Consider the following 72089-nt stretch of genomic DNA (forward strand, 5'->3'; position numbering starts at 1 on the left):
CATCACCTATCAAGGATTCAAGATATTTAATAATAGATGGAAAATCAAAACCAACATAAATTCCAAGTCTACGTTGAGGACCTATTTTAGTGCGTTGGGATGGTGCAATTGGAACATATACAGCACAACCAAAAACTTGTATGTGAGAGATATTTGATTATTGACCAAAAACGAATTGCAATGGTAAGTACTTATGATAAGCAGTTGGTTATATACGAACTAATGATGCAGCATGTAATATGGCATATCCCCAGATAGAAACAGGTAATTTTGTTCGCATAAGTAAAGGACGACCAATTAACTGAAGTCTTTTAATAAAATATTCGGCCATACCATTTTGAGTATGAGTGTAAGCAATAGGATGTTCAACATTAATTCCAACGAGTGTGAGGAACAGGATGTTCAACATTAATTCCAACTGACATGCAATAGTCATCAAAAGCTTAAGAAGAAAATTCAGCGGCATTATCAAGACAGATTGTCTTAATTGGGTAATCGGGAAAGTGTGCCCGTAATTTGATGATTTGAGTAAGAAGTCTAGCAAATGCAACATTACGAGTAGAAAGCATACAAACATGTGACCATCGTGTTGAGGCAACAATTAAGACCATAAAATAGGGAAATGGTCCACAAGGTGGATGAATTGGCCCACATATATCCCCATGGATTCATTGTAAAAATGGGGGAGATTCAACAATAACTTTTGAAGGGGATGGTCTAATAATCAACTTACCTTGTGAGCAGGCGGTGCATAGATGATCATTTGGTAAGATGATTTTTTAATCCTTTAGTGGGTATCTATGTGAATTTTCAATAATTCGACGCATCATTGACTACTCGGGTGACCAAGTCGATCATGCCAAAGCATAAAAGGTTTTAGGTCACATGATTTTTTATGTATCACAGCATTTGACTCAATTGTCCTAATGGTTGTATAGTATAACCCAGAAGAAAAAATATAAAGTTTTTCTAATATCAGCTTCTTGCATGAGGTAATGGAAGTAATATAGAGATTTTCCACATTTCTTTCATTTGCGGTCTTAATATGATACCCATTACGACGCAAGTCTTTAAAACTCAACAGATTTCTCCGAGATCTTATAGAATATGAGGCATCATTGATTTGTAATCTTGTTCCACGTGGTAAAATAATGTTGGCTCGTCCAGAGCCTTCAATCAAGTCAGTGGGACCTGATATTGTACTAACACTAGTGTTAGTCAAAATCAGGTGAGAAAAATATTTTTAATCTCGAAAGATTGTGTGTGTTGTTCCACTATTTGGAAGACATATGTCTTCACCATTTATTATGGAACCAGTCAGATCCATTTATATTCATGCAAATTTTTTTATTAGAAAAGAAACATTTATAACAAAAGAAACTTTAATACAAAATAGAAAATAAAAACTTTAATACAAGGAAAATAAAAACTTGTTAAAGATAACATAGTAGAAAAAAATATGAAATGAAAATAGAATTAATTGGTGTGAATATTTCCATCACTAATCAGGTGGTCTATTTTTTCATTACTGTCCTTAAAAAAATCTGATACATCCAGATTTGTGATGTCAACTGACTCGTCATGATCAATGAAATTCATTTATTTCTGTTTCCCCTTTTCTTTTATTGAGACTTAGTAAAGTTCAATCAGATGCTTAGGTGTACGACAAATGTTTTGCCAATGCCCTGTAATTCAACACCGATAACGAGTATTATCATATGCCTTAGGAGGTTAAGCCACATCCTTCTCTTTTACTTGTTTCATTTCATTATAATCTCTCCTTTGAGGATATGGTGTGGATTTCTGATTGCGAAAATTTGAGAATTGATATCATTCACGGTAATATGAGTGATTTCAACCACGACCATATTCATTATTGTGTTAGTTATTTTTACCACGACCATATTCATTATTATAGCCATTTCTACCACCATGACCACGTCCACGTCCACATCCACGTCCACGGGATGAGGCAACATACGTTTCAGGGATCAATGTCGATCCAATTGGACGAGACTAGTGGTTTCTTAACAAAAGCTCGTTATTTTGCTCTGCCACAAGTACACATGATATAAGGTCTGAATATTTTTCAAATCTACGTTCTCGATATTATTGTTGTAAGAGTATATTCGAGGCGTGAAATGTGGTAAATATTTTTTCTAACAAAAGTTCATCAGTGATCGTATTATCACACAATTTCAGTGTATAGCTGATTTTAAATAGGGCAGAGTTGTATTCAGCTACAGTTTTAAAATCTTGCAACCGCAGTTGTGGCCAATCAGCCCAAGCCTTTAAGAGGATAACTGTTTTTTGATGATCATATCTTTTTTTCAAATTTTTTCACAAACTCAATGGATCTCTTTCAGTGAGGTATTTAGTTTTTAGCTCCTCACTAATATGGCGCCGAAGAAAAATCATGGCATTTACTTTATCTTGGAATGATGCATCATTCTTTTCTTTAATTGTGTTTCCGAGGCCCATGACATCTAAATGGATCTGAGTGTCCAGAATTCAAGATAAATAATTTTTGCCAGAAATGTCAAAGGCCACAAATTCCAACTTTGTCAAGTTTGACATTTTCAGAATAACTAGACGTGACAACAAGATAGAAATACAATTTAGCATAATATATAAATAAATAAAATGGTATTAAATGAAATATTAACATAATATGAACTATTTAAACAACAAAGGCGGTAAAACCAGCCATAGTGAATAAATTATTAAACAATAAAGGTGGTAAAACCGGACATACATCATTAAGTAATAAAGACAGTAAAACCGACCATAATTATTAAATAATGGAGGCGGTAGAACTGACCATCATTAAATAATAGAGACGGTAGAACCGACCATATTTAGTAGATAATAAAGGCGGTAGAACTGACCATAGTTAGTAGATAATAGAGGCGGTAGAACCAACCATAATTTGTAGATAATAGAGGCGGTAGAACTGACCATAATTTGTAAATAATAAAGGCGGTAAAACCGACCATAATTAGTAAATAATAAAGACGGTAGAACCGACCATCATTAAATAATAAAGACGGTAGAACCGACCATATTTAGTAAATAATAAAGACAATAGAACCGACCATAGTGTGAGCACATATATCACTTAAATTAACAAATTAATTTCATGACTAATAATCAATAATTAAAATTTTCTTACCCTTTGGAGTCAGAAATATTATTTTCTTACCCTTTGGAGTCAGAAATACAATTTTCTTCGATAAAGCAAACAAACCCAACAATCTATCAAAACTAATATCACAAAAGAGATATATAGCTGAGATAGAAAGAGGAAGAGAAAGCTTCTTCTTCAAATCTCATATGGTTAGAACTCATGCTGATAACATCTTATAAATCTAATATTAAAGTATGAATACATGTATAAACAAATATAAAATATGGAAGATGAGAGAGAGTGAGATGTAAATATGAGAGAGATATGCTTATTTCATTTCTTCACTTCACAATTGCACACAGATGATCTATTTATAGCTACAAAAAATGTGGGCAACAAGCCGCTTGATAAATAAGCTGCACACTAATGCTTCATATCACTTTACAAGTACAAGTGAACCCCACATAATCATATATATATATATATATATAACACTCCCTCTTGGGGTTAACAAAACTATACTAAGAATATGCCTCATTAAAACCTTGCTAAGGAAAACCCAGTGGAACAAAACCCTAGCAAAGGAAAAAAAATACAGTATTCTTGTGTATACGACAATAGTTTTGCATAAGTTAAAACTGCTTCATTAAAACCTTGCTAGAAAAATTCAGTGGGACAAAACCTGAACGAAAGAAAAAGAGTACAGTATACCAATAATTATATATATATATAACATTATTGATCAAGAAACCAAATTTCAATTCCCAAATATTGGTATTGTTTAACTAGTCTGAAATTTAGACAAGAGCACCTCATCCACCATTTTATCATAAAAGTTGTTGTAAGATAACCCACCTGAACTAGTAGTCTCTTCAGCAATCTTCTTCCACTCCATGACTCTTCTCTTCATCTCTTTCCCCTTCTCTCCAACCATTAACTCCCTCACAAGTCTCTCCACTTCATCCCTGTGAACATCAGTTATCTCCATACCTATCCCCCAATGGTTGCAACAGAACCAACAGTTGGTCGGCTGCTCCGCGTAAGCCGGCCAACATATGGTTGGCACACCACCAGAAATGGTTTCAAGAATTGAATTCCACCCACAATGTGTCAAGTACCCTCCGATCGACGGGTGGGTAAGGATCTGCTCCTGAGGGCACCAGCTTGACAGGAAACCCTTTTCTTTGGTCACCTCCTCGAACTCAGGTGGAAGTACGGCCAAGTCACCGAGGACTAGATCAGGCCTAATGGCCCATAAGAAGTTCTGCTCGCTATTGGCAAGTCCCCAAGCGAATTCAATCAGCTGAAGCGATGTCATTCGAGCCACACTGCCAAAATTCACGTAGATCACCGAATTGGGTGGTTTTGAATCAAGCCATTCGAGACACCCAGAGTCTTCTTTCAGTAGATTTAGTCCAATGGATTTGAGTTCATCTTTTTCTGGGAGTTGTTTCTTCTCTAGGAGGTGAAGAGGACCGATTGGGTATATAGGAGGAAACATCGGTGCAAGTGCGTCCAAACAATCACGTTCCAATACGTCGATTGTATTCAAAATTATAGCAGAACACTTGTGAGATCTCTCAGCTTCATTGATGGCAAAGTTTAGCATGACATCATTAGGGTTCGTGGTTCGAATAAATGTCGGAAGCTCCTTCAGACGTATACCCTTCATGCCTGGTATCCAATCTATCACAGTGTCTAAGTACCCATTTGTCAAATAACTCTCATCTGCAACTCATCAAAGTAAGCAGTTTGATCATAACCAAATGCATTACCAATAGAAATGCAAAAACTGCAAATGCCCACCAAAAAGAAATTTTCGAATTTGAGGAAAAAAAAACCCATAGGAAGGGAAAAAAAATAAAAAAAAGTAGCTCAATGTCCGAGACTCTTGCCATTGCAAAGTTTGAAGAGATCACCAGCACGATGTCTTACCTGTATGAAGTTGGAGTTTCCTATTTCAAAACCAAACCATGAACTCGGGACTAAAATGGAACAACCTTACCGTGCTAAGGTCCAGCGTCTAATACCCCATACGAAGTATATTAAAATTAAGAATTGTATCGCATAGGGAGTAGATTAAAATTAATAATTGGGGCAAAAAATTGATTAAGTGCACTTAACACCCTTATAAAATTCTTACCGTGCATTCTATGGACTTCAAACCTTAAGATGATATATATATATATTTTTTTTATGTATAATATCACTCAATAGTCAATAGTTTTGAGTGTTAATTGCATTGAATATAGTACTCTGTTTCTCCCCAATTAATTTCATTTAAACTATCACACCTAATCTTCAAATTGTTAAAAGGCCAAATATATATATATATATATATATATATATATATATAAATCTGCAACGGGACGAATATAATATAATAAGTCAGCCTTGGCATTTTTTAATATTAGAAGTATTAAAACTAAATAATATTTTTATGTCACAAGTCACAGAAAATTAGTTTAAAGAGTTGGCAAAATTTTTTTTTTTTTTTCCCCTCCTAATGTCGAAGATAGAGAAACTGTGTAACTAACTGTATCTGTATGATCTGTGCCCAAAAAAAAAAAAAAAAATATATATATATATATATATATATATATATATATATCTGATTTTGGGCAAAAACAGAGAAATATTAACAAAAATACCTTTGATTGGTGTAAAACCCTTTTCGACCAATTGGCGATAGTAGGCGTAGCTCAAGAACCCACAAGCACTGGTGGTCCAGAACAGAACATTCGGAATACCCAATTCCTCGGCGACCTTGAGGGTGAAGCTCATGACTCCGTCGGAAACTACGCAGGTCACCGGAGGGACGTCGTCCGAGGAGTTGAGTTTTCCGAGAAGCTCCCTGAATGGAGCGCCACAGTTCTTGGGAATGGAGTCGCAGAGCTGCCACGCGTCTTGGTTGACGTCTCCGTCGATGGGCGAGAGGCCGTCGGGAATGGCGGCGAATCGGAACGACGGGAGGCCGTCGAGGGCGGTGGGTCCACGCGAACGGAGGAGGCGTCGCTGGTTGTACTCGGTGTTGACGAAGGTGATGTGGAAGCCTCTGTAGTAGAGGAGCTTGGCGATCTTGTACATGGGGAATACGTGACCCTGTGCTGGGTGGGGCACGCACACCGCGTGAGGTTTAGGCTTCTGATCTCCTCCTCCTGCCATGGCGTTCTCATACACACTCTCTCTAACTTTCTCTCTCTATGCTGCCAAATGGTTGTTGCCCCGTCTCTCTCTCTCGAGCAATTATAGCGGCTTCAGCCGGTTTTCGTACAGCACTAGTAGTCGGCTAACCGCTCATTTGCAGGAAAAACACATCCCTAGGTGAGATCAGGGACGGCACGTCTATTTGATTTACAGGATTACAACTTTGGCAGGTTGGAGTTTCAACTCCAACTCAATTTAAATACGTAATTCAATTACCATGTAGTCAAAAGGACTTTAACTAAAACAAAAAAAGTAGTCAAAAGGAATTGGCAAAAGTAAAAAATACCCCCAAGTTTAAATAAACCAGCAAAATATTACTTTGAACTGAAAAAGTAAGTAATTTAGTCATAATAACACTGAAATTGAACATATTGCCTCTTGTAGATGTCGGATTCGTCTTTTCCGTGATTTGTATAAGTGCAATTATATATATATATCTTGTATAATTATCATTTAAAACAAAAAAAAAAAACATAAAAGTGCAAAATGTCGTATATACTCCCTAATAATTGTAAGGACATGTTTGATGAGATTTGCTTAAATGTTCCTCATTCCTCATTTGAGTAAGTAGTTAGAAAGCGAAGAGGGGCGATTAAGGTATCAGTGTTCAAGGTTTCTGGTTTGCGTCACTGATCTTCGATTTCTAGGGTTTATTCTGTGGTTTGTGTTGAACATTGACTATGATCGAAATCATTCCTTGAAGAACTCTAAAGTTGAAGTAGAGAGCAAAATCGTAAGTTATTTCTGTAACAAACCTCTTTTTTTTTTTAGGTGAGTTTTAATATATGTGCCTGTATGTATATTATTGATGTTATATATTATTGATTGTTCATATTTAGATGTGATTGTTAATATATTTTTTGATTTATAGAGTTTCATATAGTTTTGGACTATGTCAGTACAATAATTGTGATTTTTGCATGTAAAAGTACCTATTTTGTGCCGAGGTTGTTGGTAGGGTTCAACATAATAATTTCGATTCTAATTTTTAGGGTTTGTGTTATGACCACAAGAATTGAGAACTTGTGATGCCAGTGTGTTTTTTATATACATTCGTCAATTTTTGTACCAATAAATACTGCCTTTGCATGTTGTGTTGGCTTTTTAGAGTTTGGTGTGATCAAAAAAATTGCTTTTTTCTTTATTAAAATATGTTAACCTCGCTGTGGGTGTCTTTTTGTGCTTATTGCATAGTATGTGTTTTCCTTTTCTTAGTGTTGACCCCCCTTGTGGTTGTCGTGGCTTGGGCCGGTTTTCGTACGGCACTAGTAGTCGGCTAACGTTTTAGATCCTCTCATTTGGTGTGGGAAAAACACATCACTAGGTGAGACCAAGGATTGACAAATCTATTGATTTACGGGATTACAACTTTCGCAGGTTAGAGTTTCAACTCGAACTCAATTTAAATACGTAATTCAATTACCATAGTGAAAAAAATAAATAAATAAATAAATAAAATAAAATAAAATATTAGGTAAAATTCTTTATACTCGCAAACAAAAGTTTATTGGGCAACCTCATTGCAAATCACCTTTTACAACTTGAACTTTTTAAAATATTTCATAATTTAATATTGGACACATGGAATTTTATTTTTAAAAAAATATTTGTCATTAGGCAACTCTAAAGTTTTTGAAACTTTGGACCTCCTCAGGAATCTCCAATTTTCCTACTAAAATAAGAAAAATTATCGGGTTTACATTTAAATCGATCAAAAACTTTTCATTTATATCATTAACTATTTCTCGAATAGAAAATGTATTAAACTATAGTTGCTCACGAATGATGCTGAGCTAAAAGGATACATTATCAACATATAATATTGAATAAAAGGCAATAGCACTATGGATCAGACCGTGACATTAGCAATTAATGCTTGGTTAATAAACAATGTTTGTTTTTGTTTTTATTTATTTATTTATTCTAAAAAATTATATTCGCGCTTCACTTTTCTTCAATTGTATTACATTTATTATTTTTTTTTTAAAGAAAATGACAAGAAAATCTTTAAATTCATTAATGCACAATTCCTTAATTTATAATGTCATAACTATCATTTTTACAACTTTAATTTTTTTTTTTTTTTTTTTTACAATTTTTTTTTTTTCCTTTCTTTTTGGTTTTTCAAGTCATCTAAAAAAAATAATTTATTCCAAACTAGTAATTTTATTTTTGGCAGTCAAAAGGGATAATTTATTCCATAGTGACTTCTTCTTTTTTTTTTTATTGTACAATCGAAAGAAATATTTATTCAACAAAATTGACTTTTTTCAATTTTGTGAAAAGAGATAACTTTATTTTTTGGTAACTAGCAAAAGAGCACGTGCAGATGCACGTGTTGTAAATCCAAGTTATTAAAAAGATTATAATAAATTTTTTTAAAAAATTATTTGATCAGTGATTAAGTTGATAAACTATAATTTATTTGATTTAATGCTTTTCAATGTAAAGCAAGGAATATGAAAATATATCTTCATATGTTATTTATATCATAAATGAGCTTTTATTTTTTATTTGCGTTTTTGTTATTTGTATTAAATATTTTTTTTACTTTTATCACACTTCTATCTATAATCATTGTATGTAGAAATCTCTCAGTAAAGCAATTCTCATATATTTTCACGTTCAAATATTTTAAATGACCATCATGCATCAAAAGCTATCTTATTTCGCTTATTGGGCTTTAAACTCAAAACCATGTATATTAAGATAAGCACAAAAGAAATAACCTTCCAGCATTTTGCATTATAAGCTTCTTCTTTCTTTAACATTATAACATTTTTGTTAAGGCTTTCCTTTCATGGATTCAAGCTTTTCGAGATGAATAAACTTTCAAAAAATAAATACAAAGGAGAAAGAAAAAAGAAAAAATAGCAATCCAAAACTCATAGAAACAAGTTGACATACAAATACTATCTAAATTAAGTAAAAATGTTTTAAAAATTGAATTAACAAATGCAAATCGAATGAAAACCAAAATAATTGAAGGCTCTGGATAATATGAACAACTAAACTCAAGTCCTCATTAGGAAAAAAAAAAAAAAAAAAGTACATGTAATCCAAAGGAAGAATACAACAAAATACTCATATTCAAATAAGTACTTCAACATAAGTACAGGAAAACTCAATAATTGTTAATTTGTTGAATGAAACCTAATAATTCTTTGATCATCACTGAAATATAATTTTATATATATATATATATATATATATATATATATATATATATATATATATATATATCATTTTGTAATCCACATGGATCAAGCACAAGATGAATAACCTTCTCGCATTTTGCATTGTAAGAAAGAACACACTCCTTCTTTCTATAACATTTTTGTTAAGACTTTCCTTTCATGGACTCAAGTTTCTCAAGATGAACGAACTTTCAAAAAATAAATACAATAGAGAAAGAAGAAAGAAAAAAATAGCAATCCAAAACTCACAAAAACAAGTTGACATACAAATACCATCTAAATTTTTTCAAGAAACGGGACCAAGGAAGATTAAGCAAAAATGTTTTAAAAATTAAATTAATTAACAAATGCAAATCAAATGAAAACCAAAACAATTGAAGGCTTTGGATAACATGAACAACCAAACTCAAGTCCTCGTTAACGAAAAAAAAAAAAAAAGGTACATGTAATACAAAGGACGAATACAACAAAATACTCATATTCAAATAAGTACTTCAACATGAATACAAGAAAACTCAATAATTGTTAATTTGTTGAATGAAACCTAACAATCATTTTATCATCACTACGCCTAATATTGAAACAATTTAATATGAATTCATCACTATGAGTTAAACTGAGTAGATGATTTAAAACAAGCAAATAACTTAACCAAGCTAATTGATGCTCCTCATTTGTCGCACATGAATTCTCATCCTCACTACCAAAGCTAATTGATGAAATATGCTCCTTGATACTTCTTCTTCTTGTGATCCCTACTTGTAATGCTCTTGTTGACATCTAATCTTGCCTCCCTCAATATTGGAGCTTGATCTTGTAATTTTTACCTCTAATTATATAATAGACTTTTATGTTATTGTTCAAAATTTTAAGAGACATCAAATACTATTAAAGTTTGAAAATTTCAAGAATTACAAAAGTTTTGCATTAAACATAAAAATAATAAATTTTTAATGAAATTTAAGTTTAAAAATTCCAAGTGGTTGTACACTTTTTGTAGTCCACTTTTAATGACATTTTTTTAGGTGGGAAATCCTAAAAGTTATCGACCATTAAAAACATGAAATGAAATTCAAGTAATTAATGTCCACTAATACTTTTAACGAAATTGGATTTAATTTAAAGTGAAAAAAAAAAAAGAGTTAATAAATACTTGGTTGGAGATTTTAAGTAAATAATACAGTTTTAATAAAATTTAAGGTTGAAAATTCTAAGGGTACCATTTCACTTTTAATTAGGGCTGCAAGTTGGGTTGGCCCAACCCAGCCCAATCCTAACCCAACCTCAACCCGAATCGGGTTGGGTTGGGCCAACCCGATTTGTACGCAATATGGGTTGTGGTCATAACTCGGACCAAATATTTTCAGGCGGGTTGGGTCGGGTTGACAGGTTGAGTTTTTTTTTTTTTTTTCAAAAATTTATATATATTATATATTATATATATTTGATTATATTATTATTAAAAATATATATATATTTTTAGGGCAAATCATTTCAGCCTCCCCAATCGCCTCCATCTCTATTCTCGTTCTCAACTCTGAAATTGCCCCCTCTCTTTCTTTGTGCAACTGCAAACTACAAAATCAACAAGAATCAGAAGTTCAAAACCCATATATTTCAGTTTATCTATCAGTCTGTAAGAATCAAAAGTTCAAAACCTATTACCTATATCAAAACCCGCATATCAATCCAAGTTGATCAAAAATCAAAACCCATTTCTTTCAATTTCCATCGCCCATTGTTCCAATTCGGGTTCGCCGTTCGCAAGCTTTAGCCGCTGTCTCTCAACTCTCAAGCATGCCCCCCTCTCAACTCTCAAGCTTCGCCATTCGTTTTAGGATTGCAGAGAAGTGTATGGACGGCGGCAGAGAGAGAGAGAGAAAGAAGAGAGAGGAGAGAGAGAGGAGAAAAAAAAAATTATTTTTTTTATTTTGGATTTTGGGTTGGGTTCGGGTTGAGCCCGAGCCTAACCCGAATATATTTGGGTTTTAATAAAACCCAACCCGAACATGAACCCGATTTGTGAATATAAACCCCAAATTCAAAATTTCTGGGTTGGGCTGGGTTATCTCATCCAAGTTGCAGCCCTACTTTTAATCGGATTAAAAACATGTTTTTTTTTTGTTTTTCTCAACTTTTTTTATAAAATATTAGGTCATATATAATATATACATTATGCTTTAATCAAGTTTTTTTTATTTTAACCTTTCTGGAGCCATTTTAAACCATTATATATAGTTGATATATACGCCAATAAAATTTCTAAATTTAAAATAACAAAAAATATTTGGAAATAGAGAAAATGTCTGAAGTTGGGTAGATGTGTGTTTTAAAAACAAAAAATGGTGCATTTTTTCCTTTCCCTTTTACGTTTGGGTTTGCTTTTAAATATGATTAATCTCTGAATTTCAATAGTCACATATGATTAATGAGTGTATATATATTTTTATTAATTCTTACCATATTTAATAATTTTGAATTAGAGTATTTATTTAATGGTTAAAATAAAGAGTTAATAAAAGTACTTTTTATAACTAAATACACACATACCGAAATCAATATTCAGAAAAAAGGGGAAAAAAAGAAAAAATCATCCCACTTCTTAAAAAGCAACCCATTTTCCTTCCCCAAAAATTCCTTGCCCTAATCCACAATATTAAAAAATAAAAAAAAATACTAAAAGTGTAAAGAATTTCTTAACATTTTTTAATTTCAAATTTTAATGTTTAAAGCACTTTCTCTATTTCTTAATATTTTTAATTTGTTTTTCATAAAAATTCTCTTTAAATTATGTAATTATTCATACCATAATGATACATACCATATGGAGATATTCAAGTTCTCATTAAATCATATAATAATTCATACCATACTGAGACTTTTTTTTTGTTGAAATGTATTTTTTGGTTACATATATTTATACCTAAAATAATTTATTTTTTATTCTAAAAATGTAAAGAATTTTTTGAATTTCTAAACGTTCATATTTGTTAAATAAAATAATTTTGTTAAATGTATCTTTTTGGTTATATATCTATACCTAAAATAATATATTTTTTATTCTAAAAGTGTAAAGAATTTTTTGAATTTCTAAACTTTTTTCATATCTCCTAATCCACAATATTAAAAAAAAAAATTAAATAAATAATAAAAATGTAAAGAATTTCTTAACATTTTTTAATTTCAAATTTTAATGTGTTAAGCACTTTCTCTATTTCTTAATATTTTAAATTTGTTTTTCATAAAAATGTCTCATTAAATTATGTAATTATTCATACCATAATGATACTTTTTTTTTTTTTTGTTGCAATTCTTGAACTTCTAACACAATAGTACGGAGATATTCAGGTTCTCATTAAATCATGTAATAATTCATACCATAATGAGACTTTTTTTTTTGGTTGAAATTTATTTTTTTGGTTACATATATTTATACCTAAAATAATTATTTTTTATTCTAAAAGTGTAAAGAATTTTTTGAATTTCTAAACATTTTTCATATTTGTTAAATAAAATAATTTTGTTAAATGTATCTTTTTGGTTATATATTTGTACCTAAAATAATATATTTTTTATTCTAAAAGTGTAAAGAATTTTTTGAATTTCTAAACTTTTTTCATATCTTTTTGTTAGAATATTTTTTTTCCTTTTAAGTTTTCTTTTCCTTTTTTATATTTGAGAATATGAAGAATAAAAAGTATAATTAATTTGATTTAAAAATACTTTTAATATCCTTTTAATATAAAAATTATGTTTAAATATATACATATATAAAAAGAGTTAAAGAATCTAAACAATCAAATAGTATAATTAATCAGATTAAAAACATGTTCTTTTGGCCTTCCTCAATTTTTTTCATAAAATATTATGTCATATATAATATATACATTTATAATCTATACTATTAATGAGGCATGAATTATTATACTTTAATGAACTTAATGAGACAAAAAAAAAAAAAAAAAAAAAATTGTTAAGAAATTCGATCTCTGCACTTTTAGAATAGAAAAATACTGTGTATATATATATATATATATACCTAAAAACTTATACAATATCAATTGTAATTATTATGGGATTTCCTCATGAGTTTACACATCATAAATCAAATGTCAAATTTAGTTTCTATAATTTTTTAATCTTTTACTAAAATTCTAGATATGAAATAACCTTGTTTAAGATTTTAAATCTTTCAAGTTGGGGAGGACAATTCAGATCCCATGGATGTATTAGATTCATAATCCTTCCATCAATAGTTTCTATGGCTTTCACGCAAGCCATAATTCATGCAAAACCATAAAAAGGGACTAAGAAAAAAGAAAATAAATAAATAGTCAAGTGCAAACAAGAGATTAATTAAAAGATTTACATGGAAAAAAGCTTAAAATGCTAATATTTGATTATAAATTTGTCAAGTCAAGTGCAAACAAGAGATTAGTTAAAAGATTTACATGGAAAAAAGCTTAAAATGCTAATATTTGATTATAAATTTGTCATGATTATAAAGCATGTACTAACAATTAATGCTCAATATCCACTTCCCCTCCAAAATTCCAATCAAAACCTTTGAGGGTTGGTCAACAAGGTCCATATTCATTTTTTGAAGCAATGTTTCCTGAAAGTTAAAGGCAAAAATGTTAGAATATATTGTTACCATGTATAAGAAAGAATATGCAAGTCTCACAACAATAAAGAATTGGTAATGAACAATTGGATAAAAACACCATAACTATAAAATATCAAAGAGGGAAGCAAATAAAATATCAAAGAGAAAAGCTTTACTTTTCTTTTCGGCCAATCAAAAGATATAGATAATTCTCCATTAATGCAACTCCAAAGAATCTCTCAAATTGAGAAACAATTTTGTGTAATTCAAGCTAGCAGACTATTTACAACTTCTTTGGTTCAGTGCAGGAAATGAAGCGAGAAATGAAAATGGTATACTACCACTTTTCGGTTAAAATAGTGAAATTTTTTTATCAAAAGGCACAAATGTTAAATTGTAATTAAGAGCAATCGAATTGACATTATTATGATTAAAAATTATATTTAATCAAATAATAAATTGTATTAGAAAATATTTTGTATACTTTGAATCAAATCAAAAACCTTACATTTCAAAAAAAAAAAAAGTTTCATTATGATATGAATTATTACATGATTTAATGAGAACTTTGAATATTTCCATACTATTGTATTAGAAGTTCAAGAATTGCAATAGTCAAAAAAATGTATCATTTTAGTATAAATAATTACATAATTTAATGAGACATTTTTTATGAAAATAAAATATATAAAAAATTAATCGTATGTGGATTAAAAAAATGTTAAGAAATTCTTTACACTTTGTGACGACCCTGAATTTTTCAAACCCAGTGTATTCTGCGATGACCCAAAACGGATCCAAAATACAGAAGCTAAACAGAAACATGGCCTCTAGAGATGTACACCATCCCTAAGACACAAAAGTGGCTTCCTGAGGAGTCCCAAGGCTCAACGGAGTAAGGAGAAAACAAGGGTTTCAAAACCCTTCAAGAAATGGACCAAGGGAAAAATGGTCATTTTACCAAAAAAATTGGGTGCCACCATACATATCATTAGAAAGACAACGAAAAATTAACAAGTTTAGGCTCAAGAATCACTTGATTCGGAATCCGGACGGAAAAGATATGAAAATAGTTTAAAGTGGCATCCTCCGATTAAGAGATACCACGACCCTATCTCACTAAAACTATCATAACTCTCACTACGGTTGGATATGCACGTAAACGTAAAAAGACATTTAAGACGCGTCCCAATAATCCTAGAGTTTGTCACCACGAAACTTCAAGAGACGATGCCCTAGCATCAATCTCAACCAACCAAACTGGGACAACCCGCAATGCTTAAACAAGACATATAACTACTAAGTAACATAGCAACGGACTACCTACTCACACAAGTAGTAAAGAATCACATAAGGCATGTCAATGTATGCATCATACAATCATGCTAAGGATGACAAGCACATGCAATATGCTAAAGCAAATAAGCATAACCTACATGCTAAGCAAACAAGCGTAAATCAGCATGCTAAAATAGACAAGCATATACAATGTACTGAAGCCGACAAACATATACAGTATGTTATGGCAGACAAGCACATACAACATGCTAAGACCTATAAGTATATACAATGTACTAAGGTAAACAAGCATATATATCATGCTGAGACAGTTAAAGTAAACTTCTAAACATATGTCCATATAAGCACGTAAACATGCTATCAAGAAGCAACTAAAAACATAGAGCATGGCAACACAGGCATGATATGCACCCAAAACCCATCGTCCTAAGGTTTTCGAACCTAGGAGCTTTAATACCACCTTTGACGACCCTGAATTTTCAAACCCAGTGTGTCCTGTGATAACCCAAAACAAATTCAAAATGCGAAAGCTGAATAGAAATATGGCCTCTAGAGATGTACACCATCCCTAAGACACAAAAGTGGCTTCTTAAGGAGTCCTGAGGCTCAACGGAAGCAAGGAGGAAACAAGGGTTCCAAAACCTTACAAGAAATGGACCAAGGGTAAAATGGTCATTTTACCCAGAAATGGGTGCCACCATGCACACCATTGGAAAGACAACAAAAAATTAACAATTTTAGGCTCAAGAATCACTTGATTCGGAGTCCGAACGAAATAAATATGAAGATAGAACAAAGTGGCATCCTCCGATTAAGAGATACCACGACCCTATCTCACTAAAACTATCATAACTCTCACTGCAGTTGGAGTTTTTGTGTGTGGTTGGAACCATTGGAAATCTAACTTCAATATCTTGAATTTAAGCTCAATAATGACCAGATTTGGATTAAAAATGAGTGAGATATGACCCTATGAAGTTGGCTCAAAAAAGCTGTCCAAGAAACTGAAAAGAAATCAAGCTTCAGGGAGGATCAACAAGCTGACAGCAAGGATCAACGGGATGAAACTCAATGATTAGCAGGCTAACGACAAGGATCAACTGGCCAAAATGCCCTGTCCAAGTTGCAAACTCACTGGAATTGGCTTCGAAAGGCTATCAGTCGGCTGACAGCTTTTGTCAGCCAACCGACGCATCAGATAGTAGCAAAAGCTGCTGCTGCTAAATGTGGGGAAGGTGCTCGGTCCACTCCTAATGTTATACATGCATCCCAAGTGTCCCAAAACAAGTTTAAAAACATCCCATAGCTTCATACAAGCATCCATAACATGATAAACCAACAGAAAACTTTAATTCATACTCCAATGTATGAATTTTGCATAAAAACTTGATGAGCGCTGACAAGTGTGCTTTTAAACCCCTTAAGCTTAGGTATTCCAGAACCTTTATCTATCTTATTTTCCCGCTTTAGATTGATTTTGTATTATTTCTATTTTTAGGTACTTATCCGCAAAATAAGCTAACTCAGCTAAATAAGAGCATAATTGAAGCAATCTTGAGATGAATCAAAGAAATGAGCAAAGTGGGAGCAAAAGGAAGTAAGTGGTGAAAATTCAGCAAGTTCAATCGATCTCAGAAAATATTCGATCGATCGAAAGTTCATCGATCTCAGCATTTCAAGATGGATCTAAGCTCTTTTGTCCTTATCCAAAGTTCCCACAAAGTTCGATCGATCCAATTTTCTTCCGATTGATCGAAAAGATTCCATCTTATCCAATTGTACCACCCTACCTACCACATTTGTCTCTTTCCCCAAAATATCTTTAAAATATCTTAGATTTGTCTTTATCCAAAAAGGCGCTGCCACAGAGGATCGATCTAGCTTAAGTTCGATAGATCTCAGCCATGTTCGATCGATCACAAGTTCGATCGATCGAACATCCCAAAGTGCAAGAAAATCCAATTTCTAGCTCATTAAAAGTTGTCTCATATCCAATCATTGGGGGGAATATTGGTGTACGAGCCCAGCTCATTGGGGGTGATATTTAACCTACCTATATAAGGAATATGAGCCATTCTTGACATAGGCTAGATACATACACTAGAGCCACAAATTTCTATATTCTTAGTAAGGAAGAAAAGAAAGGAAAAGGCTAGAGACACAAGCTTGGAATTCTTCCATCAACCAAGAAGAAGAGCAATCTCTACCATGGAGTTAGCCCTTGAGGGTTGGAGGACACAATCCATGAGTAGCTAGACATCCTCTTGAGGCTAAAGTTAGCCCTAAGAATGCTTTCTACATCTTGATTTATGTATTTTTGAGGGGATTTGTATTGTGATACATGTTTTGACATATTTATATACATAGATCTTGTTTATTCAATGATTTGTGTGGAATAATGCTTCCAATTGATCATTTTATTCTATCCATATGTCTATGTATGCTACAATAGATGTTCATATGTTTGTCTCTATTTCTTGTGTTATTGATGCATGTCTATGTGTATTAATGCTATAGATCTAGAGATTGTCAAGACATAGTGCTTAATGGAATGCTCTTGTGGTTTATTTGATGGTTCATACTCATTTCTTGATGGATTGTGCCTCTCCCTTAGTTTAATTTCATATCATTAGCTTAATTGTAGTGTAGTTGTAGTTTAGATGTTAAATGAGAGGACAATCCATGCTTGTTGTTTGATGTTCCATACTTATGAAAGCAAGTAGCATATTTCTCTAAACTTGTGATGTGTTTGGATTGTGAGCTTAAAGAAAGGATTAATGGCTTAGTTTGATATATTGTGCTATCCACCATATTGCTTAGACAATATATGCTTAATTTGTCATCCATGCTTGTTGAAACAACCACACACACACACTATTGTTGCAATACATGTTTTCCCCCTCATTAATCATTCATTAAGGGTGTAGAAAAGTTATGCTTAGTGGTGATCTCTAAACCCCAAGATCTCTCTCTCTCTTATTTTCTCCCTATTGCATTTAATTGTTTACTTTAGTTTAAATTGCATCTTAGTGTAATTCAACCACTAACCAATCTTTTGATCACTCGACTTACTAACCCTAATCTCGATTCCCCAACCTAATACGACCCACCAATCCCTTGGGACGATCCATACTCGCCCTAATTATATTTTTAGTGAAAGGTAGTAGTGGCAATTTATAAATGTAAAACTTAACCATAGCCTAACACCACTCTCTTTTGGTTCAAGCTTTGGTAGGCCGCGACAAGCCACACCAAGTTTTTGGCATCGTTGCCGGGGATTAATTGAAGGCAACGTCGTATTTGTGGAATCAATTAGGAATTAGTACTCTTTTAATCGTGTCTTTACTTTGTTTTCATTTTCATTTTGGTTACTTATTGTGTTAGTTCTTGTTTAACTAGGTGCATTGAACTAGAAGGTGAGCAAATGAGCATTTCAAGTAAGGAGCCAAGCAAAAGCAAGGAAAAAGCAAAAATCTAAAAAAAAAATTTTGCAACGCTAAAATTGAAAATAGAATTGAAGTGCTAAAGGACCCTTTGTGAGCTCTTTCTTAACTCAATCTCTAATTAAATCGTCGGCCCGCGTGGAGGCTTGTATTTCAATTCTTAGATAAATCGTGAGCCCGCGTGGAGGCAATTTACTTTTCTTTGCATATTGTTGATAACATGGGAGTATGGGATCATTGTATGTAGAGGAAGTTTGTTGATTGTTGATTTGTTGCGAAGGTGAAGTGTTTGTTCATTACTTGTTGCTTGTTGTGTTTTGTTATGCATGTATGGTCGCAGATCATTGAAACCTACTCTTGTCCCTCTTAATTTTCATCTTGAATCCGTTGTTCGAAACCCTAGGGGAAGAGGAAGTTCTAGTCAATCCATTTCATCAATGGAAGGACATAACGAGGACCATGTGAAGGACCTTGGTCACATAAACCAACAAGGCATCCTCCACCCCAATGTGCATCATGATAACATGCAAGTACCATTAGGCATGCCGAGGCCATTCATTCACCCACCACAACAACAAGGTCAAGTTCCATTAGGAATGCCAAGGCCAATCTATACTCCACAACCTTCCATCATTCAAGGCAATCAAGGTGCCCATGTTGCACCTCCAATTGCTAATCCTCCCCTTGCTTTAAGAAATCACTATGTGCCTAATGAATACAATGCACCCACATGCATTCAATTGCCACCATTTAGAGCACACTACTATGAGATCAAACCACAAACCATTCAAATGCTTCCTAACTATCATGGACTTCCAAGTGAAGAACCTTACAAGCATTTGGATAAGTTTCTTGAAGTATGTTCCACCGTGAGATACACAGACATGCTGGAAGAGGTCTTAAGGCTTAAACTTTTTCCATTCACCCTTAAAGACAAGGCAAAATATTGGTTTAACAATCTTAGGTCTTTTTCAATAACTTCTTGGGCAGAAATGCAACAAAAGTTCTTGAAGAAGTATTATCCAGTTTCTAAGACCAATGCAATGAGAATCTCAATTCGAGAGTTTTCACACGGGGATGGGGAAATGTTCCGTGATGCATAGGAAAGATTCAATGAATTGCTTAAGAAGTGTCCACATCATGACATGCCCAAATGGCAATTAGTTCAACATTTCTTTGAAAACTTATCCGACAATTACAAGGGCATGGTTGATGCATCCATGGGTGGCTCTTACATTGATAGGCATGAGGATGACGTGTGGCGTCTTTATGAGAGCATGAGTGAAAATTCTTTGCATCGAATTTTATCTTCTAAGAATGGTAGGAATTCAAGTGGAAGGAAGAGTGTTGGCTTACATCAAGTTGACCATTCCAATGAAATAGTCGCCGAGATGAAATCCTTATCTCAAAGGTTTGATCAATTCTTAATCAACCAAAACTCGGCAAATCAAGTATCTTCCATCCCCAACCATTCCCATCATGCATCCAATGAGACATGTATGACTTGTTTAAGTGTTTTACATTCTACTTCCAATTGTCCTCATGGACATGTTCAAAGTGAGCATCATGAACAAGTGAATGTAGCTTTTGTTAATCAAGGGAACAATTCTTATGGCAATCATTATAATCCTAGTTGGAGGAATCACCCGAATTTCTCTTGGAGAAACCAAGGGGAAGGCTCAAACCCTCCCCAAGGTGGTTTCCAAGGGAAGTATGTTCCACCTCCGATGCAAAGCTAAGGTTCCCAAGATTTTAGATCATCATTTCAATCACAAGGAAATCAATTTTCTAATTCTCATTTTCCTAATCAACCATCATATTCTCAAGGAAATGCTAGGAGTCCCGCTTTTGAAAAGAAAGTTTTAACCGCTCTAAGCACTCTAGAGGCGAACACTCAATTGCTTCATTCTCATTCTCAATCCATTGCTAAGCTAGAAACCCAAGTAGGGCAAATAGCTAGTACTTTAAATGCTAGAGAGAAAGGGAAAATGCCTTTGAATGCCCCACAAAAGCAACAATGTGTTGTGGAGACTCATTCCTCATCGGAAGGTCACACAATAGAGCATGTCAATGCGGTGACAACCTTGAGAAGTGGGAAGATTATGGACAACCAAGTAGGCATGTCCAAGGAATAGAGTGAACTGGTGCAACCCAAAGTTGACACCCATCCTGTTTCTTATCATATTCCTCCTTCATTGCATATGCATAATCTTTTAAATGAGGATATCTTGAAAAGTGATTTGAAAAGTGATTTTGAAAAGAAAAATTTGCAAAATAATTTCAAAACTTCTTATGTTGAAGAGACTTCAAAGAAAATTCCTGAAATTTTTTTTGAGCCTAGAGCTCCATTTCCGGATGCCTTAAAATGATCCATTTCAATTGACAAGCAAAAGGCTAAAACAAATGAAATTATGGATGTGTTTAGGCAAGTAAAAGTCAATCTTCCACTTTTGGATGCAATCAAGCAAATTCCGGCTTATGCCAAGTTTTTGAAAGACTTATGCACCCAAAAAAGGAAGAACAAAAGCCAAGCACCTAGGAAAGTGGTCTTAACCGAGTAAGTAAGCTCAATTTTGCAGCATAACACTCTTCCAAAGTTTAAGGACCCCGGTTCACCTACCAATTCATGCATCATTAGAGATCATATCATTAATCGGGCTCTTCTTGACTTTGGAGCAAGTGTTAACCTTCTTCCATACTCGGTATATGTCAAATTAGGCTTAGGAGACTTGAAACCGACGTCGGTGGTTTTGCAACTTGCTGACCAATCCATCAAAAAGTCTAGGGGTATCATTGAGGACGTATTGATTAAGATTAATAAATTCTTCTTCCCCGTTGATTTCATTGTCATTGACACAGAACTGGCCCGAATCCTAAGAGCCAAATTCCCATTATCCTTGGCCGTCCTTTCTTCGCAACCGCGAATGCCAACATTAATTGTAGGACAGGAATAATAAAGATCTCATTTGGCCACATGAAGGTGAAGTTGAATATCTTCAATCCAACACCCAATTCATTTGACAAGCATGAAGAAGTGAATGTTGTAGAGAAATATCATGACCATGAATGTGAAGGAATAAAGTCATTGTGTGAAACCAAAATTCCAAAAAGTTCATCTTCAACCCTGAATTCCAAGAAAGTTGTTTCAAAAGCTTGTTTTGAAAGGGCATGGAAGCCCAAAGATCATTGTGACCAAGGACCAAAAATTTCTTTTGAGCCTAATCCAACAAGTTCTCTTAGGAACCATTTGTTGGGTGGAGTTCAAAACACTTACATGATGTTTGACCCGGGCTAAAAGAGTTCAACGTCTTGCTAGAGACGTTAAAGACTAGTACATTTCGTAGGGTGTCACAACCTTATTCCTCTCTCATTTCTATTTTAAATTTCATTTCTTGCGAAGTCTAGATATTTGCTTTAGGTTCATATACATTGCTAGGAACTGTGATTAGGATTGCATGCACTTTCATGTTAAAAATGAGCATTTTGCATCAGTTCGATCGATCTCCAAGGATGTTCGATCGATCGAACTCCATACCTGCATCCACCTGCATCCAATCACCTCTCTGTCCAATCATTCGAAGAAAACCTGTATATTTCAGCTCTCTGTCCCATCGTTCAAACTTGTTGCTAGATCGATCTTTAGTTCTTCGATCGATCCAACTTCATCTTGGATCGATCTGCAGTCTCAACACTTGGAAAATTTTTGAACCTGCATCCAATCTGCATCAAAAGGCTCTCTGTCCCATCGATCGAACATGTCTGCAGTTTTTACAAGTTCGATCGATCGAAGTTATTCTGAGATCGATCTTTTTTATTTAGTTTTATTTTTCAAATATTTAAAAAAATATTTTTCATTTTTAAATGTTTATTAAAAAAAAAAAAAAATTTCAAAAGCTTCAAAGCAATTTTGTCTTTCAGTGAGGAGAGATCGATCATAGTTCGATCGATCTAAGATTTCGGTTCGATCGATCGAACTGGTAACGGAATGTTTTTAAAAATCAAACCTAAGGTTACTAGATCGATACCACAGATCGATTTAACACCCCCATCTTTATCCCTCGCCGCTACAACTCACTTCCTCACCTCCAGCGAACCCTCTGGCAAGTCCACCTCATCTTAAATCTCTCTCCCTCATCTCGGACCTCAGATCTCATCTCCCTTTCATCTCATCTCTCAGTTTTAGGTAATATTTGAAACCCCGCTTTTGATTTCAAGCTTTATTTTCATGAATCCATGCCTTCCATGTTAGATTTATGATGTTTTGATGATGAATCTTGGCATTAATGAACCTTTGAAGCTATGTATATATGTGTATATATATATATATATATATGTATGTATAGGTTTTATATATATTTTTTATTTTAATTTTGATTTTGGGGGTCACGGGCCAAGGAAAGTGACCAAAATTGTTGATTTGTTGTGTAGAGGGGCCCACAAGCTTATTTGTGAGGCCTCCGTGCCATCTACGTCACAGATCTGTGACTTTTCGAATTTCACCTCACAGTTCGATCGATCGATCGAACTTTTTCTCAGATCGATCTGTATCGATCTCACTTATTCAAGATCGATCGAACTTGCATCGATTTCACATTTTTGTGATCGATCGAACTTCACAGATATGCATCACACATTTCACACACCATCTCTTGTGTTTCATGTTATCTCATACATGCCCAATGCCTGTGTTTTCCACATTGGATGCATTCCATACTTATACTGACTAACATGCTTCACATCATATCACTCATTCCTTGTCACTTGCATAGATTCATGTTCCCTATCTGCTTTGTCTATCCTATTTGACATACATGATTCTATAAATTGTGCTTTAATTCTTTATACCGGCACTGACTTCTTTTTTATAAGTTTTTCTTTTATTTTACAGGTCATGGCTAGGGTAAAGACTATTGCTCGCGAAAATTATCACTGTAGGGCCAGGCGGAGATTGGACGACGAGGCAGGTCCATCTCACGTCCAGGACCCCATTTCTGAGCCCAACCCAGCAGAGCCTACTCTACCTCAGTCTCCATCCGCTGACAGTAGACTACAGTTTTCAGCTGAGGCATCTTCTTCACAGGATAACGCTAAAGCTGAGCACATACCATCTCCATCACCACCACCAGCTCAGCCAGCCCAGGACTTAAACCGGCCATTACCGGGATACTCACACATTCGAGTGGCACATGAGTCGGTCTTCGACATATACTACTTCTCCCAATCTGTTCTTACCAGAGCAGCATATGACGATATAGATCGAAGGGGCATCTCAGCCATACTAGCCCCTGTTACATACCCAATGTACCCAAGATTAGTCCGGATGTTCTTCCAGAACCTCTAACCTACCCCGAGTAACCTGGCGGAGCTACGGACTACCCTTGACGGCTACCCTATCAGTATCACAGTGGACACTCTTTCTAGATCTTGCCGTTGTCTACACATCTGCCCTATCTCTAAGATACATATCCTACCCTATGGAGGCCCTCATATGCAAACATGGCCATTGCACTCAAAGGTCACTATGCAGGTGGCTAGACTTTGGCCACTTGGACTTATCTGCCAGACAACTTGTGGTTCTTTGATTTGGTACTATTCCAAAATGTTTTTATAGCCGGCCACAAGATACAGAGGCGCGGCGACTACCTGACAGCTTTGTACACCTTCTATACAGGGCACTGTCTATCTATTCCTACGCTAATCTGGAGCGTTATGATGAAGTTATATGTTGACCATATCAGCAAGGCCAAGCCCAAACGGGCTAAGTATCTCCCATTCGGCCATTTCATCACACAGATTCTGAGAGACCAGCACTATCCCTTCCAGCCACGGGAACGTACTGAGTCTGGGGCCTGCTCGTTCCTAAAGAAGGATTGGGATAAGAGCTACAAGGCTCTTATTAAGAGTCTACAGGACAACGCTGTAGAGGTAGCTGAGGAGCTAGAAAGAAAGGAGTTGGAGCAGGCAGGGGTAGCAGCAGCAGCGGAGCAGGCGCCGAACGATGTACCAGTCGATCTGGCTGCCATGCACATGGATATTGACTTGAAATAGCCCGCAGAGGACCCAGAGCATCACTCTCCGGTTGGGTCGTCCGTTCATTGTGAAGAGCAAGCTCGGGATCATCTTTCTCCCGCTCTAGCAGCACCTGAGGCTCCAGTTCAGATACCCAGTTTCGGAGAGCGTCTTCAGACTCTGGAAGATGACATGGTTTCTATCCGGGCTGATATTGCTTCACTCCGCACAGATGTCATAATTGCATTACGTGATCTATCTAGAGACATCTGCGGAGCACGCCCTGCTCGTCCTACCTCCTCTTCATGATTTTCATATCTTCTTCTCCTATTATATATCTGTGATATCTGTCCTATTTTTTATACTGTTATATGTTCGCGGCCAGTCTGTTGGCCTAGACACTGGATGTACTGTACTATTCTTTATTTTTCTTTTATGCATACTTTGTTTATGGATGTTATATATGCGTATTGATATATCCGTCTGTAATTGACTCCATCAGGTGCATCCTAGTGACTTTAGTGAGAGAGAGTACTGCCCGAATTTTTTAGGACCACCTTTTTCCTCTCTCCTTACTTTAATTTCTTATCCCATTTACACTTGCATATCCACTGTGCACTGTTATCCCCTTTGTTGTCTAATGAACTTTTATCCAGTGCCATCTTTTCAGAACCACAGTTAATCCCAAGTTTGGGGGGGCTATGCCACATACTTTGGATACTTGTGTCCTGGCCATTCTTTACTTAGCTGCACTGGTATATTCTTTCCTTTGTTCTCTTTGTATATTGAGGACATTGTGTCATTTAAGTTTGGGGGGGTAATGGTGCTAATTGCAGTATTTGTTTTCAATTCAAAATTTTGAGCATGACTTGTATATTTGAGGAATTTTCTATGATTGGTCCATAACTAGCTATGATTTTGATCTTTTGAGAACTATATTGCTTAAAATTTAAAAATTGCTTGACTTGAGAGTCCAATACTCCTTGTATGCCTTGTGGATTGCCATTTAGGAGTAAATTTTTTGAAAAATTGATATCTTGCTTGCACTTGTGGTCCACATTATCCTGATTTTGTGATTGTTTTGAGATTTACTCTAGTATTCTACACTAGCATAGGCTTACACTAGCATTCATTTGTGGGGTACATGCTTTGTTGATTATTGAATTGGTTATATCCCAATTGAGCTAGTAGTGCATTGAAAGCTTTCATTCTTGATAAAGGTGGATAACAACCCCTTTTCACTAAGTAGCCAGGATTCTAGCCTCATCAAACACTGAACTTCTCGCGCCGAAAGGTGGAGGGCCCAAACTCTAGGTTAATAATTGAATGTTGAAAAAAAAAAAAAAAAGTTACAAAAGCAATTAAAAAGTTAGGATTTCTCCCAAATAGTGAGAAGTAGGAAATGATTAGATGGAGGTTGTTTTAATTTGTAACCTAGCTGATTTGAGCTTGTAAGTCCTTAGGGGTGTTTGAACACCTAGTGCCCTAAAACCGTCTGGTTTGGGAGTTATTGACCTAACGCTCGACCTCGTGGATCGCTAGAAAACTTAATAGATCAACACATTGCACCATGCTTCCATCTTTGATCCTTAGGGATAATAATTAAAAAAGAAAAAAAGAAAAAAAAAATCGAGTAAAAGGAATAAACACACCTAGAACAATAAAGCTTTAATAAAAGGTCCACTTTTTGTCTTGATGATCGATTCTAGATTTGTGTGCTAGTTTAGGGGTAAAGATGTGATCATTTCTTTAGTTGACTAAGATAGCAACATACTTGATGCCGGTCCACTCAAAAAGGATTCTAGAGTTGTTTTGATTTTCATGATCATTTTCTTGATGTATAGAGGACTATACTTGCTTGCTTGATGTTAAAATTTTGAGAAATTGCTTGGAAAGGGTTGAAAAATTGCATACTTGAAGTAGTTTTCTCCCAATGCTTATTTGCAATATTGGTGCCTCTTTTGAAATAATGAGCTTAATGTTTATGGGTATCATTTCTAAAAACCCTCACGAGACTTCACTCGTCCACTAGGGGTAACCTAGGGGTTTCAAAGGCTTGTTGCATATGCTAAATGTAATCGTGTTCCTTACGAAAGTGGCATTATCCATTTATTGCTTTCTAGTTCATAGTTGTATAGTTGTTCATTTCATTCCTTTATTTTCTAGTTCATTGCTAGGGACTAGCAATATTTAAGTTTGGGGGTGTGATGAGCGCTGAAAAGTGCGCTTTTAAACCGCTTAAGCTTAGGTATTTAAGAACCTTTATCTATCTTATTTTTCTGCTTTAGATTGATTTTGTATTATTTCTATTTTCAGGTACTTATCCCTAAAATAAGTTAACTCAGCTAAATAAGAGCATAATTGAAGCAATCTTGAGATGAATCAAAGAAATGAGCAAAGTAGGAGCAAAAGGAAGCAAGTGATGGAAATTCAGCAAGTTTGATCGATCTCAGAAGATATTTGATCGATCAAAAGTTCATCAATCTCAGCATTTCAAGATGGATCCAAGCTCTTTTGTCCTTATCCAAATATCCTACAAAGTTTGATCGATCCAACTTTCTTTTGATCGATCGAAAAGATTCCATCTTATCCAGTTGTACTACACTACCTACCATATTTGTCTCTTTCCCAAAAATATCTTCAAAATATCTCAGATTTGTCTTTATCCAAAAAGGCGCCGCCATAGAGGATTGATCCAGCTTAAGTTCGATAGATCTCAGCCATGTTCGATCAATCTCACCACAAGTTCGATCGATCGAACTTCCCAAAGTGCAAGAAAATCCAATTTCCAGCCCATTAAAAGTTGTCTCATATCTAATCATTGGGGGGAATATTGGTGTACGAGCCCAGCTCATTGGGGGTGATATTTAACCTACCTATATAAAGAATATGAGCCATTCTTTACATAGGCTAGATACATACATTAGAGACACAAATTTTCATATTCTTAGTGAGGAAGAAAGGAAAGGAGGAGGCTAGAGACACAAGCTTGGAGTTCTTCCATCAACCAAGAAGAGGAGCAATCTCTACCATGGAATTAGCCCTTAAGGGTTGGAGGACACTATCCATGAGTGGCTAGACATCCTCTTGGGGCTAGAGTTAGCCCTAAGCATGCTTTCTACATCTTGATTTATGTATTTTTGAGGGGATTTGTATTGTAATACATGTTTTGACATATTTATATACATAGATCTTGTTTATTCAATGATTTATGTAGTTTAATACTTCCAATTGATCATTTCATTCTATCCATATGTCTATGTATGCTAGAACAGATGTTCATGTGTTTGTCTCTATTTCTTGTATTATTGATGCATGTCTATGTGTATTAATGCTATAGATCTAGAGATTGTTAAGACATAGTACTTAATAGAATGCTCTTGTGATTTATTTGATGGTTCATACTCATTTCTTGATGGATTGTGCCTCTCCCTTAGTTTAATTAGTTTAATTTCATGTCATTAGCTTAATTGTAGTGTAGTTGTAGTTTAGATGTTAAATAGGAGGACAATCCATGCTTGTTGTTTGATGTTCCATACTTATGAAAGCAAGTAACATATTTCTCTAACCTTGTGATGTGTTTGGATTGTAAGCTTAAAGAAAGGATTAATGGCTTAGTTTGATATATTGTGCTATCCACCATGTTGCTTAGACAATATATGCTTACTTTATCATCCATGCTTGTTGAAACAACCACACACACACACACTATTGTTGCAATACATGTTTTCCCCCTCATTAATCATTCATTAAGGGTGTAGAAAAGCTATGCTTAGTGGTGATCTCTAAACCCTGAGATCTCTCTCTCTTATTTTCTCCCTATTGCATTTAATTGTTTACTTTAGTTTAAATTGTATCTTAGTATAATTCAACCACCAACCAATCTTTTGATCACTCAACCTACTAACCCTAATCTCGATTCCACAACCTAATATGACCCACTAATCCCTTGGGACAATCCATACTCGCCCTAATTATATTTTTAGTGAAAGGTAGTAGTGGCAATTTATAAATGTAAAACTTGACCATAGCCTAACACCACTATCTTTTGGTTCAAGCTTTGGTGGGCCGCGACAAGCCACATTAAAACTCATGAATCACCCTATGAAAGTTCCAAAGCTAAAATTTAAGAGTTTTGTGAGATGTGGACATGCACGCAAAAGTAAAAAGACATTTAAGATGCGTCCCAATAGTCCGCGGCCTCAAAATACCCCCAGTGCAAAATATGACCTCTCAAACCTCACTAATTATATTTTTAGTGAAAGGTAGTAGTGGCAATTTATAAATGTAAAACTTGACCATAGCCTAACACCACTATCTTTTGGTTCAAGCTTTGGTGGGCCGCAACAAGCCACATTAAAACTCATGAATCACCCTATGAAAGTTCCAAAGCTAAAATTTAAGGGTTTTGTGAGATGTGGACATGCACGCAAAAGTAAAAAGACATTTAAGATGCGTCCCAATAGTCCGCGGCCTCAAAATACCCCCAGTGCAAAATATGACCTCTCAAACCTCATTTTTTGCATAAAATTGCCTAAAAGGATGAAATACAACACCATGCGATATAAATGAAAATGAAATGGTGTTCGGCCCTTGGCCACACCTCACACATAGTAAATAAATGCCAAAGGATGAATTTCATACACAATGCACACTCCGGTGCAAAAATGACATATTAAAACCCCAGTTTTTCATATTATTTCCATTTAAGGCAAATTTAAACATTTATGAATATACATGGATTTCAAATGAAGTTTGGCCCTTGGCCACATATCATATATATAGAATGAATATCAAAAAGTGTGCTTAGGCACACATTACAAGTTCCAAGGCAAAATGACATTTTGGCCTAACTATTTAATACAACTTAAAAGTGAAACTTAAGCATGTGAACTAGAATGCATTTAAAAGAACTTTGACTCATCGAAATGACCTAGGGATATTGTGCATCCCAAACCAAAGTATCCGTACCTGAAAACAACCCGATAACTTTGGGGTGAGTAAACAAGTTACTTGTAGGGAATGAGCATACATGGACCTAACAATTTACAAGGTTATTACATTAATGTGAAATAATTCAAAAAAGGGTCATGCCACTTAATGTCTATGTTAGAAGTGGGACAAAAGGATTATTTCAAGCTACTCATGCAATTGAAATGAACTACGGCACACGAGTATACATGCTCAAGTACACAAGACAATGTTAAAACGTGATATACGATATGTAAGCATACATTTACAAGTATACTAAATCATGTTAAACGAGATAAGTAATATCTAGCATACATACACAAGTACTCGTTATATATAGAGTACTCATAAATCAAGTATACCGACACAAATATACTAAGCTAAATGAAATACGCATAAGACAAGTATACACGGTACAAGCATACTAAATAAAATTTAAAGTCACGGAGCAAGTATACAAGTTCAAGTATATTAAATAGGATTCAAATACCCAAGGTAAGTATCAATTCTAAAGCTATAAGTAATCCATGATTAACAACTTGAAATTAAATACGAAAACAAATAGTGAAAAGACTAGGACATGCGGTCGCTAGACCAAGCAAGTATTTTCGGGTAATTACGACCTACAAGGTACCACCTAGTGCGCACTTATGACTTAGAGGACTCTTACCCCCGTACTAGAGCTAAACCTGATGGACGGAGGCCGCACTACCACTAAGTTTAAGAGTGTGGAATTTAAGGCGAGGATCAAGAGTTTTACATTTATAGAAGCCACTACTACCTTTCACTATAAATATAGTTAGGGCGAGTAGGGATCGTCCTAAGGGATTGTGAGGGTCGGACAAGGTTGTGGAATCGCTACTAGGGCTAATAGGTCGAGTGATCAAACAATTGGTTGGTTGGTTGATTAGAGAGCAACTAAATTGAATTAAGTAATAACAAAAGAATGCAACTAAGAGTCAGTAAGAGAGAGAAGAGTCTTGGGGTTTAGAGATCACCACCAAGCAATGTATTTCTATACCATTGATAAGTGATTAATGAGGGCAAATGGTGTGTTGCAATATTGGTGTGTTAAAAAACATATGCTACTTGCATTCAAAAGCATGGATCATCAAACAACAAGCATAGATTGTCCTCCCATTTAACACTACACTACCACTACACTACATCTACACTACTAGCATGAAAATAAATTAGGGGAGAGGCACAATCCATCAAGGAATAGGTATGAACCATTAAGAAAATCACAAGAGCATTCCATTAAGCACTATGTTTTGACAATCTCTAAATCTATAGCATCAATACACATAGACATGCATCAATAACACAAAATCTAGAGACAAGCACATGAACATCTATTCTAACATACATAGACATATGGATACAATGAAATGATCAATTGAAAACATTTAACCACATAAATCATTGAACAATCAAGATCTATATAAATATCAAAGTGTCAAAACATTAATTACAACACTAATCCCTCAATAATACACAAGATTAAGATATAGAAAGCATGCTTGGGGCTAACTCTAGCCCCAAGAGGATGTCTAACCACTTATGGTGATGCTCCTCCAACCCTCAAGGGCTAACTCCATGGTTGAAATCTACTCCTTGTTGATGAAGAACTCTAATGGTGTCTCTAGCCTCCTCCTCTTTTCTTCTACACTAAGAATAACCTCCAAAATTGTATCTACCAAATGCTAAAAATCTCTCTTTTTTCAAAAAGTGCATTATATTCCTTTTATAGCAATGAACTAGAAAGTAAAGGAATAAAATGAACAACTATACAAGTATGAATTTAGAAAATAATAAATGGATAACGCCACTTTCGTAGGGGACACGATTGCACTTAGCATATACAATAAGCCTTCTAAACCCCTAGGTTACCCCTAGTGGACGAGTGAAGTCTCGTGAGGGTTTCCAGAAATGGTACTCACAAACATTATGCTCATTCTTTCAAAAGAGGTACCAATATTGCAAATAAGCATTGGGAGAAAACTACCTCAAGTATGCAATTTTTCAAACATTTCTAAGCAATCTCCCAAAATCTCAACATCAAGCAAGCAAGTATAGTCCTCCACACATCAAGAAAATGATCATGCAAATCAAAATAGCTCTAAAATCCTTTTTGAGTGGATCGGCATCAAATGTGTTGCTATCTTAGCCAACTAAAGAATTAATCACATCCTTACCCTCAAACTAGCATACAAATCTAGTACCGATCATCAAGATAAAAAGTGGACCTTTTATTAAAGCTTTATTCATCTAGGTGCGCTTATTCTTTTCACTTGATGATTTTTTTTTTTTTTTTTTTTTTTTTAGGATCAAAGATGGAAGCATGGTGCAATGTGCTGATCTATTAAGCTTTCTATTGATTCATGAGGTCGAGCGTTAGGTCAATGACTCTCAAACCAGACGGCTTTAGGGCATTAGGCATTCAAATACCCCTACGGACTTACTAGCTCAAATCAACTATGCTACAAATCAAGATAACAACCATTTAATCATTTCCCACTTCTCACCTTTTGAGAGAAGTTTTCACTTTTTTATTGCTTTTGCAACACCCTTTTTTTTTTTTTTTTTAACAGCAAGTTCAATTATTAACCTAGAGTTTGGGCCCTCCACCTTTCGGCGCGAGAAGTTTAGTGCTTGATGAGGTTAGAATCCCGGCTACTTAGTGAAAAGGGGTTGTTATCCACCTTTATCAAGAATGAAAGCTTTCAATACACTACTAGCTCAATTGGGATATAACCAATTTAATAATCAACAAAGCATGTACCCTACAAATGAATGCTAGTGTACATCTGTGCTAGTGTAGAATCCTAGAGTGAATCTCAAAACAATCACAAAATCAAGATGATGTGGACCAGAAATGCAAGCAAGATATCAATCTTTCGAAAAATTTACTCCTAAATGGTATCCACAAGGTATACAAGGAGTATTGGACTCTCAAGTTAAGCAATTTTTAAATTTTAAGCAATATAGTCCTCAAAAGATCAAAATCATAGCTAGATATGGACCAATCATAGAAATATCCCTCAAATACACAAGTCATGCTCAAAATTATTTCAAAATTTAAAGCTAACACTACAAAGCACCATTCCCTCCAAACTTAAATGGCACAATGTCCTCAATGTGCAAGAGAACAAAGGAAAGAGTATACCAGTGTAACTAAGCAAGAATGATAGGAACTGAAGTATCTAAAGTGGGTAGCATGGCCCCCCTAAACTTGGGATGAACTGTGGTCCTGAAAATTAGCACTTGGATAATCTCATCAGATAACAAAATGGGATAATTAGTGCACAGTGGACATGCAAGTATAAATGAGATAATGAAATAAAATAGGGAGAGAGATATAAGGGTGGTCCTGAAAATCGGGAAGTACTCTCTCACTGAAGTCACTGTGATGCACCTGATAAAGACAAACATATAGATATGAGAATATAATATATGACATCCATAGCAAAAACAGATATTTATAAAACAGATAAAGTGCAAGTACAACAGAAATATCAAAGCCGACAGACCGGCTGCAAAAATAATAGTACTGTACAGTAACAAAAATAAAGTATCAATAGTAGAGAGGGATTATGAAATAGAAGGAACTGGGAACTCAGGAGGATGAGGTAGGACAGGCAGGTCGGGCTCCACGGATATCTCTGGATAGATCTCAGAACATAGTCGCGACATCCGTGCGGAAGGCAGCAAAATCAGCTCTGTGGGCTGTAAGATCAGCTCGTATGGCAACAACAGCATCCTCAAGAGTCTGCAGGTGTACTCCAAAGCCTGGGGTCAGATCTGGAGCCTCAGGTATAGATGAATCAGAAGAAAGCTCCTGAGTACTGCTTGTGAATGGGCGACCCAGTTGGAGAGTACTGCTCTGTGTCATCTGCAGGGCACTCTAAATCAATGTCTATATGCTCGACAGCTGGATCGACTGGTGTGTCATTCGCTGCAGGATCTGCTGTTGCTGCCTCAGCTACTGCCTGAGCTGCTGCCTCTGTCTCCTCTTCAGCCTCTAGCTCCTCTGTAGCCACTACTGCGTGGTCCTGCAGTCTAGTAATAATGGCGTTGTAGCATTTGGTCCAGTCCTTCTTCAGAAAGTGACAGGAACATCTCTCGGGGTGCTCCCGAGGATGAATAGGGTAGCGCTGGTCGATAAGAATCTGGGTGATGAAGTGGCTGAATGGGAGAGACTTAGCCCGTCTGGGCGTCTCTTTGCTAATATACTCATTATATAGCTTCCTCATCACGCTCCAGATGAGCGCGGGAATAGATACCCAGTGGCCGGTGTAGAAGGCATAGAGGGATGTCAAATAGTCTCCCCTCCTCTGAATTTTGTGCCCTGCCATATATATGTTCCGGAAGAGCACGGAATCGGTGAACCACAGGTCATCTGGAAAGAATGTCCGGGTGGCGAAGGTCTCGCCACCGGCATGGTGACCTGTAAGAAATACTGCCATATCGCATAAGAAGGCCTGTATAGCCTCGGATATGTCTCCTGAAGCTCTGGAGGACAGCGGTGTGGGCAGTGGCAAGAGTGGGCTAGTAAGTCCACTGTGATAGTAATCTGATGGCCATTTATGGTAGTGACCAGCTCTGCTATGGTACGCGGGGATGGTCGGAGGTTCTGGAAGAACAACCACACCAGCCGCGGGTAGACTGGCTCTGTAACTGGGGCAAGGAAAGCTGCAAGGCCCTTCTGAATGATGTCGGGGTAAGCTGATCGGGTCAGCACCGATCTGAAGAAAAATGCCGTGTCGAACACCGACTCATGGTCGACCGCCATATGCGCATATCTAGGTGCGGGCCTATCACGCTCCCGAGCTGGCTAAGCTGACTGGTGTGGTGGAGATGGTACGGGTGAATGCTCAACTCCAGCACGTGGTGGAGATGGTGATGGTGTAAATGCAAGATGAGCCACAGAGGTAGATGGAATATGATCAGCCTCTGCCTCAGCCTCATGAGATGGTGACTGAGGTGGGGTAACCTGTGCTGGCTCCTGCTGTGCATGAGAGGGCTCTGTTGGCTCCTTTATTTGTGGTCTGATATGGCGCTGAGGCCTGTTTTACCTGTTGCAATTGGAGTTAATGCCATAAAAAGAAATTTTAAGCACAATATAGAAACATGTATGCAAGTAAAATAGACAAAACAGATATGACATGAATCTATGCAAGTGGCAGGATGTGAAACATGCTAAACAATATAAGTATGAAATGCATCCAATGTGGAATATCACAGGCATTGGGCAAATATGAGATAGCATGAACATAAGATATGAAGAATGAAGTGTGTGTGTGTGATCTATGAAATTCGATCGATCAGAAAAAGGAGTGAGATCGATCACAAAAGTTGGATCGATCAAAAATAAGTGAGATTGATCTCACAACTTCGATCGATCTGAGACATGAGTTCGATCGATCTCTCAAGATCAATTTGAGATACAAGTTCGATCGATCGAACTGTGCGATGAATATAAATAGTCACAGATATGTGACTTTGGAAGCACGGGGCCCACACGAACGTGTTCGTAGGCCCATCAACACAACACATCAACAAATATCATCACCCAATCATGGCCCATCCTCCCAAAAATAGATCAAACACACATATATATATATACGAAGCATATACACATATATATAAACATGTAAACTCAGTGCTTCGAAGCTTCAAAAATGGAGATTCAATTATGTATAAAGCACGAATGTAACATATAAAACATGTAATCATCATATCGAAGCTTAAATCATAGATGAGATCTCGGATTTTACCTCAAATCGAAGGGAGAGAAGTGGATGCGAAGATTGGATGAGAAATCCGAGATGAGGGAGAAAGTGTAGCTTGGATCTCGCTGGAGATGAGGAAGATGGAGAGTGGATGCGGCGGCGATGAGGGAAACAAGGGTTTGAAGGGTTTGATCGATCTAAATGATCGATCTTGAGACCCTCCATGTCTATTTTAAAAGCATTCCTGACAGAGTTCGATCGATCGAACTTCAACTAAAATCAATCAAATTTTGATGAACTCTCCTCAAAGTATTTTTGGATTTTTAAAATTTTTGAAAAATGCAAAACTAAAATTAAAAATTGTAAAATAGAATAAAATAGAATAAAATATTTTTGGATTTTTGTTTTTGTTTTTGTTTTTCTTTTTTTCTTTTTTTTTATTTTTCTTTTTTTTTCCTGAAAAATAAATAAAATAAAGCAAAATGTTTTTGTATTTTTGAAATATTTTTGAGAAATAAAATAAAATGAAATGAAATGGAAATAAAATAAAGTAAAATAAAAATGAAAATATTTTTGGATTTTTGAAAATTGAAAAAGTCGAAACAAAGTCAAACAATGAAATGGAGAAATGAGATCGATAGGAACAAGAGTTCGATCGATCAGACAGAGGGCAAAAATATGCAGGTTTATGGTTCAAAAATTTGGCCAAGTGTTGGAACTTGAAGATCGATCGAACTTGGAAGTTCGATCGATCGAAGAACTTCAGATCGATCTTGGAATGTTTCGATCGATGAAACAGAGAGCAAAAATATGCAGGTTGATGCAGGCTCAAAATTTTTCTAAGTGTTGAATCATGAGATCGATCGAACTTTGAAGTTGGATCGATGGAAGGTCTCCTAATCGATCTAAGAATAAGTTCGAACGATGTGACAGATGGGTGATTTGGATGCAAGTTTCTGCAGGTCGAAAAATTTTCAAAGTGTTGGATGCAGAATGGAGTTCGATCGATCGAACTCAGGTTTAAGATCGATTGATCTATGCAGAATGCTTAATAATGACATGAAAGCTCATGTAATCCTCACCAAAGTTCCTATCAATGCATATGAACCAAAAATAAGTATCTAGACTTCGCAAGAAATGAAATAAAAGATAGAAATGGGGGAAGAATAGGGTTTTGACACCCTACGAAATGTTTTTGCTAGTCTTTAATGTCTCTAGCAAGACATTGGGCTCTTTTAGCCCGGATCAAAGATCTTGTAATGCATCTCCTCCTTATTGGGGTGATAGATGCTTTGAACTCCACCCAACAAATGGTTCTTTGAAGAACTTGTTGGATTAAGCTCAAAAGAAACTTTTGATCCTTTGTCTATGCAATCATAACCTTTGGGCTTCCATGCCCTTTCAAAGCAAGAATTTGAAACAAGACTTTTAGAATGCAAGGTTGAAGATGATCCTTTGGAAGTTTTGGTCTTACACAAAAGTTTACTTCCTTGACATTGAAGATCATGACATTTATCTACAACATTAACCTCTCCTTCATATTTGTCAAATGAATTGGGTGTGGGATTAAAGATATTCAACTTCACCTTCATGTGGCCAAATGAAATCTTCATTATCCCCGTCTTACAATTGATGTTGGCATTAGCGGTTACCAAGAAAGGACGGCCAAGGATAACGGGAATTTGGCTCTTAGGATTGGGGACCGGTTTTGTGTCTATGACAACGAAATTAACCATGAAGAAGAATTTATCAATTTTAATCAAAACATCCTCAATGACACCCCTAGGCTTTTTGATATATCGATCGGCAAGTTGCAAAATTACCGACATCGGTTTTAATTCACCTAAGCCCAATTTGACATAAACCGAGTATGGAAGAAGGTTAATACTTACTCCTAAGTCAAGAAGCGCCCGATTAATGATATGATCACCAATAATGCATGATGTAGTGGGTGAACCGGGGTCCTCAAACTTTGGCAAAGTGTTATGTTGCAAAATTGAGCTTACTTGCTCAGTCAAAACCATTTTTCTTAGTGCTTGGCTCTTGTTCTTCCGCTTTTGGGTGCACAAGTCTTTCAAGAATTTGGCATAAGCCGGAATTTGCTTGATTGCATCCAATAGTGAAAGATTGACTTTTACTTGCCTAAACATTTCCATGATTTCATTGGTTTTTGCCTTTTACTTGTCTTTCGAAATGGATCCTTTTAAGGCATCCGGAAATGGAACTTTTGGTTCAAACACTTTTTCAGAATTTTCTTTTGAACTCTCTTCAACACAAGAAGTTTTTAAATCATTTTGGTTCAAATCATTTTTCAACAAAACTTTTTTAACATCATTTTTCAAAACTTCTTTTTCAAACACATTTTTCAAGACTTTCCCATTCACAAGATCACGTATATGCAATAAAGGAGGAATGGGATGTGAAACGGGACGGGTGACAACTTGAGGTTGCACCGGTTCACTCTCTTCATTGGAAATTTTAACTTGATTGTCCACAATCCTACCACTCCGCAAGGTAGTCACCACATTAACATGTTCAATGTTGTGGCCTTCCGATGAGGAATGGGTTTCCACAACACATTGTTGCTTAGGTAATGCATTAATAGGCATTTTTCCCTTCTTTCTTGCATTGAGAGTGCTTGCTATTTGCCCCACTTGGGTTTCTAGCTTCGTAATAGATTGAGAGTGAGAATGAAGCAATTGAGTGTTAGCCTCTAAAGTGCCCAAAGCATTTAAAACTTTTTCTTCGAAAGCGGGACTTCTAGTATTTCCTTGGGAATAAGATTGGTTGGGAAAATGAGAATTAGCAAATTGATTCCCTTGTGATTGATAAGGTTTATAACCTTGGGATCCTTGGTTTTGAAGTGGAGGTAGAATGTACTTCTCTTGAAAACCGCCTTGGGAAGGGTTTGAGCCATCTCCTTGGTTTTTCCAAGAGAAATTCGGATGATTCCTCCAACTTGGATTATAGTGAGTACCATAAGGATTGTTTCCTTGGTTCACAAAAGCTACATTGACTTGTTCATTAGGTTCATTTTGCATTTGTCCATGAGGACAATGAGAAGTATAATGAAGAGCACTAGAACAAGTCATACATGTTTCATTTGATGCATGATGAGAATGGTTAGGGAAGGAAGATACTTGGTTCGCCGAGTTTTGGTTAATCAAAAATTGATCAAACCTTTGAGATAAAGACTTTATTTCGGCGGCTATTTCATTTGAATGGTCGACTTGATGTAAGCCAACACTTTTCCTACCTTGTGAATTTCTACCATTCTTGGATGATAATGTTCTATGCAAAGAATTTTCACTCATACTCTCATAAAGATGCCACACGTCATTCTCATGCCTATCAATGTATGAGCCACCCATGGAAGCATCAACCATACCCTTATAGTTGTCCGATAAGGTCTCAAAGAATTATTGAACTAATTACCATTTGGGCATGTCATGATGTGGACATTTCCTAAACAACTCATTGAAGTATTCCCATACCTCATGAAACGTTTCTCCATCCCCATGTGAAAATTCTTGAATTAAGGTTCTCATGGCATTGGTCTTAGAAACCGGATAGTACTTTTTCAAGAACTCTTGTTGCATTTCTGCCCAAGAAGTAATTAAAAAAGGCCTAAGATTGTTAAACTAATACTTTGCCTTGTCTTTTAAGGTGAATGGAAAAAGTTTGAGTCTTAAAACCTCTTCCGACATGTCCGTATATTTTACGGTGGAACATACTTTAAGAAACTCATCCAAATGCTTGTAAGGTTCTTCACTTGGAAGTCCATGATAGTCAGGAAGCATTTGAATGGTTTATGGCTTAATTTCATAATTATGTGCTCTAAATGGAGGCAATTGGATGCATGTAGGTGCATTATACTCATTAGGCACATAATGGTCTCTTAAAGCAAGAGGTGGATTAGCTACTTGAGGTGCAACATGAACACCTTGGTTTTGAATTCCTTGATTGATGATGGGAAGTTGTGGTGCATACATTGGCCTTGGCATTCCATATGGAGCTTAGCCTTGTTGTTCTGGTGGTTGGTGAATGTATGGCCTAGGCATGCCTAATGGTATTTGTATGTTCTCATTGTGCACATTAGGATGAAAAATACCTTGTTGATCATCATTATGGTCATCCATTGATAGATTGGTTCTTTTTGAACTTCCTCTTCCTTTAGGATTTCTAACGATGGATTCAAGATGCAAATCAAGAGGGACAAGAGTTGGTCTCAATGAACGACTTCCATGCATGCACAATGCAAAACATAACGAGCACAAAGAATGACAAACACTATGCTTTCACAACAATTTCAATGAAACTTCCTCCACAAACACTCAACCCATACTCCCATGCTTTAACAACAATGATGCAAAGAACAAATAAAAATAAGCCTCCACGCAGGCCGACGATTTAACTAAGGGATTGAGTAAAGAAAGTCTCACAAAGGTCCTTTAGCACTTCAACTCCAAATTTAAAGCTTAGCTTAGCAAATTTTTTTAAATTTTTTAGCTTTTTACTTTCTTTGCTTTGCTTGAATGCTCCTTTGCTTGCTTCCTCTCCAACAATGCACCTAGTTAAGTAAAAACAATACAATAAGTAACCAAAAAGAAAAATAAAAATAAAGTAAAGACACGATCAAAAGAGTACTAATCTTAATTGATTCTACAATTCCGACGTTGCCAAATCAAATCAATCCCCGACAACGGCGCCAAAAACTGATGGACGGAGGCCGCACTACCACCAAGTTTGAGAGTGTGAGGGCCAAGAGTTTTACATTTATAGAAGTCACTACTACCTTTCACTATAAATATAACTAGGACGAGTAGGGATCGTCCCAAGGGATTGTAAGGGTCGGACAAGGTTGTGGAATCACTATTAGGGCTAATAGGTCGAGTGATCAAACAATTAGTTGGTTGGTTGATTAGAGAGCAACTAAATTGAATTAAGTAATAACAAAAAAATGCAACTAACAGTAAGTAAGAGAGAGAAGAGTCTTGGGGTTTAGAGATCACCACTAAGCAATGCATTTCTATACCATTGACAAGTGATTAATGAGGGCAAATGGTGTGTTGCAATATTAGTGTGTGTGTGTGTGGTTGATTCAACAAGCAAGGATGACTAGTTTAGAATGTATTGTCTAAACATCATGTGAAAGGCACAATATATCTAAGTAATGAAGCATATATTGCCTAAACAACATGTGAAAGGCACAATAGATCAAAACAAGTCATTAATCATTTCATTAAGCTCACAATCCAAATACAACACAAAGTTAAAAAACATATGCTACTTGCATTCAAAAGCATGGATCATCAAACAACAAGCATAGATTGTCCTCCCATTTAACACTACACTACCACTACACTACATCTACACTACTAGCATGAAAATAAACTAGGGGAGAGGCACAATCCATCAAGGAATAGGTATGAACCATCAAGAAAATCACAAGAACATTCCATTAAGCACTATGTTTTGACAATCTTTAAATCTATAGCATCAATACACATAGACATGCATCAATAACATAAAATCTAGAGACAAGAACATGAACATCTATTCTAACATACATAGACATATGGATACAATGAAATGATCAATTGAAAGCATTTAACCACATAAATCATTGAACAATCAAGATCTATATATATATCGAAGTGTCAAAACATTAATTACAATACTAATCCCTCAATAATACACAAGATTAAGATATAGAAAGCATGCTTGGGGCTACCTCTAGTCCCAAGAGGATGTCTAGCCACTCATGGTGATGCTCCTCCAACCCTCAAGGGCTAACTCCATGGTTGAAATCTGCTCCTTGTTGATGAAGAACTCTAATGGTGTCTCTAGCCTCCTCCTCTTTTCTTCTACACTAAGAATAGCCTCCAAAATTGTATCTACCAAATGCTAAAAATCTCTTTTTTCAAAATGTGCATCATATTCCTTTTATAGGTAGGTCAAGTGACACACCAAATGAGCTAGGGTCATGCAAAGAATATTCTCTAATGATTGGATAGAGGACGGATTGAATAAGCTGTCTTTTTAACTTTTTCGCACTGGAGGAAGTTCGATCGATCGAACCTTGGACTTGGATCGATCAAACTTGCTGAGATCCATCGAACTGAGGCTGGATCAATCCAACTGGTTGAGCTTTTTGGGAAAAGACAAATCCGAGATATTTTGAGAGGTATTTTTGGGAAAAGGACAAAAGTGGTTAGTGGGTGGTACAGTTGTGGATAAGATTAATCATTTGAATTAGGACAAAAGTGTTCGATCGATCGAAGGGTGGTGTTGGATTGATCGAACTTTGGACTTTTGCTTTGAGTCAAGGTTTGGATCTATCTTGAAGTACTGAGATCGATCATTGTTCGAACGATCGAACCTTGAAGTTGGATCGATCGAACTTTGCTGCTTCCCATCTTTGGCTTCATTTACTTCTTTCTTTCTCCACTTTGCTCCTTTCTTTGTTTAATCCCAAAATTGCTTCAATTAAGCTCTTATTTGGCTGAGTTAGCTTATTTTCGGGATAAGTGCCTGAAAATGAAAATAATACGAAATCAATCTAAAATGGTAAAGTAAGATAGATAAAGGTACTAGAATGCTTAAGCTTAAGGGGTTTAAATATGCACTTTTCAATACTCATCAAAACCCTAGTCATCACATAAATTATGTCCTCACAAGCTTTCCAAAATTAATAAGTTCAAAACTTATACAAAATCAAATGCAAGTTACCACATTCCATGCACAAGTAAGGTTGAATCCACAAAAACCATACACATTACAAGAAATTCGGGTTTTATGGACAGTCGAAACTGTCCCTAAAAGCCCGGAATCCATCCCTAAATGTTAAATTGGTCCGTGACAAAAAGTAGCGTGCCAAAAGAGCTTTAAGGACGGTCAAAGTTAGCTGTGACAAATACTTTTGACCTTTAGGGACGGTCAAACTGTCCCAAATAACACCATCCCTAAAACTTTTTAGGGACGGTATAGACTGTCCCCAATACCTATAGTATTGGGGACAGTTTCGGGGACTGTCCCCAATACCTGTAGTATTAGGGACGGATAGACCATCCCTAATACATTATTGACTGTCCCTAATAAATTTATTATTATTATTATTATTATTATTATTATTATTGTATTAGGGGCAGATAGACATGATTTTTTTAATTATAATTATTGTATTAAGGACGGGTAGACTGTCCCTATTACATTAATATATATATATATATATATATATATATATATATATATATTTGTATGCTTAATTTGTGGGTTTAACCATTCCGGATACATGAAAAACATAAACAAAATAGTACCACAATAACATTCAAAAAGATATTACTAGTCATAAAACAAACAAAAAAAAAAAAAAAAAAACCCACAATATATATATTCAAGATCCATAAAATCTCCAATTTTCTAAACAAAAACTAAAATCATGTCTGAATCCACAGCAATATCCCTTCCTTATGCCTAGTTGGTTTTGCACTATCTCAACATCATTTATGGTTGGACTCGTACCATCAGAATTTTGAGAATTTTGTGCAGCCTTTTCTTTTATTGCATCCTGCAAAATATTTACGTTCGCTATCAAATTGAAAGAATATGGCATAGGAATAAATCATGTGCAAACTAGAATATTAATCTCAATAGAGAGAAAAAAAAAAAAAAATGCTTATTGAAATGCTTATTTTCAAAATGGAAGGATGAGTTTGGGCACACTGCAATGACAAATGACAACTGATATTAATTGTAAACACTTGTTAACTGAAAGCAATCTATTTAAGGAAACATTTTGAATACTTTACACATATTCAAGATCTGATATTAGAAATTAGAAACAAAAATGTCCTATTCTCAACATTTCATCATTGTCCCCTCTCAAAGAAATTCATAATACAAACCAGACCTTTAAATTTATAAAATATCTCACTTGCACAACAAAAAGGGCAACACAGCTTCTTCTACAAACAGGTGGGTTTGCAAACTCACTCTCTCTGCATTATAAATCTTAAATGATGTAAATATACAACAAATCCTCATATATAGTAATAACATGAACCAAACAAATGAACATATAATAGAGCTATTAAATGCCAATAAACGATATCAACAGGTATTATTTAAAGAAACTTCCACAACCAATTTAGGTTTCGTAGAAAAAACAAAGTTATTATTTTGCATATTCAAAGGTAGGAATTCTAATTCATGGGGCTGTAACAGAATGATATTAGATGAGTATTTCATAATTTTGAGATATTGAAATATTCTGAAATTTAGTGAAGCACAAAAAAGCAGATTATCCCCCTTATAACACTAATAATTACTAGTAAATGTGAAATTTAATGAAACACATACCCAGAGATACTCCAATAGATCTGAAATTTAGTGAACAAAGTCTGTTCCCCGCAAACCTAATTTATAGTGACTTAAAGCAAATGGGTATTAAAAGTTAATATATATACATATATATATATATATATACATATATATATATATGATCTTTTGTATTGTGAATGAGCTGAAAGGATGGAAAGAGTAAATAGGGATGAAGAAGCATATAAAATGTTGAGCACACTTAGGTCAAGGCCACCAAACTGTGAGCATAAATGTGTAAATTGTGTACCTTTTTGTTAGTTATTGAATTTTGAAATAATTTGGTACTACCTAACTAGGATCAATACATTGAATGAATTTGACTGCCAAGTGATTGTTTAGGTATCAATCATGTTAACTAGGATGCACTTTGACAGTTTGTAATCACGAAACCATGTCTGACCTATGCATCATTTCATCCTGCAATTGACATATAAGTCTTATAATTGAGAATTGAGATACAAATTAAAGAGAAAAAGACTTGTACCAGAAAATAGTAAAGGCTAAACTGATCACATTAAGAAAAAGATATTTTAATGAGTTTGAGGGGAAGTATCTTAATAAAACAATGCTCAAACTTAGTTTTTTTAATGAATTTTTATCGCGAGTTTACAAATTCTCTCCATATCTCTTTCTCCCTCTTTGTTTTTGTTATTCTCAATCTCTCAGTCTCTCAAGCCTATCTCTTTCAATCTAACTTTTCACTCCTATCATATGTCATCTGACCTTCTAGCCTGACCTCATCTTCTCATTCTCATCCCCTTCTTTCATTCTAGTTCTATATCAGTTTGGTATGACAACACTTTTTGTCCTACATCACAAACCCATTAGCATTTGTTTACCGCAATTTTTATTTCAAACAGTATATATGTTATTCCTATCACTATTTATTCTTTCAATTAATTTAAATCTTTTTTCCTGTTTAGAACTAGTTTTATGATAAAATTACAAGTTACTACAAGAGACTTATTTGAGATAAGTTAATCCTAGATGTGATGTAACTGCGTACAATTCAAAAACAACATAATAAATAAAGGCCCACTAGAATAACAAGGCTATGAATATAGGTATCAAATTATACCATCTCTTGGAATAATTTTTTTGAAAATAAAAGCCAACTAAAATTAGGAAAAACTTCTTCAATTGAACCTGGTCCTGCTACATTTTGGTTTGGGAAAGTATCCATTAAATACATTTTTTATTTTCTATCCAGCTTTTCTTCCTCAGATAGGGGGGAGAAAGAGGAAGAAACTCAAGAATATAAAGGAAGAATTATCAATTATCTGATCTTGATGTTCAGGGGTTGTCTATGCTTCTAGATTACGGGTATAACTGAAAGTTAAATTGAGATTCTCATTGAGAAGTCCACACCTCCATTGATTATGTGAAGTAATGGATATTATGGATAAACATCAAACATGAAACTTGCACTATGTTGGCTTGCCTTCTTAATAAAATGAATTTGAAGGAATTATATATAGAAAAATGTTGTTCTCAAGAGTTTTTCTAATCCATATCCATATTCCTCCCACCACTTGTATAACAGTGAATGAACATAAATACAACATTTTAAACTGTGGAAATAATGCCTATTTTGTGTACATTATCCAATTATTAGTCATTTCTCGGATTTTCCCTTTTTATTTATTATTTCTGGTTGATTGAAGATTTGGTAACCAATTATCTCTATAGTTAATACAATGTGCAAATATCTAAAAGGAAATAGTAGGGTTAAAGAATTCAATAATTACTGGTTTTCAAATAAAAAATCTCTCTAGTATTACAAAGAATTAGCTCAACCATTACACTAGTTATTATTACTGCTGCTAGTGTACGAATATTATGTACATTACACTAATTAATGCTCATTTCAGGGTATCAGTCATATATCACCTGACAATGAACTCCAAAATTTTTGCCTCACAAAAGGGTGAAAAAAAAAAAAAAAAAAAAAAAATTGAAAGTAAAAAATTGAAACATTATTCGTAAATGGTCCATTGATGCAGGTTTTGTCTAAAAGGGTAAAGCAAATCAATACTTTTAAAATAAAAAACATAAAAAAAATAGCTCATATAGCACAACATTAAAAAAATATATAACAGCTTGGAGCAAAAAAAAAAAAAACCAGCACCACCCTACATCTGGAAGATAAATAGTAGAAGATAGGGTGGATCAAAGAACCATGGCACATACCAAGAACAGATGCCGGCAGAAGCAGAACAACAGAACTAATCTGATACGAAGACACCTATTCCACATGAACAACAAACCAACCCACAACAGTTGAAAACTGATTTTGAAGTCTGGGATGCTATTCAGATTTCATATGTTAATCTAATATATATATATATATAAATAAATAATAAACATACGTAAAACAAAAAATAAATGTTTAGAATTATTCTACAAAATATCCTCAGCATTATCCTACAAAATATCGCATTTACACATATCTCAAATTTCTCAGCTTCATATTCTATTGCTATCTTTCCAATCTATTACTGGTTCTTTCAATATTTATTATTGAAGTTACTCTTCGATCCTAAAGCTAAGAAACAAAGCAAAGTACTAGTAAAATGAAAAACAAGAACACTATATAAATATCTAGCACACAAATCCATTTCGATCACTTTACATTCCATGGTGTTAATAGGAGGAGGTAGATAGCGTGAAAGATTAATGCAATCCCATTGTATTTGAGGAATCAATTTTACATGTGTACACCAACTAATTAATTCATCAATGTCAAAAGAAGAACAAACATATTTATAAATACATAACTCTTAATTTGATCTATAAGATTACAAATTTAACTGAATTAGTGCATTTCATGTCTCAAAAAGCTTACTTATTACATACACTAAACAATGAACATTGGGCTTCGCTATCCAGAAGACATACAAACTCTTATCAACTAGTTTAATTTGATTGCATTGCTCTTTAAGCAACAAAATATTTAGTCGTTGCTAAAATCAAAAGAGATTGTTGTGTTTCTTAAATTCCAATCAGATGGAAATAGTGATTTTTATCATCATTTGTAACTTGATTTACCATGGAAAAGAATTTAATATTTATGCTTTTAGTTGGTATGCTATATTAAAATTATATTTACATTTGAAAATCAGGAGATAGAGCTTCTATATCCATATGATCAATGAAAGACCTCTATACATAGTATTTAAGCCCGAGTCTTAGAAAATGGCTTAGGAAGAAACGCAGGCTGCCATGGCTTTCAATTCATCACCTCCTTCAAAAACTTTCCCAGAACATTCCCAAGCCCCATGTTGTACATCTACCACATCTAATCTCATTTTTAAAATTTTCACCCCCTTACAAACCTAGGGAACACCAAGGAATGACCCATAAAATTATGTCAGGGTGTAACTATTTACCATGAATTTAAACCAGAATTTATTTTACTACCCCGAACAATCCAAGCTAGAAAACCAATCAAGCAAACAAACAAGCATATACCAAATTATACAAGAAAGTTAATAACCCAGTAAGGCCAACGCATCCTCCAGCTAAAGAAGAAGAAAATTAAACAAATAAAATGCTTTAAGAAAACATTGCACATGGAGCTTTATACATCCACTGAAAATTTTCAGAAACAATCATAACTTCCGACCAAGTATAGAAAGATTCATATTAGAAAGAAAAAAAATGTTAAAATGTCATGTTTGCAAACTTGAATTCGTACATTTACTACCATTAGCCATAAGCAACAAAGAATCGCTTCTATAAATGTGACTTTTTTCCTAAATTGAACACAATACAACAAACAAAATAGAAATAGAACCCAGAATTCAAATTTTGTCAAAGTGATTTCACAGTGTAACAAGCACATAACGAGTTTTTTAACAAGCACATAACAAGTCACACTCGTTATATCTCAAACTTGTATTTCCTATAGCGATTCAGACTCAGACCACAAGCCGACTCCAGATTTGTAATTTACCCCTTCGATAGTTAGGCCTTTTGCAATTTCAAAACCCTACAACATGTATTTGCATAAAAATAAAAAAAAATAAAAAATAAAAACACTATGGTGAGGATCATTAAACCGAAGTGAGTTATATGAATGTGAAATTGAAGATTAAGGTTCTCTGAAAATCGAAGAAAGAGGCATAATCCCTAACATTGTAAAAAAATAAAAATGTCGTACCTTATGATTAAGAGTGGCTGTTGGAACTATTAGGTCATTCGGCCTTTGCTGTTGGAAGAAGGTGAAAGAGTCTTTGTCTTCTACGACGGTGGAAAAGGGTGGAAGAGCTAGCCTCTGTCTTCTACGAGGGTGGAAGGGGCGTGAAGGCTTGAAGCGGGTTGAGAACTGAAGTGGTCTGGAGATCGACTGTAGGTATGATATTATAATTTTGGAAGTAATGATATATTAAACGACATAGTTTGATGTATTTTGTAAAATATAATAATTAAATATATTATAATTTTGATCGCGCCAAACAAGGAATGAAGCGCCAAGTTTTGCCGAACAATTTTTTTATGAAATTGGTGTAAAGACCGTGCCAAAAAAGAAGGCTTTAGGGACAGTCAAGAAGGCTTTAGGGACAGTTTTATAGATTGTGCCAAAAAATAAAGTTTTAGGGACAGTTTTTGTAAACTGTGCCTAAAAAAGAAGGTTTTACGGACAATTTTTAAGATTGTCCCTAAAGGACTGTCACTAAAACTCAAATTTCTTGTAGTGGCCATGTCCGAAAATTTAAGTCTAAATAGCATATGACATGTCATGTCTTCAACATGCAATTTTTACATAACACAAGAATATCTTTCAACAACTAAGTCAAGTTACCCAATATAAGCCAAAAGCACTAAATATACCATACTTTAGTAGCTAGCTCCCATGGTAAACATTAGTGATATTCTAAATAAGCTATATACCTACACAAGATATACTTAAACAAGCTTTTCAAGACAATGATATCACATATCATGCTAAGTCAAATTACCATCTTTAGATACCACAAGTACTAATTCTACAACAAGTTAGTATCATGTTCACAAGGTAATTAAACATACTACATTTCAAAAGATTATCAACCGAACATGAAAAATCTCTAAATTTCAAATCAATTCCAAATAAACTCAAATTAATATATGTTAAATTACATGCACGGTTTTCCCATATACTACATCAAAAATCAATTTAAGTGATTAAAACACTTAAAATAAAATTAATTAAGTTAATTAATTAATTTTCTCTAGATTTTCAAATAACTCCAAATGTTCTCAAATTAACATAAGTTAAGGAACATACCAAGGCTTATTTTAATATCACATTACAAATTGATTTTATACTATTTACAACCATGTGAATTAAACTTTCATACAAGTAAAAGATTAAATAAAAGTTTCAACACTTATTCAAATACTTCGAATTTAATATATGTTAATAAATATATCAAGGCGTAATTTAATAGCATGCCACAATTTGATTCTAAGCAAGATACATCCATGTGAATTAAATCTTATACAAAGAAATAATTAAATTAAATTTCTAAAACTTGAACAAAAACATGCATACAAGTTGTATATATTTAGAAAATAATCAATACAACAAAATATAATCCTAATACATCCCCTATCTCAATTTGAGATGAAATCTCAAATCCCCACCGAAATGAAACCGCTCCGAATTCTACGAAACTTTGGCGTTTTATCGGGGACAACAAGGTAATCATTCAACCCCAACGAGGTCACACCAAAATCCTAACTTGGCTTCAAATCCGAACTCAAAAAATGGTTAAAATGGGATTCCAATCGGTTGGAATCGAAGGCCTCGCCAAGGCGAATAATAAACACTAAAGTATAACCACTTTTTACTAAAGGGAGGAGGTTCAAAAGAGGAAAGAGAAAGTGGCAGCCCTTTGGGCTTCCATGACTATCGGCCAAGAGAGGGAGAAGATGAAGAAAATATCTCACTTACCTCCTATTTATAAAAAAACCCTAAAAGTGTCTCGAACGAGTCCCGCCGGGTCTGGAAAAGTGGAATTTGAGCAAACGCGCTCAAACGACAAAACTCCGTGAATAAAAAATAACTGAAATGAAAAAAAATGAATAACGGAAAAAACGACAGAGAGATATGCCTCAAACAAGTTCGGCGTTAACCACCCGAAAACTACAGGGATTGACCGGAAGACAATTCTAAGAGTACACGACTCGACGAAATGTGAAAATGAATCCCACACGAGGATTCAGGCCCCAAGGAGATACTTAGCAAATAACTTTCATTAATTACACAAAGGCCCCTACACAAAAGGATAACTGCGCAAGTGACCCCAAATGAAAATATTTTTCAAAAGATATTTTCTTAGAAACCCTTAAATCAAAATATCTTCAAAAGATATTTATGAAAATTACCCTAAGAAACAAAAATATTTCTGAAGAATCTCTTCACCCACGCCCATGCGGGAAAAAGAAACAATCGGCGAGTTTTTCTCCAAAGGTAAAGTTACGCCATTCAAGGAAACCAACAAGAATGGAAGTACGTGAAGTCACAAACCAACTTCGAGCATGAAGAGTGAGGTTGCGAAAGGGAATTTCAACGAAAAAAATTAATCCATAAAAATCTGAGAAAAAAGGAAAGGAAGGAAATGGCCGGGTCATTACACACTTTTTATTTTTATTTTTTTTAAATATTGTGGATTAGGGCATGGAATTTTTTGGGAAGGAAAATGGGTTGCTTTTTAAGAAGTGAATAAAAAATGTTTTTCTTTTCCTTTTTATAGTATAGATTTTTCTGAATATTCATTCCGGTATGTATGTATTTAGTTATAAAAAGTACTTTTATTAACTCTTTATTTTAACCATTAAATAAATACTCTAATTCAAAATTGTTAAAAATGTATAGAAATAATAAAAATATATATACACTTATTAATCATATGTGACTATTAGAATTCAGAGATGACTCATATAATCATACGGGGCTATTGAAATTCTAAATAGTATATAAGTATAGGTACTGTCAAAAGAAATAATTTATTTGATAAAAATAACCTCTCTTTTTTTCAATAAATATATTTTTTGGGGGGTTTTTTTTTTTCTTAGTGACAAAAGATATTTTTAAGTGGTTACTTTCATTTTTTTTTATCCGGCCAAAAGAGGCAATTTATTCAACATAACAAAATTTTATTTTTTCTGTTCTCTTAAAAAAAAATTATTCAAAAATTATTTTATTTTATTTGTGTTGTCAAAAGATACTTAAAATATTAAAGATTTGAGATAATAAGAGAAAATATGAAAGGTAAGTTGTATCATTTAAAAAATTATTATTATTTATATAAAGATAATAATAGAATTATCATTTCATTTAAAATTATAGTGTAAATGTTGAAAAGTGGAGTGTCAATATTGCCTCCCTTTCATTTTTTTTTTTTTTTTCTAAATCCATCTATAATAATAAGTAGTCACAGCAATTAATTCTTCGTCAAACAAAGTTAGCCACGTTTTTATTTATTTTTTTATTTTTCAAAAGAAGAAGAGATTACTTTAAAAAATTATTCATCCTCAGTGCACATGTTCTTCAATTTTTTAATTTTTTAGCACGACTAAAAGCGATTCAGCCACGTGCCACCAAAGATTCTGAAGTGGGCCTAATATCTTAATCAAGATTTGCATATCTGTCTCTACACAGTACACACCTTGTGAGCAGTGTTAAGAAATTTAATTTTAAATTTGTTTGCTTCTCTATCTTTGCTGTGTTATATACGCGCATATATATACATTTATCTATTTATATTAATTATATTTATACTATTATAAAAGTGTAACTAATTTTTTAACATTTTTAAATTTTTAAAAAATATAAAATTATTTCATTAAATACTAAACATTAAATCACCTTATGATTCATACAATTTTAATTTTTCTTTATAAAAATTTCAATGACTTGTCATTATATCACCTTATTTAACTCTCACAACTAAAAAAAAAAATGTAAAAGGAAAATAAAACATACCTTTTTTGTTTCTAAAATACACATCCACTCCACTTCAAACATTTTTGCTAAAAAAAAGAAAAATAAAATGTAAAAGAAAAATAAAACACACATTTTTTTGTTCTTAAAATACACACCCACTCCACTTCAACCATTTTTGCTTATTTTAAATTTAGAAATATTCTAAAAGTGTTGCTAATTCCTTTTTAAAAAATATAAAATTATTTCATTAAAAACTAAACATTAAATCACATTCATACAATTTCCAATTTTTCTTTATAAAAATTCCAATGAAGTGTCATTAAATCACCTTAATCAAGATTTGCATCTCTCTCTACACAGTACACACCTTGTGAGTTGTGTTAAGAAATTTAATTTTAAATTTGTTTGCTTCTCTATCTTCGCTGTGTTATATACATGCAAATATATATATCTATCTATATCTATACTATTCTAAAATCTATCTATACTATTCTAAAAGTGTAACTAATTTCTTAATATTTTTAGATTTTAAAAAATACAAAATTATTTCATTAAACACTAAACATTAAATCACCTTATGATTCAAACAATTTTCAATTTTTCTTTATAAAAATTCCAATGACGTGTTATTAAATCACCTTATTTAACTCTCACAATTAAAAGAAAAAAAGCAACAAAAAAAAAATGTACCCTATTTGTTTAAAAACAAAAATAAATAAATACACGTAACAAAAAGAAAAATGAAAAAAAAAGTACCAAAGAAAAAAAAAAAAAAAGAAAAAGAAAAAGACATACATTTTTTTAAAAAAATTCTAAAGCCAAATTCACACTATTCCAAACAAAACAAAATATTGTAGAAGAAAAAAAGAATGTACCCTATTTGTTTAAAAACAAAAATAAAAAAAATATTAACGCAACAAAATGAAAAAAAAAAAAAACACATACATTTTTATTGTTAAAACGCATTCCCACCCCACTTCAAACATTTTTGCATAATTTAAATTTAAAAAAAAAAATTATTAACATATATATTAACTACATGTTGATTCATAATGTCTCTATAAAAGTTGCAACCCTTTAATTTCTTGCTATTAAGTGTAATGATTTATTTCTCTTTAAATGTTATGATATAAAGGTTACAACCCTTTCGTTTTCTGCAATTTCATCTGATTTGGAGTCTCTCCAAATGCACCAAAATTATCTTTCAATTTATTTTCAAATCATTTACAACCCGTATGATTCATATAATTTCCAATTTTTCTTTATAAAAATTTTCAATGATGTGTCATTAAATCACCTTATTTAACTTTCACAGATTAAAAATAAGAAAAAAAAAATATAAAAGGAAAAAAAAAACTATAATATTCCCATTATTTAAAAAGGAACCCGTTCCTTTCAAAAAATTCTAAAGCTTAATTCACATTATTCAAAAAAAAAAAAAAAGAAATGTAAAAAGAAAAAAAAAAAGTACCATATTTGTTTGAAAACAAAAATAAATAAATACACGCAACAAAAAGAAAAAGAAAAAAAGAAAAAAAAAAAAAAAACGCCAAATTGCAAAATAAACTAAATAAATAAAAACATACATTTTAAAAAAAAAAAAAAAAAATTTAACTCTCACACATAAAATAAAAAAGAAAAACAAAAAAACGTAAACAAAAAAAAAAAAAAAAAAAAAAAAATCTATAATATTCCCATTATTTAAAAAGGAAACCATTCCTTCCCAAAAAATTTCTCCCTACAAATTCTGGAGCCTAATTCATACTATTCCAGACAAATAAAAGAAAATGTAAAAGAAAAACAAAAGTACGATTTTTTGTTTAAAAATATTACTAATAGTATTTTTAAATTATGTGACGATTCATTGTTCACAAAGTTTCTTAATAGATATCTATACTATTCTAAAAGTGTAACTAATTTCTTAATATTTTTAGATTTTAAAAAATACAAAATTATTTCATTAAATACTAAACATTAAATCACCTTATAATTCAAACAATTTTCAACTTTTCTTTATAAAAATTCCAATAACGTGTTATTAAATCACTCCATCCAACTCTCACAACTAAAAGAGAAAAAGAAAAAGAAAAAAAAAATTGTACCCTATTTGTTTAAAAACAAATATATATATATCTATCTATATATATATATATATATTCACGCAACAAAATGAAAAAAAAAAAAAAAAAAAGCATACTTTTTTGTTTTTAAAACGCATGCCCAACCCACTTCAAACATTTTTGCTTAATTTAAATTTAAAAAAATTATTAATCTGTATGCTATTCTAAAAGTGTACCTAATTTCTTAATATTTTTAGATTTTTTTAAAAAATACAAAATTATTTCATTAAATACTAAACATTAAATCACCTAATGATTCAAATAATTTTCAATTTTTTCTTTATAAAAATTCCAATGACATGTCATTAAATCACCTTATTTAACTCTCACAACTAAAAAAAAAACATGTACACTATTTGTTTAAAAACAAAAACAAAAAAATATTCACGCAACAAAATGAAAAAGAAAAAGAAAAAGCTAAAATGAAAAAAAAAAACATACATTTTTGTGTTTAAAACGCCCACCCTACTTCAAACATTTTTGCTGAATTTAAATTAAAAAAATTATTAACATTTATATTAATTACATAATAATTCATAATGTCTCTATAAAGGTTACAACCCTTTAATTTCTTGCTATTAAGTGCAATGATTTATTTCTTTTTAAATGTTATGATATAAAGGTTACAACCCTTTATTTTTCTGCCATTATATCTAATTTGGAGTCTAATTTGGAGTCTCTCCAAATGTACCAAAATTATCTTTCAATTTATTTTCAATTCATTTACAACTCTATGATTCATATAATTTTCATTTTTTAGTTATAAAAATTATAATGATGTGTCATTAAATCAGCTTATTTAACTCTCACAAATTAAAAATAAGAAAAAAAAAAAAAACATAAAAGGAAAAAAAAAACTATAATATTCCCACTATTTAAAAAGGAGCCCGTTCCTTTCCAAAAATTCTAAAGCCTAATTCACATTATTAAAAAAAAAAATGTAAAAGGAAAAAAAAAAAAAGTACCATATTTGTTTAAAAACAAAAATTAATAAATACACGCAACAAAAAGAAAAATGAAAAATGAAAAAAAAAAAAAAAAAAACATACACTTCTTTTAAAAAAATTCTAAAGCCTAATTCACACTATTCCAAACAAAACAAAAAATTGTAGAAGAAAAAAAGAATGTAACTATTTGTTTAAAAATAAAAATAAAAAAAAATATTAAAGCAACAAAATGAAAAAAAAAATAAATAAAATAAAAAATATACATTTTTGTTTTTAAAACGCCATGCCCACCCCACTTCAAACATTTTTGCATAATTTAAATTTTAAAAAAAATTATTAACATATATATTAACTACATGATGATTCATAATGTCTCTATAAATGTTACAACCCTTTAATTTCTTGCTATTAAGTGTAATGATTTATTTCTTTTAAAATGTTACGATATAAAAGTTACAACCCTTTCGTTTTCTGCAATTTCATCTGATTTGGAGTTTCTCCAAATGCACCAAAATTATCTTTCAATTTATTTTCATTTACAACCCGTATGATTCATATAATTTCCAATTTTTCTTTATAAAAATTTTCAATGATGTGTCATTAAATCACCTTATTTAACTCTCACAGATAATAAAAATAAAAATAAAAATAAAAAACATAAAAGGAAAAAAAAACTATAATATTCCCACTATTTAAAAAGGAACCCGTTCCTTTCAAAAAATTCTAAAACTTAATTCACATTATTCAAAAAAAAAAATGTAAAAAGAAAACAAAAAAAAAAAGTACCATATTTGTTTGAAAACAAAAATAAATAACTACACGCAACAAAAAGAAAAAGAAAAAGAAAAAAAAAACGCCAAAGGGCAAAAAATAAAAATAAAATAAAATAAAAAACATACATTTTTAAAAAAAAAAAATTAACTCTCACACATAAAATAAAAAAGATAAAATAAAAAATAAAAAAAAAGCATAAAAAAAAAAGAAAAAATCTATAATATTCCATTATTTAAAAAGGAAACCATCCTTCCCCAAAATTTTCTCCCTACAAATTCCAGAGCCTAATTCACATTATTCCAGACAAATAAAAGAAAATGTAAAAGAAAAACAAAAGTACCATTTTTTGTTTAAAAATATTACTAATAGTATTTTAAAATTATGTGACAATTCATTGTTCACAAAGTTTCTTAACAGATATTTCTTAAATTATGTGATAGCTCATTATCACAAGGTATGTCTTGTGATTTACCATGAATTTAAATAGTTATTTCCACGGTTGCCAATGTGATGAAACACATCTATTTAGATGAGATTACAATCTTGTTAAAATTATGCATTCCTGCTTTCTATAGCAATTGTGGTGAGAGAGTGCACGAGGTGGGCATGACAATAACAAGCAAAATAGCAATGTTTACTATAATAAATTTAGCATCCTCATTCTTCTTCCATTTTTCATATTTCAATCCCAACAATTTCTTATATATATATATATGAGGTGGGCATGACAATAACAAACAAAGCAACATTGTTTACTATAATAAATTTAGCATCCTCATTCTTCTTCCATTTTTCATATTTCAATTCCAACAATTTCTTATATATATATATACTTACCAAGTTATTCATTTTTTATTAACTTAATAATATTTGTGCATTCTCACATATTAGTATTAAAATAAAATATCTCAGTTTATTCCTTCTTTCTCTTTTGACAGAAACAAGTGACTCTCCGATGCAAATTCTTCCTCCATGGCTTCCTAAGGTATATGATTTAAATAATGCACACATATTCATATGTATCTCCAACCAATTTGTTCTTATCGATAAAATTACTCTATTTAATTATATATAGAAGTTTTGTTACTTGAAATAAAAAATTGAAAAAAATAAAATTTTATTTGTTGCAAGAAATTCTTTAAGATATTTGGATATAAAGGCGTCAAGTACTCTTGTAGCAATATTAGGTAAGTTGACTCTCCAACTTCAGCAACAATATTGGATAACCTTAAGCTAGTTCTTACTTTTTTGTTTGTAATTATTTTCAAGTACTATGATTTATGGAGTAAATAAGTCAATTATAATTAATTATAAAAAAAAAAAGTAAAAAGAAATATTAAATACTAAAACTCTTCAAGAAAGAAATATATATACACGTGGGAGAGAAAAATCTAATACACAAGTTCTTTTATTTTCTAAATGAAATAAAAAAAGTTTTTCTTAGAGCATCTCCAACCATTGTACGGTAAATCTGATGTATCATTATAGATTTACACCAAAAAAAAAAAAAAAAAAAAAAAATTGAATTATTTAATTATAGTTACAACGGTTGTTTTATACATTTTGTGTAAAAATATATCAGTCAATAACAACCAACCAATATTATGTCTGGACTCCATATAATTTTTATAAATTTACTTAATATAGGGTTGATTCCTTCATGGAATGAGAAAGAGGGAGAGAAAGGAAATACAATGATGTGGCTTGTATAAAATTTGTGTAAAATATACAATAATTTTGCACATTGGTGTTGTGACAGTCTATCTTAACAGACTGCTGGAGATAAATAAAAAAAATAAAAAAAATTACACATCATATGTATTCTCAAACTCAACAATTTTTTGAAAAATATTCAATATAATTATGTTAATAAAAAAAATGTAAAATAAAATAGAAGAGTAATTTCGCAGGTTATAAAATCACATTGTTTGGATGTAGAATAATTTAAAGAATAAGATTAGTTACAAGAAAAAAGAAAATAAATGAGAAAAAAAATTAAATCTCTTATACTGTGTGGTTAATTAATGAATCAAAAGAAAAGATGGTATTAATGCCAAATTGTATTCGGAAAACGTAGTGAAGAGACAAGACAACAAAGGAAATAATTGTGTTCTTCATGAGTGATAAAACGGTAGCGTTTTTTTTTTTTTTTTTTTAATGGTAAGTTCAGGATATTAATACAAACAAATGTACAAACCCATTTTGGGCCGGAATTACATATTGGCCTATTGGCGGGTGTTTGGCCCAAACAACTGCATTATAACAAAATGGTAGATAAAAAGATGCTTTCAATACTAACATTCTGGTGAGCTCTGTAGACCTTCATTGGTGAAGGAAGTAGCGTAACAGTATAGGCAATTGCTGTGTTAATCTGGTGGCATCGGTGGGGGTCGAATGAATGATCTAGGAATCTTTCACAGAGAACAAGACAATTTTTGTCTAATAGCAACAAGAATACGATTAAGGCATTCGCAGAAAGTGACGATCCATTGAAGTATCTTCGATTTCGCTTCATCCAAACACAAAATAACCTTTTTCCGTCATTTTCTTTCTTTTGTTTTCTTTCCATATCTCCCCAATCACTCAAGGATTATAGCTATTTTTTTATTTTTGTACCTTTCAAAATTAAAGGTTGAAGTACCTAAATGAATTTAATTACTCAATTCAACTTATAATTCTGAATGAATTAAGTTGTTATTTAATTAAGTGTTTGAAAATAATATATGTGGAAACAAACAAGAGCTCTATACCACCTGTTATTTTTATCACAATAAATCTCTCGGGCAATGCATCAATCTAACGATCCCTTGTGTATATATATCTCTTCATAGTATGTCACACACGTGGGGTTAATACAAAACTCAATTTTTGTGTGAAAACAACTTGCTCCCCAAGTTTAGAGCCTTGTGGAAGCAAATCTTCAATTTAGAAAACAAATCCCGCCTTCTTATTTACGTCAATTGAATTGATTACGGTTTCGATCGATTGAATTTTTTTTGTAGATACCTTATTTTTGCCCTCCCTCTCCACAATACCAATCACATGACTCCTAAGAAGGAATGACGTTTCTATCTCTCAAGATCAGTTACCGATAGGCCCACTTATGGTAAAAAATAAAAAACTGGATCGTTGGATCGGAATCTACTGTTCACACGGTAGCAACTAAAGATAACAAAGCACAATACGACATTGCTCCATTAAAGAATAATTTCGTAATTTTATTCTGGCACCGGATATCTCACTTGATGCCTTTAAATGCAACTTTTTAATAGTTGGGTTTATGGCACTCTACCGGAAAATTTTGTACTTGTCAAAAACATAAAAAGGAAAAAGCAAAAACAAATTAGAGGAAGGACACGGGAAGAAAAGAAATTAAACATGACACTGTCTGAGTTAAATTAAATGAGTGGAGTCTAAAGTCTCACCCAATCAACCTGTTGCTGTGGTGTTGTGGTTATCACCTTTGTCTTACATCCCGGACAGCAACAACTTTTCATTTCATTTTATTAATTTTTAATTTTTTAATTTTTTTTTTTTAAAAAAGGAGGTCTCACCTATCTCAATTAGTAACTAATAAGGGATGAAGAAAGACAGAAACAGGTAAAAATTAACCCAATTTCTTATTATAATGTGTGCGCTTGTGTATATATATCACTCTTTTTTATTTTTTATTTTCCCTACATCCCAATATTATATTAAAATATAATGTGTTCTTTCCATGCCTAGGATTATATTTGTGTCGTTGAAGAGACACACTAGTTTTGGACACCTTAATAAAAAGAAGAAGAAGATAACAACAACGACTAGTCTTGGACACCTTAATAAAAAGACGAATAAGAAGATACCGACGCGGCTAGTCTTGAACTATGTGACTAAGTACTGAGTACTTACCCAAACAATCATGGAGTTAATATATATATATATATATATATATAATTTTTGACATTATGTTTGCACGAAATGTTGTTACCTGGTTCAGTAATTTAACATTTAATTTTCAGTGATTAATGTGATTTTGAGCCTGAGCCTGAGAGCAGTTGAGCTATATTGTGTCTCCAATCCTTTCTTTCCAAACCATGATATATATAGTCTATAGCTAGAACTGTGCTATATCTCCTGTATTTTTATATTTTTTTACTGATGCTTTATTTGAGTACATTTTTATCAATTTGTGAAAAAACTAATCCCCTTCTCTAAATCGCAAATTTTTGCAGTAGCTTCGCCTAGTTAACTTCAAGTTTCCTTCAATAAAAGTGAGCTAAAGTTAATTTGTTGTCTGGGATTCGTTAGTGTCAATTGGTCGAAAAGATATCAGGAGAGCCGAGCATAATACTCACCCAAAAGAACATGCACCATTTAAGTTGATTGAGAGTAGTTTTTATGTACAAGTTGGACCAATTTAATTGAATTGAGCAAGTTGGATGAGTATACCAATGACACATACAAATTCATTTTTATGTGTAGGTGGAGCAATTCGATTGAGAGCACTATGTATTTTCTAAATCAGATTTTATTAAGCGAAGCAAAGATAACAAACTAGGGCCCAGAACCTCAAAAAAAACTACACATGAAGATACACAAAAACCTACACAAACTACTCAACTGAAATAAAAGGGTCATGACTAGCCAAATGACATAAGAGACCACACCAAGTATGTTAATAACAGAATATTAATATAACTCAATTTTCTAAACTATGTACGTGAATTCAAAGTTAATAATGTTCAATTCAATCATTTTCTTGCTAGGATTCTACTTCATAATTTTCCATGATACTAAGATGATCCATATATCTAAATGTAGCTAGCTAGGGCACATTAGTGAACAATATACGTTAAACAAAAAGAGAGTGCATGGTGTCCCCATGTACCTCAACTCCATCAAATGGAGGAGGAAAAGGTCCATGACCAGAGCCAAATGACCTAATGTGATCCTTGAGAGACCTCTTGTGCTTGAAGTCAGAACCACAAACACAAAGCCAACGCTTGCCACAGTTCTTCTCGTGGGTTCGCCAGTCGCCTTTCACAGCCAAGGGCTTGCCACACCTGCGGCACTCAAACCACTTAATCCCATGCTTCCTCTTGTAACGTGTTTGCAGTTGTAGGGGTTCTTTTTTGCTAAGTAATAAAATAGTAATAAAAAGAGATATCAGGAATACAAATATGAAGGAAAACAGAAGAGATGCTTAGTGTAGGAGGAGGAGAAGAAGACCAATTAACTAGATCCAGATGGTAGTAGGGCGAATATACAATATGACAGCTTTTCTTTAGTTCGGGAGAGTTGCTCCTTTCTTCATAGGACAGTGCCATTTATAGATCAAGATTCCACTGGTCATTATCCAATGGTCCCCTCTATGCATGGTTCCTCGCATGCATCACCCCCAATCCGAATTACGTGAATAATCCTGAAGACTTAAGCAGCTAAAGGGTCTAATCCTTTCCTCGAGCCTTGTCCCATGTTGCCATGTCACTTCTCCCTTAATCAGGGGCATTAAATGTTGCTTGGCCGTCGGTTGGTCAACCCTAACACAGCATTAATTGTGATTTTAAGGTTTGCTGTCACAACATGTATAATCCTATCATCTTGTTAATTGGGCCTTACCGAGAGCGAAGGCACTTCTTGACTTCTCATTCCGCCAATCCAAGATCCTCCTAAGTTTCCCAAATATGGACTCCTATAACACAAAGATCCTACCTCATCTCGTGCTAAGGAGCTCCGATCTTTTAGGACAGTATCGTCTGGCGTAACACCAGGATTTGGAATGCTCGAAGATCGACTTCTCGAGGCTTACTGGGCCTGGAGAGATGCCAGGGCTCAGAGTGCTTGAGATTTGATCTTTTGAGGCTTGAGGGCCTGGAGCGATGCCAGAGCTTAGAGTGCTCGAGATTTGATCTTTCGTGGCTTAAGGGCCTGGAGCGATACCAGGGCTTAAAGTGCTTGAGATTTGATCTTTCGAGGCTTGAGGGCCTGGAGAGATGCCAGGGCTTAAAGTGCTCCAGATTTGATCTTTCGAGGCTTTTGACTTTTCAACTTGCCACGGAGGGTTTGGCTAGGGTTGTTTTGACTTGTCAACGTGCCACCTCAGCGTCTGATAAGTGACACCCACATTTTGCCCCCCTGCACGTGCGACGATTCAAAATGAATTATTACGCATGCAAGACTAGGCTTCTAGGGCATTTATTGTTTCGAGGGGGTGGAAGAGACGCGAGCATGAAAGGTCGCCTCCAATTATTAATGCGCCGTCTATTGCCGATTTGATTTTTGGGGGTTCCCGAGGCAAGAAAGCTATTAAAAGGGAGACAGTGACGAAGTGAAGGGTTACTTGTGAAACGGACTTAAAAAATACAGAGATTACCTGAACCTCTTTCGTCGCCGGAGAAGAGATCTCATGAAAGTTTAGAGTTCTTTGGTGCATTGTTTGCTTAGTGAAAAGGAACTGCCATCATGGTTAGCAAGAAACAAGAGTTATGCAAGAAGGATTGCCCTTCACCAAAGGTGCCAGCCGATTCGGAATGGCGACGGGCGCCATTTTTTGGAAAAAGTGACCTGTTTTGGCACCTGGCGAGCAAAGTTGTGGTCGCTGGCGAACCACTTGAAGTGGTTGAATTGATGGAGGAGGAAGTTGCAATGAACCTAGCTCCTCGCATCCCTGCGAATACAATCCTGCGATTTGGGGTTAAGCAAGGGCAATATCCGTGGTCCTATGTGAACTTCAACAATCACATAAGTCCAGCCCATAGTTGGGAAAAATGGACGGACGCAATCCTTGCAAATCTGGAGTACGAGGCAATTTTGGATGCAGCGAGCTTAACACCCTCGATTAAGCTGTTTCGCCAAATACACATCCCTCACGACACTACAGGTTTATGGGAATTCACCTCGCGATGGAGCTCAAGCTCGTATACTTTCATTACTGCGTGGGGAGAGTTCACTCCCACGATTGAGGATGTGAGCCAGTTGTTAGGCTTACCTTTTCAAGGGGTGGAAAATCCTGTTTCTTGGGAGTTCGTGCAAGCTAAAGAGACTCTTGCTCATGATCTCGAGACAGCACTGGAGAAAACTAAAGACTTTAAGTCGTTGTGGGGCGCACAGGGTGTTCGCCATGCTGAGCGAGGCAAGGGTATATGCAAGGCCACTCTAGGGGCGTTGGTACGATATTATTTTAAGGATTTCCCCATGACAAAAAAGAATCTCACAGATGAGGGAAGAAAAGGAATTCCAGGTCCTTGGGCTGATCATTCGTCCAGTCTCGCGGCCTACTTACTATGTTGGCTATAGAGATATCTGTTCGAGGGGACTCCGGAGGATGCTCCACAGCCACGACTTGTGGATCTGGCAATGAAGCTGGCGAGTGGTGTGAAAGTGGCCCTCGCACCTCTCTTTTTGGGAACATTATACCACCAACTTGACATGGTGTGGGAAGACATGGGCCGGTCTGTGGGGTGCTACGTCCATTGCTCGTGCGCGTCTACTATATTTTTATAAATGTTCCTGTACGAGAGGTTCCAATCTTATGCTCCCATCCTCGCAGACCTGGCTGTGGACGAGGAGGTGGTGCGAGGCATGAGATGGCATGGTCGGTCGCCACGAGGACGGCTAGGATATGCCTTGGACCAAAGCTTCCAATTCATAAGTCGCCCTTATGCGATGGACCTGCCTGGGGCTAAAACTCTGCCCATGTATTTTGATGATAACGAGCACATTCCAATGGGTGCTTATCGCCTGAATGCGAGCGAAGTGTTGGTGTTCTTGTTGATGAGCACCCCTGGCTACTTGCCAGTGCTATGGGAAGGGGTCAAATAGCAAAGACATATAACCCTCGCAGAGTCCCTTTGCAATTTGGTTACGATAGGGGGGTACCTTCGTAATACATTTTTGTGGCGGACGAGGACTCTTCTGAGAGCAGCTTCGCGAGGTTTGTAGCAGATCACATTGGGCTACTTCACGAAGGAATTGGCGGCGTCTTCCTGCCAGGAAGAGGCAGGGTTCCGAGGTGTACAGAGACGGCTCGCTCGCTATGGGCAAAAAAGAGCTAGCGAGCTGGAAAGATTTTTGTCAGAGTCCGGCCCATCGCGCAAAGGTGCTGGTGATCCAATAGCATTTGACAGGGGGGAGCTCTGCAGCTTCGCGTCTGATCCTGCACCCATTGCGACGCAACAGGGGGAATCTTCCCAACCTTCCGCTGCCACCGCTAACCCTACCGTAGAGATAGCCCCAGCGCCTGTCCGTAGGCGCAAGATAAGGGCAACTTCACGCGCGAACCTTGCCCCCCCAGCAAACGCGCAGCTGTAAGTGTTGCAGAGCCAGCTACTGCTAGCATGGGGGGGAAAGGGCAAGGCCTGCAGCGCCAAGTACATCTAGACCTACGGCCTCCGCAAGCAGAATCCCACTCGTGGATGAACCAACTGAGAGTGAGGATACAACTACTTCCGAAGATGATGGCGAATAGCCTCTCGTTGGAGAGCATAGCTCGATGGCTGCAGCCTTTGGGCCAGGGCAAGGGGGGTCACACAGGCTTCACCGGGTGCGCGATGGTGGAATTGACACCACTGTCCATGATATAAGTTCAGGCGAGGTACTTGCTTCTGACAGTGAATTTCCAAATTTACCTACTTTTGATTTTATGAAAGCTTTAGGTGAGAGTGCCCTGTATTGTGATGGTTAGGAGGACACTTCAATGGGTGTGAGAGAGGAGGAAATGGAAGAGCTCGCGCTAGATGTCTCGCCTCTCATCACTATTCGAAACGTACCTGTGCGCACATATGCCGCTGAGGTAGCAGAGATGATGCGAGGGTATGTACGTGCTATAGTGCCACCTCAAGTGAGCGCCGCTAATGCCGAAGGCACGGTACTTCCCTAAGAGGGGGAAAATATATCTCAAGATGCTACCCCGGTGGGGGCTGAGGATGGGTCAAAATCCTTAAACCCTGAGGTGACAAGTCATGTAGGCGATGCTGCGGTTGGGTCACCCAGGGGCGAAAATGTAGAAGAGGCCTCGCGAGGCAATACAGATACAATGTCAAGCTCGCCTACAGAGGTGTAAGAGCCTTCTCCCTCAAGAGATGAACAGATGAGAGAGCACCTCTCTTCCAGGATGGGGGAGGCCTATGAACCAGACCTCCAAGTCTCACCTTTAGAGACACAGGAGACAGAACAGGCCCTTCTAGTAAATGAGGAAGCGTTGCAAGAGGAAAGGGTTCAAACCTCTCCTTTAATGGAGTTATAATCTTCACCAATCCTCTTGGTGCCACAACCGCAGACTACTGCGGGGGATGCCACAGCTACCCCAGCGAGGCAGTCCATAGCTCCCCCAGCGAGGCAGTCCACAGCTCCCACCGTTGAGCAAACTACAACAGAGAGGACTCCTCGCCCTCTTGGCGAGCCAACCTCGGGGGTTGAGCAATGCGCTGGGAGTGACACAGGGCCACAAGCTGCAAATGCAGAGATTGAGTGGATGGGTATGCCATTCCCTCGCGCCTACGTACAATTCCTCGAGGTGGCCCTTACACATCATCCCGAGGTTGTGCAATTTTTATCATCGCGCCATGCATATGTGCGGCACTTGATGTACTTATGCCTTGGGAAAATTTTGGAGATTTTTGCAGAAATCGAGCAGGGCGCGACCAATGAAAACCTCATCCAGGAGGCTACACTCCTTTTGGATGATGTTCAGAGGCTCGAGGTTCCGGTTTCATGGCTGCGAAGACGATTGTCTGTGGTTGCGAAGTGTTTGCGGCAGCGACTGCTCACACCGCGCCTTCAAGAAGTACAGGCTCGTATTGGCAAATTAGAAGGGGAGCTCGCACAAGAACGAGAGAGCCTGGAAGTATTAACAGTGTATTCGCGGGAGCTCGATGATGATTACTCGCTACTGTCATCATATAGGGACTAGACTTGTAGACTACTCTTTTGATTATGTAAATGAGTCAAGGACTCCACAATTGTAATTGAATAACCTTGAATGAAAAAAAATTGTGATGATTCCACTCTTGGTTCTGTTGTTGTTGTTGTTTTTTTTTTTTTTTTTTTTTTTTTTTAAAGAACACCAAGCTGAATAAAAACAGTAACTGTCATTCAGGATAACCAAGTTTAACAAAAGTATGGCTTGAGCCAAACATTATTAATCCGGCTATGATCAGAGCCCTCGAGTATGCAATAGCCACTATCACTAGCTGACTTGACAATATAGGGGCCTTCCCAATTAGGCGAGAACTTAGGAGCTGAGAGGCCGCGCATAATGTGTGAAACAGCTTTAAGAACGAGCTGGCCGGGTTGGAACTATCGAGGTTGAACATGCTTGTTATATGCTCGCGCTATGTTGCGTTGGTACTGTTAGAGGTGCTGCAGGGCTAGCTCGCGCCGCTCATCAAGGGCCTCCAACTCAATATCCCATGACAAAGGAACGCCGCTGCGCGAGGCGAGCTACGCCGCGGGGACTACAATATCAATGGGCAAAACAGCTTCTGTTCCATAGACGAGAGAAAACAGAGTTTAACGTGTGGAACGCTTGGTGGAAGTGAGATAAGCCTAGAGTGCTAGAGGCAAATGCTTTACCCAGGTGCCAGGCTTTTCTTCGAGCGTTCTACTTAAGATGCGAATGAGATTTTTGTTTGAAGCCTCTGCTTGGCCATTACCCTGCGGGTAATATGGCGATGAACGCTTATGGTGGACATTGTACTACCTAAGCAATTGCTTGACTTTGTGATTAATGAAAGGAGTACCATTGTCGGTGAGAAGGTAGTGAGGGATCCCGAAGCGGCAAATGATATTCTCTTGTATGAAAGCCACGACGGCCTCGCCAGTGGCATGCTTAAGGGGGATCGCCTTGATCCATTTAGTGAAATACTCTATTGTAACAAGAATCCACATGTGGCCTCGCACCGGTGGATGGATTGGCCCAATAAGATCCAGCCCCCATGTGTGGAATGGCCAAGGGACTTCGACAGGATGGAGGGGTGTAGCTGGTGTATGGATCTGGTGATGATGATGTTGACAAGGTCGACATTTTTGTACATGAGACTTGGTATCGCGCTCCATAGTAGGCCAATAAATTCCTTTTTGTAACAAATACGCGAAAAGCTTGCGTGAGCCTTGATGTTCCAACTGGTGAGCCTCCTTGAGAGCTTCCATGGCGTCATTGCGAGATAAACATCGCAGATACGTACCATTGAGGGTTCGCCGAAAAAGTTCACCTTCCCTAACCTCGAATCGTGCGGACTTCCTCTTGAGCTTTGCAACAACTTGTTTATCATCTGGAAGGGTACTATGTGCGAGGAAATCAATGAACAGGCGATGCCAATCAACCATCTCGAGAATACAAGATTCGGACTCGTCCATTACAGCTTGACATCGCGGGTAGGTGCGTTGCAAGGAATTGGCCTGAGTTGCCATATCTGGCCAAAAATAACCTTGATGCTGGAGGCATTGGTACAACGCTAAAGGTGTGGCACAGTGCTGCTCGTGAGTCGCTACGAGCGCTGCCTCAGCATCGCTAGGGCCCAAACATCTAGCCAATGCTCCACAAGGCAGGCGGAAGTAGAGCAGTCCCTGTAAGAGCTGGAATGATTTCAATTGTGTGAGAGGTAGTGACCCTGTCCGCTGTTTGAGCTGGCTAATTATTGGGGCTCGCCAATCATTGTCTGGAATAGTTTGGGCCGAGAAGAGCTCGGCGATGATAGCAAGACCAATGCATTTTGTGATGCGGATCTCAGTCATGTCATTTGTAATGGTTAGCTTTGAAGCTAACGTGGCGAGGGCATCTGGGTACCTGTTATTGGAACGAGGTACATGCAAGAAACGAACGTAAGAGAATCTCGTAAGGAGCTTTTGAATAATGGTACGATAAGATGCGAGCGAAGGCTTACGTATAGCATACTCACCCGTTACCTGTTTAACAACCTACTTGGAATCCCCGCATACACATAAGCGCAAGATACCTATGTCGAGGACTGCGAGGAGGCCAAGAATGAGTGCTTCATACTCAGCTTCATTGTTAGAACAATGAAAGGCCAGCTTGAAAGCCGCAGTGACCTGCTGAGTTGGCGAGGTAAGAACAATGCCTGCCCCACCACCTGTGCTAGTGGAAAACCCATCAAAAGCTAGATTCCATTCGCCGTGACTATCTGTGATGGCGGCCACCTGGAGCTCGTCGAGGGGCAATGCTTCGTTGAAAGGCTCATGCCTTTGTTCAGGGAATTGCGCGAGCAAATCTGCTAAAGCCTGGCTCTTAATAGCCTGCGGTGCATAACAGGTAATGTCAAACTCCGAAAGAGCTAAAAGCCATCGCGACGCCTTCCCTGAAATGATTGGCTTAAAGAGGAGGTGCCGATACGGGTCGCACTTTGTGATCAAATGGATGCGATGAGCCATGAAGTAATGCCTAAATTTCTGTGCAGCAAAAATAAGGGTAAGGCAGTGACGTTCGATGGCTGAATAACGAGCCTCAACCTCGCGTATAAGGCAACTGAGATAATAGACTGGCCGTTCTTGCCCGTTGACTGTTTGTGCGAGAAGGGCCCCAATAGACTTGTCAGTTGAAGTGAGATAGAGAAACAGAGGCTGCTCCCTAACAGGTGGGTGCATGGTGGTCGAGGAGGCAAAAATGGTCTTGAACTTCTCAAAGGCTGCTTGATGAGCCGCTGTCCAAAGGAATTTGGCATTGCCTTTGATCAAAGTGCTAAAAGGATGAGAGACTTCTGCGAGAGCTGGTATGAACCTACGCAAATACGAGACTTTACCCAAAAAGCTTTTAAGCTGTTTGAAAGAGCAAGGGCGGGGCATATCTGTGATTGCACGAGCTTTGGTGGGATCGAGATCGATTCCTTGGCGATGCACTGAAAAGCCCAAAAAATTGCCGCGACGTACCCCAAACACGCACTTAAGAGGATTCATGCGTAGATTATACATACGGCATCACTCAAAGATGCGACGCAAATCGTGGAGATGATCCTCTCGCCGTTTGGATTTCACAACCAAGTCATTGACATAATCTTCCACTGTGTGATGCAGCATATCGTGAAAGATGGCAGTCATGGCTCTTTGATATATGGCTCAGCATTCTTTAACCCGAAGGGCATGACAGTATAATGGAAATTACCAAACGGTGTTCGGAACGCAGTCTTGTGGGCGTCTCCTTCGGCCATCCGTATCTGATTGTAGCTGCTATACCCATCCATGAAGGAAAAAAGTGAATACCCAGCCGTTGCATCAACCAGCGTGTCAATGATAGGAAGAGGGAAATCATCCTTTGGCATGCCTTGTTGAGATTGCGAAAATCAACGCAGATCCGAATTTGTCCATTCTTCTTCTTCACAGGAACAATATTTGTCAGCCAAGTGGGATGTAAGATTGGCCTAATGAATCCTGTAAGGAGTAAATTTTCGACCTCTATCTTAATCTGAAGCTCGAGTTCAGGTCTATAGACGCGAGGTGCTTGTTTGATAGGGCGTAAGCCTGGGATGGTGCTAAGATGATGTGTCACGAGCTGGGGATCAAGTCCTGGCATCTCGCTATAGGTCCATGCGAAAACGTCTGAGAATTCCTTTGGGAGGCAAATAAGGCCATCGCGCAACGATGGGTCCAATTGCAAGGAGATGAAAGTTGCCCATGGTTCTCGTCCTGCAGGGGCAAGATTGACTTCCTCGAAATCCGACAATTGCTGTGGCTCCTCCTTTACACTCATAGGCTCAACAACTGGGGTTGCCAAGGCAGAGCCCGCGCACCATCATAAGCGATAGACATATCGCCCATCCGGCAGCCTTACTAGTTTGTACTCCTGCGAAGTAGCGGCCTCTGCACCGCGACGAGGAACATACGGCTGTGGAGGGTAAAAAATGCCCTGCTAAACCTCCTCCCACTTGGGTAGCGGAGTACGAATTATATGTGTCTCTGCTTCTTCATCCTCATCATCCAACTCGTCAAAGAAAAAAGCCTCAGTAAAGTGTGCCTTGTGCTTGGCAAAAGGCTTATCAGAGCATGGAACCGTGACGACCTTATCACCCAAGATGCCTTTAAAACATTGCTGGTAGGTAGAAGTTACAATGCCGAAACGGTGCATTCACGCCTGCCTTAGGAGTACATGATAGGGTGTATCAGCTTTGATAACATGGAATTTGGTGGGAGCTCAAAATCTACCAACCGCGAAATTAACATTTACATAGCCGAGGGTCTGGTGGGATTCATTGCCAAAACCGTAGACCTTGATGGCTTCTTTGATAAGGCGATCTTGGGGCAAACCAGCTTTCTGAAAGGTGGCCCATGGCATGATGTTGATGGAAGACCCGTTATCGAGAAAAGTGCATCGGAACTCCCTACCATTGAGTTGCACAGTGACATAGAGTGGACGATTCTGAGGGGTAGATACCTTTTTGTCAGATTCAGAGAAAAAAATGATCAATGGAGCCTAGAGAGAGGAGGGTTGACTTGACGAAGCGACTGCACAGCACTCTTCTTCGCCGTATTGCACTTAAACCTTTGATTGCGTAGGGTTGGTTTCTTCCAGCTTGTTATAATACGTGACCACAGCTACACCGCGATGACGGGGGTATGGATTGTGCCGCACATCCTTTGGCGCGGTCAACTCGAGATCACCACCTTCGAGCCGCTGCTGAAAAATTCGCCTGAGAGTCCTGCATGCACTTGTTGGATATGAAGTGGCTTGGTGGAAGATACAGAAGTTTGGACTCGCACGATCCTGCGCGGTCGGCTCTTTGTAAGGGATGGGTAGCACGACTACACCATGCTTGACCCACTGTTCGAGAGTAATGGCAACTTCTTCCATACATACCGGGAATGGGGGGAGGCTCATTTGTTCGCTTAGCTCGAGATCCCTTGGCCCTGACATCTGTCTCGCGACATTTTTTGGCCCTGTCATTGTGAGGAGCAACCGGCGTGTCCTTGTGAGTGACCTGTCCAGCGACCTCTGCCTTGGGAGGTGCAAGATTTTTACAAATGTTTCGTACAGCCGTGGTGAGATCACTGAAGCTGTTGAGACCCAGATTGACCAAGTGAATCTTGCAGATCTTAGTCATGCCTTGTATGCAAATATCAACCAGATCCCTTTCATTGCTACCCTCAAAGCATTCCCTCGCACGGGTCTGGAAACGAGAAATGAACTTGAGGGGCTCCTCATGAGATTCTTGCACTTCTTTGGTGAGAGGGAGAGTGGTGATCCTCTCGATGGCTTGATCAAACTTGTCGTGGAACTTCTGGGAAAGTTGTTGCCAAGTGGTGACTGAGTCTGGCTCGAGACTACGAAACCATCTGTATGCGAGCTCGGTGAGACTTGAAGAATTCTTGCAGGCGTAAGATGTCGTCATGGCTATGCTGGCCTAGAGATTCCACGAATCTTTGCAAGTGCTCATCGGCATCTCCTTTGACGCCGTCATACTTGGGAAACTTTGGGATGATGTACCCCTGTGGGTACGGTGTCTGAGCTAGGCTTTTTGGGTACAAAGGCTTCGTACGCAAAACTAACGCACGTGCAGTCGATGGGGCATGCTTCTTGAAAAAATCACGTAGCATGGATTCAGTGACATATTCCGGGGAGGGGTTTGCCGGTGGAACTGGTTGAACTGGGGCAGGTTTTAGGGCTGTTTGGGCTTGCGTCGGCGGATACCATAGCGGTGGCACGTGAGTAGACAAACTACCTGGCTAGTCATGCTCATGAAGGGCCACTCTAGTGGGAGAAACAGTTCTGGCTCGTGCACTCTACATGATCAAGGCTTCCAACCTATCAAGGCGGTCGTTAAGATCACGGTTGGACTGCAACAACTCCTCATGAACAGAGGGGGCCACTGCACTTTCCGGCATTGTGACATGTGGTGCACTAGCATTGGAAGCATGTGACGGTGCCTGGGATTGAAAAGGAACGCCACCGCCACCCCCAACAGAGGGCTCTGAATGGTGGGTCAGCACATCCTGTGATTCCATCTGCTTGCACTGATATCCCCAGCGGAGTCGCCAAAATGTAAGGGTTCTTTTTTGCTAAGTAATAAAAATAGATATCAGGAATACAAATACGAAGGAAAACAGAGGAGATACTTAGTATAGAAAGAGGAGAAGAAGACCAATTAACTAGATCCAGATGGTGGTAGGGCGAATATACAATATGACAACTTTTCTTTAGTTTGGGAGAGTTGCTCTTTTCTTTATAGGACAGTGCCATTTATAGATCAAGATTCCATTGGTCATTATCCAATGGTCCCCTCTATGCATGGTTCCTCGCATGCATCACCCCCAATCCGGATTACGTGAATAATCCTGAAGACTTAAGGAGCTGAAGGGTCTAATCCTTTCCTCGAGCCTTGTCCCATGTTACCATGTCACTTTTCCCTTAATC

General features: G+C 35.8%; 2 protein-coding genes, 1 long non-coding RNA gene and 1 other non-coding gene across 4 annotated transcripts in view; all 4 read right to left on the reverse strand.

Annotated features, from left to right (window-relative positions):
• Nucleotides 1-3435: 3435 nt before the first annotated feature.
• On the reverse strand, nt 3436-6482 carry LOC132279497 (7-deoxyloganetin glucosyltransferase-like). The gene is made up of 2 exons (XM_059781485.1): nt 5779-6482; nt 3436-4855 (listed from the first exon to the last, which is right to left on the reverse strand). Exons 1-2 carry the CDS (start codon nt 6290-6292, stop codon nt 3909-3911), a joined length of 1461 nt encoding a protein of 486 aa, XP_059637468.1. The 5' UTR covers nt 6293-6482; the 3' UTR covers nt 3436-3908.
• A 13437-nt stretch (nt 6483-19919) lies between these two features.
• On the reverse strand, nt 19920-20026 carry LOC132280351 (small nucleolar RNA R71). Its single transcript, XR_009471558.1, has one exon. It is a non-coding gene; the product is annotated as a small nucleolar RNA R71 (small nucleolar RNA).
• Nucleotides 20027-42898: 22872 nt separating this feature from the next.
• LOC132279525 (uncharacterized) lies at nt 42899-48329 on the reverse strand. Its single transcript, XR_009471343.1, has 2 exons — nt 48139-48329; nt 42899-43164 (listed from the first exon to the last, which is right to left on the reverse strand). It is a non-coding gene; the product is annotated as an uncharacterized LOC132279525 (long non-coding RNA).
• Nucleotides 48330-60584: 12255 nt separating this feature from the next.
• Nucleotides 60585-72089, reverse strand: part of LOC132277708 (protein TRANSPARENT TESTA 1-like) — a 12974-nt gene continuing 1469 nt past the window's right edge. Inside the window, exon 3 of the mRNA XM_059779551.1 lies at nt 60585-60867. Coding sequence (XP_059635534.1) covers nt 60585-60867 — 283 coding nt within the window. The remainder of the gene's footprint in view (nt 60868-72089) is intronic.

This window comes from Cornus florida, unplaced genomic scaffold (assembly GCF_030987335.1).
Source record: "Cornus florida cultivar Cherokee Brave unplaced genomic scaffold, ASM3098733v1 CherokeeBrave_3.0.0_Hap2_Chr10, whole genome shotgun sequence".
NCBI classification, from domain to species: Eukaryota; Viridiplantae; Streptophyta; class Magnoliopsida; order Cornales; family Cornaceae; genus Cornus; species Cornus florida.

Bases quoted from the DNA above. Each gene is read 5' to 3' on its own strand.
- LOC132279497 (XM_059781485.1), bottom strand. From the start codon at position 6,292: ATGGCAGGAGGAGGAGATCAGAAGCCTAAACCTCACGCGGTGTGCGTG. The intron at 4,856-5,778 runs GTATTTTTGTTA...GATGAGTTGCAG, and splicing joins GGGTTTTACACCAATCAAAG to ATGAGAGTTATTTGACAAAT.